The 72,089-nt window shown below is 44.2% G+C and overlaps 1 pseudogene; it reads left to right on the forward strand.

Annotated features, from left to right (window-relative positions):
- Positions 1-24,668: 24,668 nt before the first annotated feature.
- On the forward strand, positions 24,669-26,320 carry LOC138071939 (transcription factor SPT20 homolog pseudogene; annotated as a pseudogene).
- Positions 26,321-72,089: the final 45,769 nt, after the last annotated feature.

Consider the following 72,089-nt stretch of genomic DNA (forward strand, 5'->3'; position numbering starts at 1 on the left):
CTGTTTCCCCATCTATTTGCCATGAAGTGATGGGACCAGATGCCATGATCTTCGTTTTCTGAATGTTGAGCTTTAAGCCAACTTTTTCACTCTCTTTTACTTTCATTAAGAAGCTCTTTAGTTCTTCTTCACTTTCTGCCATAAGGGTGGTGTCATCTGCATATCTGAGGTTATTGATATTTCTCCCAGTAATCTTGATTCCAGCTTGTGCTTCTTCCAGCCCAGCATTTCGCATGATGTACTCTGCATATAAGTTAAATAAGCAGGGTGACAATATATAGCCTTGACATACTCCTTTCCCTATTTGGAACCAGTCTGTTGTTCCATGTCCAGTTTTAAGTGTTGCTTCCTGACCTGCATACAGATTTCTCAAGAGGCAGGTCAGGTGGTCTGGTATTCCCATCTCTTTCAGAATTTTCCACAGTTTATTGTGATCCACACAGTCAAAGGCTTTGGCATAGTCAATAAAGCAGAAATAGATGTTTTTCGGGAACTCTCTTGCTTTTTCAATGATCCAACAGATGTTGACAATTTGATTTCTAGTTCCTCTGCCTTTTCTAAAACCAGCTTGAACATCTAGAAGTTTATGGTTCATATACTGTTGAAGCCTGGCTTGGAGAATTTTGAGCATTACTTTACTAGTGTGTGAGATGAGTGCAATTGTGCGGTAGTTTGAGCGTTCTTTGGCATTGCCTTTCTTTGGGATTGGAATGAAAACTGACCTTTTTCAGTCTTGTGGCCACTGCTGAGTTTTCCAAATTTGCTGGCATATTGAGTGCAGCACTTTCACAGCATCATCTTTTAGGATTTGAAATAGCTCCACTGGAATTCCATCACCTCCACTAGCTTTGTTCATAGTGATGCTTCCTAAGGCCCACGTGACTTCACATTCCAGGAAGTCTGGCTCTAGGTGAGTGATACCATCGTGATTATCTAGGTCATGAAGATCTTTTTTGTATAGTTCTTCTGTGTATTCTTGTCACCTCTTTTTAATATCTTCTGCTTCTGTTAGGTCCATACTATTTCTGACCTTTATTGAGCCCATCTTCACATGAAATGTTCCCTTAGTATCTCTAATTTTTCTGAAGAGTTTTCTAGTCTTTCCCATTCTAATGTTTTCCTCTATTTCTTTGCACTGATCACTGAGGAAGGCTTTCTTATCTTTCCATGCTATTCTTTGGAACTCTGCATTCAAATGGGTATATCTTTCCTTTTCTCCTTTGCTTTTTACTTCTCTTCTTTTCACAGCTATTTGTAAGGCCTCCTCAGACAGCCATTTTGCTTTTTTGCATTTCTTTTTCTTGGGGATGGTCGTGATCCCTGTCTCTTGTACAATGTCACAAATCTCTGTCCATAGTTCTTGAGGCACTCTACCAGATCTAATTCCTTGAATCTATTTCTAACTTATACTGTATAATCATAAGGGATTTGATTTAGGTCATACCTGAATGGCCTAGTGGTTTTCCCTACTTTCTCCAATTTAAGTCTGAATTTGGCAATAAGGAGTTCATGATCTGAGCCACAGTCAGCTCCCGGCCTTGTTTTTGCTGACTTTATAGAGCTTCTCCATTTTTGGCTGCAAAGAATATAATCAATCTGATTTCAGGGTTGACCATCTGGTGATGATGTATATAGAGTCTTCTCTTGTGTTGTTGGAAGAGGGTGTTTGCTATGACTAGTGTATTCTCTTGGCAAAACTCTATTAGCCTTTGCCCTGCTTCATTCTGTACTCCAAGGCCAAATTTGCCTGTTACTCCAGGTATCTTTTGACTTCCTACTTTTGTATTCCAGTCCCCTAGAATGAAAAGGAGATCTTTTTTGGGTGTTAGTTCTAGAAGATCTTGTAGGTCTTCATAGAACCGTTCAACTTCAGCTTCTTCAGCATTACTGATCAGGGCATAGACTTGGATTACTATATTGAATGGTTTGCCTTGGAAACGAACAGAGATCATTCTGTCATTTTGAAATTGCATCCAAGTACTGCATTTCGGACTCTTCTGTTGACCATGATGGCTACTCCATTTCTCTAAGGGATTCTTGCCCACAATATCAAATTTGGGCTAAGCTGATCTCAGCTTGGTTACGTTATTATTCGACTGCTCTAACCTGAACGGAAAAAGAACCCTCTGCTGAGGCAGATGGCCTTAACCAGGATCAGGCCCCAGCAGGGTCCATACAACCTAATTAGGTAACAAAACGATTATAACAATAATTTTAGCTAACATCCATCATCTCACACATGTACAAAAGAAAAAGGGAAAAATTTTTGTTTTTTTACCTTATGATGAGAACTCTTAGGATTTACTCTCTTAACAACCTTCAAATACACCACACAGCAATGTTAACTGTAGTCATCATCTTGTACATTACCCCTCTAGTACTTATTTACCTTATAACTGAAGTGTGGACCTTTTGACCACCTTCATCCACTTCCCTCTCCCCAACCTGCACCTCTGTTAAGCACATATTTAATCTCTTTCTCTATGACTTTGGGGGTGTTCATTTGTTTTAGATTCCACACATAAGTGAAACCGCACAGTATTTGTCTTTGTCTGACTTATTTCACCTAGTATAATGCCTTCAGGGTCCACCCGTGTTGTTGCAAATAGCAGGATTTCATACTTGTTTATGGCTGGGTAATATCCCATTGTGTGTATATACATACACACAAACACAAACACACACACACATACCACAACTTCTTTATCTATTCATCTGTTCATGAACTATAAAGGTCTTTAATCGGAATCTTAAATTGCTTTTGCATCATAAGGGAGAGGTCTGTGGTTGCTTCTCAGGTCCCAGAAAATAACATTTTATCCATTAAAATGAACTTTTTCTGAAAAGAATTTATGCCATTTCCTGGGCCCTCAAAGCCTTTGTGAAGCTCCAAACATTTGGAGGACAGGTCAAGGTTTGGGGGGAGGGAGGTGAAATCTGAACACTGAGTATAAAAGGGCTAGAGGGGAGTAGAACAAACAAAAGTGGGTTTGGGTGGGGTGCTCAAGATCTTGACCAAGCAAATACACTGGGTGGGGGTGGGGGGGGATGGGAAACGTGATCTGGTGTTTTCAAAAGGGAATTTTAAGTTAAGGACCATTTCTTTTAAGAGGCATAAATGTAAAACTTAAAACTATAATTTAAATCACCTTCCAGGAGTGAATGTGTACAACCAATTCATAAGCAGAAAGGGATCTGAAAATGCCAGCCCCAAATATGCTTCCTTGACATAAGAGTTATTTTGAGCTAAAGGCAGTTAAGAAGCAACAAATACAGGAAGAGCTCTCTGTCCTCCTCCTATCTGCCTAGAAGCAGAGCATAACTTTCCCCTTGTAAGTGTTCCTCCTCCCTTCTCCCATACCAGGAAGAGGAAAACCACCTTTAGCAACTGAGACAGAAAGTCACTCCCAAGATGGGTCTGCATAACAAACCTTACTCAACAGCCTTTATCGTCCACTTGTTTCTCCCATATATTTTGTTGTTTAGTCACTAAATCTTGTCCAACTCTTTTACGACCCCATAGACTGCAGTTCACCAGGCTCCTCTGTCCATGGGATTTCCCAGGCAAGAATACTGCAGTGGGTTTCCATTTCCTTCTCCAGCCCATATATTTTACCTTCTCACAATTTACTGCCCCCTGGAATCCCAAACTCCTTTTTATTTGTCTTATCACTTTTCCACAAATTTATCACCCCTTGTTAAAATGGAATATAAACCCCTGGATCTAAGTGCCTGTTGGAGTCTTTACTCCTTTTTTGTGAGGACTCCATATGCATATGTAAGAAACCTTTTGTCCTGTTAATCTGTCTCATGTCAGTTTAATTAGCAGGCCCCAGCTACTGAACATAAAAGGGTATAGGAAAAGTTTCTTCCTCCCTACAATATTTTATTGGGTGCTAGAGAAACAGCTTTTGTCTTGAGTTTTGGAAAAGAACATCTTTAGTTTTTTCCACAAGTTCTGGATTTTGTCTTCCTCTCTTTTGTGTGTTAACCTTGGTGGTTTCCTTGATTTTTCCAGCAAGTGACATCTGCATGATTCAGATCAGCCCAGGCTTCCCTGTACCCAACCTTTGGGATGACTGATGATGAAAGAAATATAGATTTTGAGACTTAGTATTAAGGTGAATTTACTTCTAAACAAAAAAAGGGAAAATCTGACTGAATACAGTAGGATTAGGTTTTATGGGATGGAGTCTTCAAACTATCAAATAATAATTCAGAGACAATTAAAGTACTGAGGACTACACAAAGGAGAGCAGCTCCCATGGAGGCCCTCTCAGACCTAAAGCAAGGGTGGGATTTACAAAAGAAAACCCAGAAAGTTTCACGAAGAGTGACTGGTTGAACAAGACCAAGCTTGTCAGTTTAAGATTGGTTCATGGTAATGAAGCTGGGCACAGGCCATTTACTGAACCCCAAGTCTGGCTGTGGTTTTTAGGAGCTGTGTTTACCCATCAAGTCTATTATGTTGACTCCAGATAATGCAGTTGAGTTATATATAGGTTGCAAACAGTCACAGTTGCATCATCAAGCCATTTTTCCGCTGATTTGGACCAGCTTTTCAGTAAGTGGTTGCTCAGTTCCCTTTAGTGGGGCCCTGATCATGCATTGTCTCATGTGTGTGAGTGGTGTGGTGTGGTTTGTGCACGCTCAGTCATGTCCGACTCTTTGCGGCCTGTTGGACAGTAGCCCGCCAGGCTCCTCTGTCCATGGGATTTCCTGGGGCAAGAATACTGCAGTGGGTTGCCATTTCTTTCTCCAGGGGATCTTCCCAACCCAGGGATCAAACCCACATCTCTTGCTTGGCAGGTGGATTCATTTCCATGGAGCCACCAGGGAAGACTACTTTGTTAAACCCAGGATTTGTCACTGTGATCAGGAACGTCTCTATAATTAACAGTTGATGGTGACAGACATTCTTTGCTTGACCAAACTTCAGTCAGGCTCCTAAACTTTCTCCTAGGCCCATCTGTACACTTGTGTAACAGAACAGAACTCTATGGGGCCTTCCTGGGACAGGCCTCCCCACCACATCCTCTCTGAAGTACCTAATTAATAGTATTTGATGCAAATTTCCTGAGTTCTGCAGATGTGAAAACTCCCCACCAAATGGAAGATGTTAACTAATCAATGACCGTGAGCACACAGCCCCAGGCCTCCTGGAGTCTAAGGACTGTAAGTTCACCACTGTGACACTTCCCTGCTACCTCACCATCAGGCAGAGAATTGTGCAATCCTATACTGTGTAACCAGAGAAGGCAATGGCATCCCACTCCAGTACTCTTGCCTGGAAAATCCCATGGATGGAGGAGCCTGGTGGGCTACAGTCCATGGGGTCGCTAAGAGTCGGACACGACTGAGCGACTTCACTTTCAGTTTTCACTTTCATGCATTGGAGAAGGAAATGGCAACCCACTCCAGTGTTCTTGCCTGGAGAATCCCAGGGACGGGGTAGCCTGGTGGGCTGCCGTCTACGGGGTCGCACAGAGTCAGACACGACTGAAGCAACTTAGCAGCAGCAGCATACTGTGTAACACCACCCCCGGCCCCTCACCTAGCTTTTAAAAATTGTTTGTGGAAACCCTTGCAGGGAGCTTGAGGCTTTTTAGGGCACGAGCCACCTCATCTCTTCACATGGCCTTGCAATAAACCTTTCTCTACTCATAACTCCCACATTTCACTTTGACCTCACTGTCCATAGGACACATGGGCCTGCATTAACAATTTCTTGTAGAATCTACTTTTGGCAATAACCCTCTACGTCAGGTAACCAGAACCCCCTCTGTTCAGTATCTGATCATCCTCAATATATGATCACGTTCCTCATCTTCTACCATCCCCCTGGTGATGTCTGATCATCCCGGTCTGTCTTCAGTAAAGAATCCTGTGGGGTCAGTTTAGCTAGAACTCCCCCTTACCTCTGATGTTTTCTCTCAATAATTTTCCAGCCGCTGAGCCCCACCCTGCTCCTTGGTGTAAATTCCCACGTGCCCACCATATCTGAACCGGAATCAATTTCTCTCCTCTAGTGGAAAATCCTATTGCAGTGGTCCCTATACCATCATGAGGGTCTTGAATATATTTTTCTTTAACAATAATTCATATCTGAAGAGAGAATACATTAAGTGGACAAAGTAAAAAAGACTGTGTCTTGTGTTGGGAGGTACCCCAGACCATCCCCAGGTTTGATGATTCGCTAGAACTCTTAGGACTTTTTTTTAAACTGGAGGCTGGTCACATAGGCGGCCTCTGCTTCCCATGTATAAAAATTCTAGATTCTTGGAAGGAAAGCAGGTTTTCAGCATAAACCATATTGTTTGTACAGTTTGGGCACAGTGAGCTAGTCTTATCAGCTAAGAGTGGGAATTCTCTCCAAAATCTAAGTTCCCAGATGTCAGTCAATAGCCAATCTTATAAGCAGGCTTTTCAAAGGACAGCAGTCAGGCCTGCTATGTTAACTCTTTTTCAGCACATATCCTTATTAGAAATCATTCCTTATCATGCTCAACTTTTGTATTTAGGACATCATGGAGAACACAAATATTTCTATAAAAGATTTACCAATTTTAGGGACAATATCTACTTCTCCACTTATGTTTTACAAAGATTTTGTTCCCTGGATCAATTTTTTCTGTCAGATCTCCCAGACAAGAGATCAGCAAATTATGGCCTGTGGGCTAAGTACAGCTTGCCCTTGCTTTTGTAAATAAAATTTTATTGGAACACAGCCATGCCCATCATTTATATATTGTTTATGCCTACTTTCACACTAGAAGGGCAGGTTGGGATAATTGTGACAGAGATTGTATGGGCCTCAGCCTAAAATATTTACTATCTGGTCCTTCAGAGAGAAAGTTTGCTAATCTCCATCCCAGACCATAAAAAGTCCAAATAATCAGCTATCTTAAAAAAAAAAAAAAAAAAAAAACTTTAGGAACAAAGTTAAAAGACGGATTTAGATAAACAGAATTTTTATGCAGAAACATGTTCTTTGTAGTTTTATTTATCCCTATGAAAAATTAGAGACAGCCTAGAAGTCCAACAACTTTTTAAAAGATAATTACAGTGACTGTGACAGAAAATTCTCACAATCTATTACTAATTGATCAAAACAGAACAGAACATTTTGAACATGTACTATAACTTTATTTCTATCATCACTAAAATCCATCATCGACTTCCCTGGTGGTCCAGTGGTTAAGAATCTGCCTGCCAATGCAAGGGACACGGGTTCGATCCCTGGTTCAGGAAGATTCTATATGCACCTAAGCCCATGCACCACAATTACTGAGCCCTTGCACCCTAGAGCCCACGCTTCCCAAGAGAAGGCCACACACTGCAACTAGAGAGGAGCCCTCACCCGCCACAACTAGAGAAAGACCAAATCCAGCAACAAAGACCCAGCATGGCCCAAACTAAAGAAATACACTGTTTACAAATCTATAATTAAAAAGGACAAATAATGACCTCATTGGGTTGTTGGAAGGGTTAAATGGGATATTATACTTAAAGTGCACAGAAGGCATGTAGTAAATGCTCAGCAATGTTAACTGTTACTGTTTCTATACAAATATATAATCTCAGACTGAGAAGAAATACAGAGGAAAGTGCGGTGCTATAAGAGAGGATCCAGGATCCACGCTGGGTTTTCAAAACAAAGGATTCCAGTCATCCAGGATGCCATGGTGCTGACACAGAGCTTTAACTTCTAAGAGGCTTTGCCCTCAGAGTCCAGAGCCACCAGCCTTGAAACAGGCCACGAATGGACACCACAGAAAGGACTGCAGACACTCACTGATACCAGCAGTAACACAGTTCAAGGACATAGCTCGGTATGGTTTACAAAGTACTTTCACAGAAAAAGACTCAGGTAGGTACAACACCAAACCAGTGAGGTAGATAGTATTCAGGTTCTCAGATGAAGTGACTGAGCTGTCACCAGAAAAGGGAAAGGCTGAGATTTGAACTTCATTTGTCCATATGCCCAACTTCAAAACACACATTTCCCCCGTGGCCCAGACATAGAGTTCACTCTGCCTCCCCTTCCTGTCCCTTGGAATCTGAGAAGGAAAGCAGAGAGTGCAGTCTAGACATCTTACAGTGCATGGGCCAGCCCCCAGAGTAACAGCAAAATCTAGCCCCAAATGCCAACAGTTGTAAGCCTGAGAACCCCCTGCTATAAACTAACAAGACTGGTGGTAAGGATGGGTGAAATGAGTTTCATTATTTTTTTTATAACTTAAGTGTTTGTTGTTCAGTTATTAAGTTGTGTCTGACTCTTTGTGACCCCATGGACTGCAGCATGATGGGCTTCCCTGTCCTTCACCATCTCCTGGAGTTTGCTCAAACTCATGTCCATTGAATCAATGATGCCATCCAATCATTTCATCCGCTATCATCCCCTCCTCCTTCTGCCCTCAATCTTTCCCAGCATCAGGGTCTTTTCCAATGAGTCGGCTCTTCACATCAGGTGGCCAAAGTATTGCAGCTTCAGCATCAATCCTTCCAATGAATTTTGATTTCAAATCCTGAAAGATGATGCTGTGAAAGGGCTGCACTCAATATGCCAGCAAGTTTGGAAAACTCAGCAGTGGCCACAGGACTGGAAAGGTCAGTTTTCATTCCAATTCCAAAGAAAGGCAATGCAAAAGAATGCTCAAACTACCGCACAATTGCACTCATCTCACATGCTAGTAAAGTAATGCTCAAAATTCTCCAAGCCAGGCTTCAGCAATACGTGAACCGTGAACTCCCTGATGTTCAAGCTGGTTTTAGAAAAGGCAGAGGAACCAGAGATCAAATTGCCAACATCCGCTGGATCATGGAAAAAGCAAGAGAGTTCCAGAAAAACATCTATTTCTGCTTTATTGACTATGCCAAAGCCTTTGACTGTGTGGATCACCAGAAACTGCGGAAAATTCTGAAAGAGATGGGAATACCAGACCACCTGACCTGCCTCTTGAGAAATCTGTATGCAGGTCAGGAAGCAACAGTTAGAACTGGACATGGAACAACAGACTGGTTCCAAATAGGAAAAGGAGTACGTCAAGGCTGTATATTGTCACCCTGCTTATTTAACTTATATGCAGAGTACATCATAAGAAATGCTGGACTGGAAGAAACACAAGCTGGAATCAAGATTGCCGGGAGAAATATCAATAACCTCAGATATGCAGATAACACCACCCTTATGGGAGAAAGTGAAGAGGAGCTAAAAAGCCTCTTGATGAAAGTGAAAGTGGAGAGTGAAAAAGTTGGCTTAAAGCTCAACATTCAGAAAACGAAGATCATGGCATCCGGTCCCATCACTTCATGGGAAATAGATGGAGAAACAGTGGAAACAGTGTCAGACTTTATTTTTGGGGGCTCCAAAATCACTGCAGATGGTGACTGCAGCCATGAAATTAAGACGCTTACTCCTTGGAAGAAAAGTTATGACCAACCTAGATAGTATATTCAAAAGCAGAGACATTACTTTGCCAACTAAGGTCCGTCTAGTCAAGGCTATGGTTTTTCCTGTGGTCATGTATGGATGTGAGAGTTGGACTTGAAGAAGGCTGAGCGCTGAAGAATTGATGCGTTTGAACTGTGGTGTTGGAGAAGACTCTTGAGGGTCCCTTGGACTGCAAGGAGATCCAACCAGTCCATTCTGAAGGAGATCAACCCTGGGATATCTTTGGAAGGAATGATGCTAAAGCTGAAGCTCCAGTACTTTGGACACCTCATGCAAAGAGTTGACTCTGGAAAAGACTCTGATGCTGGGAGAGATTGGGGGCAGGAAGAGAAGGGGACAACCGAGGATGAGATGGCTGGATGGCATCATGGACTCGATGGATGTGAGTCTGAGTGAACTCCGGGAGACGGTGATGGACAGGGAGGCCTGGCGTGCTGCGATTCATGGGGTCGCAAAGAGTCAGACACGACTGAGCAACTGAACTGAACTGAACTGAACTTAGGATTGACTGGTCTGATCTCCCTGGAGTCCAAGGGACTCTCAAGAGTCTTCTCCAGCATCATAGTTTGAAAGCATCAATTATTCACATTTAACTTTGAAACCATCCCATGGCTTTAGTTGGCTGTACTGCCAATATCAATTTCTCATCCCCACTCCCTAACTTTTCCTTCCAACAACCATATATTTCTCAGGGGTGGAGCATTTGAGCAAAGCTAAGCCAATAAGTGCACTCCATTCCTCTATACAATGATTGGTTCAGAAGTAGGCATGTGGCACACTCTAGGCCAATCAGAGTGAATCTTAAAACTGCTGCTAAGAAGGCAGCAACTTCTCTTTCTCCTGCTAGAAATGAAAGAAAAAGGAACCATAGGTGTTGCCTGCAGCCATCTTGAGACTACAACAGGATGCATCTTTGGGTTGAATGACTTTACAAAAGGCAGAGTGGAGAGACAAAATCCTTGCTGCTGTACTTAGGCCACTGGATCAAGGCTCTCCAAAAGCCAACCTAGTCTGTAAACTTTTTGCTTGCATGGGTTATTAATGCTGTCATTATTTAAACCATATGGAGTTACATTTTCTGTGCTTATAGGCACAGCATGGAATTTGGGCTTATAGTTTGACCTGATAGCCATAATTGACACATGTATGTAGAACAACTGAAAATCATCCCCCTGGTTTTCTTCTTTGAAATACCTGCCTCAGAGGGAAGGTGAAAATCAGCTATCACTCTAGCTCAGTGGCTCTCAACACAGGCTGCTACATACTGGAATCACCTGGGGAGCTTTATTTTTAATTGAAATATAGTTGATGTATAATATTATGTGAGTTTCAGGTGTACAACCTAGTAATTCACAATTTTTAAAGGTTATGCTCCATTTATAGTTATTATAAAATATTTACTATATTCTCTGTGCTGTACAGTATATTGTTGTTAGCTTATTCATTTTATATATAAAAAGAGCCTGATGCTGGGGAAGATTGAAGGCAAAAGGAGAAGGGGGCAGCAGAGGATGAGATGGTTAGACAGCATCACTGACTTCATGGACATGAATCTGAGCAAACTCTAGGAGACAGTAGAAAACAGAGGAGTCTGGTGTGCTGCATTCCATGGGGTCACAAACAGTTGGACATGACTTACCAACTGAACAATGACAAATCCCCTCTCCCTATCCTGCTCTTCCTTCTCCCCACTGGTAACCACTAATCCTCAAGATCTGTGAGTCTATTTCTGTTTTGTTATATTCATTAATTTACTTTATTTGTAAGTTCCACATATAACTGGGAGCTTTAAAAGCTGCTAATGCCCAAGCCACCTCCAGAGATTCTGATTTAATCAATCCAGTGCTTGGCTTCCTGGTCATGGAATTTTTTAAAGCTCCACAAAGGTACAGCCACAGTTGAGATCCACTGGACTTCATGCAGTATAGACTCTTCTAAACATCATTCAACATCCTCTTTATGTGCTAGGCTGACCAATTTGTTCTTAGTGATTTTTGCACATGGTTTTCAGGACTGAAATTTGTCTGGAGCACAAATTTTCATTAGTTACGGATGAGACTAAATTTCATGGTTTCCCAAAATAAAACTACTTATTACCTTTTACACTTGCAGGATGTTTCTGATTAGGAAAGACTCGATGTGGGAATTGAAGTTTCATAGTAAAGCAAATCAATAGACCATGAGATAGAAAAATGTTCAATGACCACCTCTCTGGACATCTGAGAGAGGTAAGTTCCAGGGCTATTAAAGATAGTGACTGTGAACTAAAATTCTGATTTTCTTTTGGTCGAATTTATTCCCAAATATCAGAAATAGGGACTATTCCACTGGCTAGAAAATCTGTGACACCTCCTCCTCTCTCTCAGGCCCAAATCCTAGGATATTATAGGTGCCACAAAAACCAAACTGAACAGGGAATTTACATTCATCACCTTGATGCAGCATAAACTTAGGGATCTTCTTGCATCTGAGGATCACACTATGTAGAAAAAGAATTCCAACTGGTCACAGGATAAGAACTGAAGATCTCAACAGAACTTTAGATGGACACTGCAAGACCTCAAGGGTTACTCAGGAAGAGAAGGAGCCAGAATTCTCTGGTTAAGTCTGTTTCCTTTTGTTTTGACAAATCCAGTTCCCATCAGAGTGAAGGTTCATATGCCCTCAACTTAGACTGAACATGTGAAAACGCTGTAACATCAAGAGCTGCAGAAAACTGTTGGGTTCCCCTGAGACCAGAAACAGGTCTCTCCCTGTTGCTGGTTGCCTCATACTAGGATCTGTTCCTTCCTTGCAAAGTAAGTCAGATTTCTTTAACACTTAGATCAGAAAGGTTCTAGATTTCACTCATCCAGAATGCAATAGATCAGAGAACCACGACAGGTGGGAGAAAAGCAAACTGGAATATCCTTCAGTTCAGCAAAACATAGCAATTGGCTGATGAAGGAAAAAGTTAACACTTAAAAGAATTTCCAAATGCTCATTATGGTAACAAATAGTTATATTTCTCTTCTTCCCCCACCCCCAAATTTGCTGCTTTTGCAGGATCCCTACTAAATGCTATTTTTAATTCTCTGTAGCAGTTGATAACGGAGAAGGCAATGGCACCCCACTCCAGTACTCTTGCCTGGAAAATCCCATGGACAGAGGAGCCTGGTAGGCTGCAGTCCATGGGGTCGCTAGGAGTCGGACACGACTGAGTGACTTCACTTTCACTTTTCACTTTCATGCATTGGAGAAGGAAATGGCAACCCACTCCAGTGTTCTTGCCTGGAGAATCCCAGGGATGGGGGAGCCTGGTGGGCTGCCGTCTATGGGGTCGCACAGAGTCAGATACGACTGAAGTGACTTAGCAGCAGCAGCAGCAGTTGATTAAAGTTATACACATTCTTGTGGATGGACTGAGTGCCATCACACCACTATCCAGATAGGCTTCTGCTAATTTCTGAGGTACAAGAAAGATTGACTTTATCTTTCTTTTTTTGAATTAACTTACTTGGAAATAATTTCAAATTCAAAAATTTGTAAAAATAAACATTGTACAAACAACCCTGTGTGTCCTTTTCAGGATATACCTGAATTTACCCAGATTCACCTATTCTCCACCCTTCCCTCTTTGCAAATTTCATACGTCATGGCCCTGGATCCCTAAATATTTTAGTGTGTACTTCAGAATGATGGAGATAGTCTCTTACATAACCACAGTACAGTTACAGACTGATTGGATGCCAGACATTGGGTCCATAGTTAGGTGCTGGATTTAAGTAATTTTTGTAATATTCTCTAATTTTTGGTAAATAATTTTGTGCTTTCCTCTGGGATGCAGGTAAGTTACTTGGAAATAATTTGATTCTTTCCAATTTTGCTTTTCAGCTTTGTTAGGCTGGACCACACCAGAGTAGCCTTTAGGTTAGGCCTAGCTTATAAGCGCAAGTGTTCTCACCATTACTTTCTAAGTACTCTCCCTAAGGCCCACATAGTAAGAGGGTTCTCCAGCCTGGCTGCTGGGAAGATGAACTGTTCCCAAGCCTGTGCAATCTCCAAGAAGTCTGCCATCAGATACTTTTGGAAGAGGATTCCCTTGGCCTCAGGCAGTTTCCTTAGAAACTCATGCACAGATCAGCACTTTGGGGGCTTCCCTGATAGCTCAGTTGGTAAAAAATCCACCTGCAATGCAGGAGACCCCGGTTTGATTCCTGGGTTGGGAAGATCTGCTAGGCTACCCACTCCAGTATTCTTGGGCTTCCTTTGTGGCTCAGCTGGTAAAGAATCTGACTGCAATGCAGGAGACCTGGGTTGGATCCCTGGGTTGGGAAGATCCCCTGGAGAAGGGAAAGGCTGCCCACTCCAGTATTCTGGCCTGGAGAATTCCATGGACTAGGACACAACTGAGCGACTTTCACTTTCATTTTCCAAGCTGATGATTCAAGGGAGCCCCTCTGCAGACCTCCATTGTTCTATCTCCATGCAGTGCTCCCCTATCTGGTCCTTTGCCCTGGGAATCCTGGCCACAGTGGCCTCTCCAAATTCTCAACTATGTCTCAACTCACAAAGCCTGGGGGCTTTGTTTGCATGTCCGTCTGTGCGCTGAGGCTTAGAAACGTGCTCCAGACAGTAAGCAGGGGCAATTAGAGGGTTCACCCTGTTTGTTTCTCTGCTCTTAGGGATCTCAGTCCTGTGCTGCCTGTTCCAAAGTCCGTGAACCATCATTTCATTTTATCTGGTTCTTGAGTTGTTTGAGGTAGGAGGGTAAATCTGGTCCCTGTTACTTCATCATGGCCAGAACGATGTTTTTGTCTAATCCACTGTCCACATTTCAATTTTGTCACTTGCCCTGATAAGGCCCTTTGTAGTCTTTTCACTTTCCCCGTAATACGGTGTTCAGTCTAGGCTCAGGTGTTGTACTTAGCTGTCATATCTTTTAGACTCCTTAACCTGGAACATTTCCACAGCCTTTTTTTGTCTTTTATGACACTGAAAGAATATTGCTCCACTTCCTTTTCCGTGTTTTGTGTCTGGCTGATGTTTCCTCAGGATCAGATTCAGATTCTACATTTTCAGTCAAAATACTGCCTAGATGACATATACCCTTTCTGGGGTATCACCTCTGCAGCTAGATGATGTCCATCTCTCCTTCACTGGTGATGTCGATTTTGGTCACCTGGCCTAGGTGTTGTCTACTTTTTCCATTGTATAATTACTATTTTTTCCTTCCCCTGCTACTAATGAACAATCTCTGGCAATATACTGAACAATCATGGAAATATCCTGCCCGTCAAAATCTGCTCTAAATTTAGTATCCATTGATGATCCTTGCCTGATCAAGGCTAAATGATCATCTTCCAACTCTAGGACTTCCTCCACATTGACCAGTCAGTACTTAGCATTCTATTAATGTGTGTGTGTGCTTAGTTGCTCAGTCATGTCCAACTCTTTGCAACCCCATGGACTGTAGCCCACCAGGCTCTTCTGTCCACAGGGATTCTCCAGAAGAGCTTGTAAGCAAGCCCTTAGACATTTACCCATTTATCTGCCTGTTTTTCCATTGGTTTATAATTCAATACCATAATGAATTATTGTGGTGCTCAAACTGTCTAAGATTTAGCCAGCTGAAACCTGACCTGGCTCCCCTGCACTTGTGGCATGTCCCTATCATTTTTCAGGTCATTTCTTTACTTCCTGACACATCATGATATTCCACACTCATCTTGAATCAATCATGCTCCTTCCCTGGAGTCAGCCGGAGAAACAGCTTTAAACTGTGAAACAAACCTCTGATATACACAACTGGCTTTCTTCAAGATCTTAATCCAGGAAAAAAGAGAAAGTTCTTTCTGAAAACCAAGTCATTTAAATTTGTGTCCCATACTGTTTAATCAGGCGGCACAATAATTGGTGAAGGCACGATACACAAAGCTACCTACAAACCCACCAAAACGGAAAATATTTGGAATATAAAACGAGTTATACCCGTTCTCATATGGTTAATTTACTTATCATTCCAGATCACCGAAGTTTCATTACGTTAATATATTTTACATTGCACTTCATAAGCATCAGCTGTGTTAGATAACACAGCTAAATAACCCAATTTCTTCATCTTTTCCAGTACCATGCCATTCACTGTGTGGCTTTACACCTCTTTCCATCAAAAGGCCAAATGTACAAGCTCAGTCCTTAAGTTTCAGTTGAGCCATGTGGCTTGCTTTGATCAATGGTAGATATATGACACAGGAGAGGCTTGTAAAAGTGCTTCTGCACCGGGGCCTGTTCTCATGCAATCTTGCACCCCTGCCATTTCCATGAGAAGGATACGTCTGGGTTAATCACCCTTTTCCAGCCCTGCTGGGATCAGTCAATGTCCCAGGCATGTGAATTCAACAAGCATCAGCAAAGCTGCCCAGGAAGCCCAGCCTAGATTAGCTAAACCCTACAGATCTATGAAAAATAAATATTTATTGTCATATACCACAGAGGTTTGTGATTATTTATTACGAGGCAAATGCTAACTAATCTATTAGCTAATGTAACACTCAACTATCCCTCACTAGGTAGGTGGAATGGATATCATTATCTTCACCACAGATGTGGAAGTGAGACTCATAGAAATCAAACGATCTGATGATAGTCATAGCAAGTAGGTGGGAGAACAGTATCTCAGAACCTCGGTCTTCAGAGTTGGATTCCAGGGCTCTTCCCACTGCATCTCTTAGTAAAGCTGCCTTTGGAAGAATGGAATTTAAGGGCATTCCTGTGGAGTCACATGCTTAGTCAGGGGCCCCTTGACAAGTGGTTGCTGAGCTGCACTCTTCAGCTTGACCACCTAAGACTATAGCTGCTTCACCCTTCCTGCCTGGAAACCACCAGACTTGGAGCAGAGGGCAGAATGGCGTGTGTCATTATAATTGGTCCTAGTAGTAGCCAGTTCCCACTCCAGTACTCTTGCCTGGAAAATCCCATGGATGGAGAAGCCTGGTAGGCTGCAGTCCATGGGGTCGCTAAGAGTCAGACACGACTGAGCAGCTTCACTTTCACACAATGGAGAAGGAAATGGCAACCACTTCAGTGCTCTTGCCTGGAGAATCCCAGGGACGGGGAAGCCTGGTGAGCTGCTGTCTATGGGGTCACACAGAGTTGGACATGACTGAAGGGACTTAGCAGCAGCAGCCAGCTAATTTTCTGTCCCCAAAAGCTATAACCATTTGAGTTCAACCCACAACTTAATACCAACTGAAAAGTATATCCATGTTGTTTTGAGTAAAGAACTCACTTCATTTTAAAACAACCAAACAAAATAAGAATTAGGGAACTGTAATTAAAGCCTAGAGTTGGATAAAGCAGGGTTATTACCTTTTCTTAATATCTTCCCACAGAGGAAAAAGAATTTTAAGTTCTTTTTTGTACTACTGTGAATGAACTAAAATTTTCTTTAGCTTAGAAAGTATCAACAGGCAGTGCAATGGGTGGTCCCGTGGATGTGTCTCTTGCTACAGTGGTGTTTGTTTGGATGGAACAGACCCAGGGACACTCCTCGCTCCAGGCTCTGACCACCCTCCAACCTCTTTTCCAGTCACAACCTTCAGAATCAGCCCCTCAGCTCCCTTCAGCCACCCAGACCACCAACACCATTTTTGACCTTGACCTCCTAGATTCGTCAGAATGACTCCAGAGGTGACGGGTCACCCTGCATCTGTGGGCCTCATGCACCCACCTCTCTCTAGGCTTCTGTTTCCACCACAACCACGTGGCTCTGGAACATAGTGGCCACCTTGTCCTCAAACTGGCCCAGGAGAAGCGCAAGGATACCCAGCATCTCTTGAAAATGCAAGACCAGCAAGGCGGCCGCGCCCTCTCCCAGGGCCACAGCCGCATCTCAGGATGAGTGGGGTCAAGCCTAGGACGTTGTGGAGGCCACCGAGCTTGGGGACAAACACCCAAACCGGGCCATCATGGACCTGCAGGCCCGGGGTTCTACGCACGCAGCCCCCACCTCCATCACTTCCAAGCAAGCCGCATCCTAGGTGAGCAGGTGAAACTCATCAGGAAGATGGGCGACCACCTGACCGACCTCGGCAGGCTGGCTGGTCCCCAGGCGGGGCTGGGCGGGTCTCTCTTCCAAGGGCTCACCTGCAAGCACCACCAGGAGCCGCCTGAGCCCAGTGGTCTTGGAGGAGCCCCTCTGATGTCAGAGCTTCTGCCTGAAGCCCCTCTCTACAGCCATGAGGCAGCTTTTTAACTACCCCAGAGCCCTCTCCCAAGCCTTGCACCAATGAAAACAAGAAAACTTTTTGCAGGGGGGAAAAAAAACAAGAATCACATTGGTTCAGAATGGATATCAGTTGAGTCACTCAGTTGGGTCCGATTCTTTGCAACTCCATGGACTGCAGCACACCAGGCTTCCCTGTCCATCACCAGAATGGACACAGATGCCCATTGACAGATGAATGGATAAAGAAAATGTGGTACATACCCACAATGAAACTTTACTCAGCCATAAAAAATAATGAAATAATGCCACTTGTAGCAACATGGATGGACTTACAGATCATCATACTAAGGGAAGTAAGTCAGAGAAAGACAAATATATATCACTTATATATGGAATCTTTAAAAATTATACAGAACCAATAAATTGGCTAGATCATATTAATCACTGGGATACTTATTAAATTACAGACAGCTGGATCCTACCACAAACCTCCTTAAAAATAATATCCAGGGAGGGAATCTGGGATTTCTTATTTTTGATAAGAAATCAGGTGATTCTTATGCTCAGCCAAGTTTGCATTTAGCTGATGGAGAGACAGAGAAGGGTTATAAATTGTGATTTTTAAAATGGTTACTTCCAGTTCTGATGCATTAAGAAAACCACTCATCTTCCCTGGACCTCAGTGTTCTCATCTGTAAAACTGTCACTGGACCAGATGCTGTCTGGAAGAGACAAATAAGAGCTAGAAGACTCGAATGAAGTTTGAAAGTATTGGTTCTCAATCCTGGCTACATACACATTAGAATCCTCTGAGAAGCTTGTGGAAGTGAAGGATGCCCAGGTACCACCAAGAGCAATGCAACAGAATCTCTGGGCGTGATTCCAGATGTTGCTAGTTTTAAAATCCCCCCGTGACTTTAAGGAACAGCTACGGGTATAAACCTCTGCTCTAAAGACTGCTGTCATCGAGCAAGATGATTCTGATGAGTCTCCAGACTCCTGTCTAATCTGTAAACTGGGAAGCATGGGCTTCCCTGGTGGCTCAGTGGTAAAGAATCTGCCTGCAGGAGATGTGGGTTCAATCCCTGGGTTGGGAAGATCCTCTGGAGAAGGAAATGGCAACCCACTCCAGTATTCTTTCCTGGAGAATTCCATGGACAGAGGAACCTAGCAGGCTACAATCCACGGGGTTGCAAAGTCAGACACAACTGAGCAACTTGACGACAACAACAAACTGGGAAGCATATCACCCACCTTATGTGGCACACAGCTCCTATTTATGGAGTGTCTACTGTGATGATACTAAGGAGTCTTTCTCTACATTAAATAATCTGCTATAACCCAGGATGAAAACTCTCAGCTTAATGAAGGAAATTCAAAACAAACACACTGCCAGTGCTGACATCACTGTCCACAATAAGAAGGATCAGTGGACATTTTTGTGATGGGGAGACATGTGTGCCGGGATTGCGGAAACTCACTAAAGAGAGCACTCCAAGAAAGTGGTTCTTTCTAAAGTGAATTCAGGACAGTTTTCTTTGGCACTCAGTGTGAGGCTGGTGGCTTTCCAAAGAAAATTCACCTGGTGATTGGTAGGCTGGGCAGACAGAAGATGGGGTAGCAAGGGGACCTGTTCTCTTGTTGAATGACCCTTTTTCAATGGGTTGGCCTGTCAATTGATCACCACATTCTTTACTCATCCTCGGTTCCTTGAGGGATCACAAAAGCAGAGAAAACGATGAAAGGAAACAGCTGGGAAGTGGCATCTGAGCTTCAAGGTTTAGGAAGGAAAAGGCCTTTCTTGAAGAGCTGGATTGAGTGTTTTAACTCCCCTGGAGGTTTACTTGTGCAGTTTTCGAGGGGGACTGTTTCTCGCCATCCACACACTGAGTCCTGGAGGCTGACTCAGCTTCTACCACCTGCCCATGTAACACTACAGAGTGGTCTTTTCCTGGGTGGTGACTTTTCCTTCACTCCTGAGAAAGTTATAAGGTAGGTGAAATATGTCTTCCTGGCCACTCAAGTCTCTGGTCTTTTTCTCACCTCCCTCAAACAGCCTATGCTTTCTCTCCTCCCTCAAAAAAAAAAAAAAAAAAAGAAAAAATCACCCCACCACACAGGTTCTCAGGAATGATCTGAAGTTCATCTACTGTTTTAGAAAGTTCAAAGACCTTCTGAAACCTGTCCATGGTTTTCCTAGTAAAAAACTTTGGGACTTCCCTGGTGGTACAGTGGCTGGGAGTCTGCCTATCAAGGTAGGAGACACAGATTTGATCCCTGGTCCGGGAGGATTCCACAGGCCTGGAGCAACTAAGCCCACGTGCCACAACTACTGAGTCCCAGCTCTAGAGCCCACGGGCTGACACTACTAACTCTTGTGCACCTAGAGACTGTGTTCTGCAATAAGCAGCCACTGCAATGAGAAGCCACTGCCACGGGAGAGTAGTCCCAGCTGGCCAAACCTAGAAAACGTCTGCATGCAACAACAAAGACCCAACATAGCCCACAATAAATAAACAAAAATTTACAAATGAAAGCAGCACATATTAAAATAAAAAAACTTTGACTCAAAATTTCAGGTATCAAGGAGATACCAGAGGAGAGCTGTTTTTTGAGCCAGGAACTCTAATGTTTCACTGCCAAACGAACAAGTTTGGGTACCAGATCAGAAGTTGGGTTTGGGCATATTAAATTTAAAATTCCTATTAGGCAACCAGGTAGAGATTTTTAATAGGAAACTGATGATATGAGTCTGTAGTTCAGGGGAGAGGTCCAGGCTGGAGATATAAATTGAGAAACCATCTATGTTTTAAAGCCATGCACCTAGATGAAGTCACTGAAGTACTGACTGTAAATAGAGAAAAGTGAGAAAAGGAGTGAGTTCAGGGATGGTCTGACATTATGAAAGCAAAATGAAGCACCGAGAACATACACTGAAAGAGCAAATACTGAGTGGAGATCAAAGAAAAATTATTGAAATAAGCAAAAATTCTCAATTGTGGAATAAAGCTGAAAAATTGGGAAATTGTTAGTGACTGTTATCAGGCAGATGAATTTAAAAGGAAAATCTCTGCTAGTATGTTTCTGAAAATCTATTTTCTAAAGATTTAATGATATTTTTGTTTGCGTCTCTCCTATTAGCCAGAGACTCTATATATTAATTAGGTCCAATGGAAATTTTAGAGAATTGGCAGGATAATTTGGGGCCAACCATAAAATTAATTGCAGCAAAAAACAAAAAAGTTAAAAGTCACATCGAATCATTTGAGCTGTCCTAGAAATTAAGATTCGAAGTGTTTTGTGGTTTGTAGATTGCCACTTCATTTCTCCAAACCCAACTGTTTTGTGATACCATGGGGTCATGATGCTTGTTTGTTGTGTAGTCGCTAACTGGCGTCTGACTCTTTGCGACCCCATGGACTGTAGCCCACCAGGCTCCTCTGTCCATGGGATTTCCCAGGGAAGAATACTGAAGTGAATTGCCATGCCCTCCTCCAGGGGATCTTCCCGACCGAGGGATTGAACCCAAGTCTCCTGCTTGGCAATCAAATTCTTTATCGCTGAGCCATCAGGGAAGCCAAGTATACTACTAAACACCCGACATTGCCCAGGACAGTCCCCTGCAACAGTGACAACAAGCAGAGGCTGAGAAACCATGACTCGGGCTATGGTTATTTATCTCAAGGAGTGTATAACAGAGCAATAAAACCAGAAAAACATCCAATTTCAGTAAACTGATAAAAAGATACACAAGTGGAGAAAGGTGGAAGGGGAGAGACAGTTCAAGAAAAAAGAAATATGCAGTGCAACACTTACGGGCTCTGAGATGTTCTTAGATCCATGAAACAACTAGTAGATGTGGCAGGATAGAATGATGTAAGAGGCTGTGGGAGTGACCTCCGCTCACATAATCTCACAGAGCTACAACATTCCCTGGGATTTGCTTTATTGAATCTGGGGCCTGATCACAGGGTAACACATGGAGTCTCAACATGAGTGATGGAGGATTAAAGCTGGATGAGACCGACGAACAATGTCTCGTCACCTTCTGCAATCTGTGATGTCTGCAGTTCCAAGGCTCTGCCTGGCCATCTAATTCCCTGCAGCAGGGAAGAGGTGGTAAAAACCTAGACCTAGACCTCAGTGGGTGGAGAACGGACGAGCTGACTACTGTAAATTAGGTAACTTCCTGCAATTAGTTCTCTTCCTCCTCCAGCACGTCTTAATCTGGCCATGGGTTTTCCCAGCATGTGCATCTGTGTCAAGCTGCTGTAGGGGATAGCAGCAGTTGGAGTCTTTATATTCATGCTAGTGGATGTGTTTTGAAGACTCCAAGGATGGTGTGCACTGCGAAAAATTTCAAAAACCCTCTTCCAGTCGAAAGACCAGGCAATTAGGGGGCTCAGGAGCAGGTGGTAGCTGAGCCACGAGAAGCCCTGGCAGGCCAACCAGAGCTCACTGGGACACACGCACGGCGAGGCCCAGAGCCTCAGCCGGTGCACGTGTGGCCAGACTGCCTTACCCCACGAGGAGTAAGGCGAGGATCGCACTCTCCACTGTCGGCCTGGTGGGCTGTAGCAGCTGACAAGACCTCATGTGAAATCACCCATTTCGCGTGGAGGCAAAAGAGTCTCATGTGTCCACATGCCCAGATACACTACATGGCACACTCTCTGCATCATCGAGAATGATGGCATAGCCCATGCTGCCAGGGCCCTGCCCATGCCCGCGCAGTACTGCCATCCTGGACAGGAGCACTGAGCATCACCGCAAACACTCCTGACGCTCACTGAGGGCATTCCAGCCACAGTAGCATGGCAGCACTCATATGTGGCAACCCAGAGGGGTCGGGAATACGGCCCCCAGGACTGTCCTCGGCCCGTGAGAGAGAGGAGTGGATGATATGTATCCCAGCTTCTGTGCCTCTAGGGAGGACCACCCGACGCTTGCTCGGCACTGTCTCCCAAGGGCCCCCAGCAGGCACCGGTTGTCCCCAGCAGCCTTCTGCTCCTGACTGTGCCTTTTACCACCTTCTTCCCCAGTCCTGACTCAGCTGCCCTTTCCCTGCCCAGAGTTTCTCAGGATGAACTCCAAAGAAACTCCTTGCACTCAAATCCTCTTGGCAGGGATGGCTCCTGGGGACCGTGCCCAAAGACCCAGTCACCACAACAACTGAGCCTGTAGTCCATCCCAGAGGAGAGGGTCAGATACACCTCTCTCCTGAGAGAGGGGCACCCGGGGACATCAGCTGAGGGGCTGACTGCGATCAAGCTCATGGTTTACAGAGCAGGGCACCTCAGGGTTCCAAACCAAGGGAAAGATATGCCCCCAATGGTATCAGGCAATACCTCAAGCTGTGTTTGGTTCTCACGACAGGGATGAAAGCTATTGGCATCTAGTGGGTAAGGCCAGGGATGCTAGCAAGCATCTTGCAGTGCCCGGGAAAGCCCCCCCTAACAAATGTCACTAGCACCAAGACTGAGACCCCCTGGCACAGAACACACAACAGTCAGAGGACCTGGCTCTGGGCAGTTGGCTCGTCCCTAAAAGCAGCAGGGTGGGCGCGGGGTCCTGAAACCAGTCACCTGGTGATACCAAGGGATGACTTACACCCTTGCCCCAAGACAACTGACATGCCAGGAGACAATGATTCCTGTCCAGTCCTGAACAAGGGATATGCTTCAGGAACTCTTAGTCAAGGAGTTATTAGTCCTATTTCAATAGATTGTATCTACTGTAATATGTAATTATCATAATTGCTATTGGTCAGAAAAACATTTATTTTATAGTAGTCTGTAATTCAGGAGTTTCACCAATTGATTTTGGATTCTTCTCAGTTGTGACTCTTCAGAATGAATATCCTATTATCATTATGTCTAAATCTAAGCATCAAGAGGTTTAAAAAAAAGCTTGTTCAAAAGGCTGGCAGATTTTAAGGCAACAATATTAATAGAAAACAATGGCCCATAAAGTATCTAGGACTCAGTCATATCCTTCTAAACTGTCCCTAGGACTGTGGCTACGGTCTACAGTTAGAGTAATCATTTAAACTGTGCTGCCAGCACCAGGAAGAATAGTTCTCAACCCTATCAGACACAAACCACCTTTTAAAACAGCTTAATCCTGAACTGCAATTGCCAGACAATATAACTTACCTACCACACACTAAAAGCCCTTTCTGAAATAGCTAGGGAAATAAAAGGGAAGCACTTACGTAAAAGAATGTCATGTTACCGTGCATATCTCTATGAAAAGCATCAGGCAGGAGATCATGGGAAGAGTCATTGAAGAATTCTGATGCTTGCGCCAAATACAGCAAGTGTCTCTGGAGTCAAGAGGTACAAACTGGGTGTGTTAAACTGCAGATGGACCTCAGGAGCAGTCCTGGCCTTTGGGAACAAATGACGCCCAAAACAGTGGGTAATTTTTGGTGACGTGATCGCCAAAGAAAGAAACGGCCACCTTTCATGACCTTCCCAGCAACTGATTACCATGAAAATTGGTGTGTATTAAAGCCGTACAAAAAAATGATGACCGCTTGTACGTTGGGATGCTTGCTTTCAAGGTTTTATGAAGAGGGCCTGTCGCCGCCCAGCAGCTGGCACAAGTGCAGTTTCAGTCTCGGAACTGCGAACTGCAAGCCAGACGTCCAGGAGGTAATTGAATGATGAGACAGGAAACTGCGACCTGCGCATGCGCACCTAGGGGGCGCTGTGCTGAGGGGGTTGGAAGCTTGGAGAACCGCTTCCGTCTACTTCCGGCCCATCTGCAGGAACGCGAGGCTAGACCAGCGCTGGATTTCCCCAAATGGCAGGTATTTTGCACTCTGCTTCTTGGGGGGCAGGGGGCAGGTTTCTTGGTGTTCATTTGGAGGCACGCTGCTCACTCCACAGTCGAGTGGCTGCGTTTGCAAGACTGCACATCGATACTTTGGATAAGAGTTTTTGCCCGGTTCATCGCCCGCTTCCATGTTCTCTTCTTACAGGGTCCCCATCTTGTACGATAATGCAACAAGCTGTAGAGCAAGGTTTGGATCTTGCGGAGTATGTCATTGCAACTGCCCAGCAGAGACCGCCAAAAAGGAAATACTCGTCGAGCGGAGAGACATCTCTCCAGGAAAAACTGTATGACATTTATGTTGAAGAATGTGGAGAAGAGCCTGAGGTTACGGAGGAATTAAGAAGCAACGTGAACCTGTTAGAGAAGCTTCTTAGGAGAGAGTCGTTGCCCTGTTTGGTGATCAACCTGTACCCAGGAAAGCAGGGCTATTCCCTGATGCTCGAGGGGGAAAATGGATCATTTTCAGAGAGCATTCGGCTGCCTTATGAAGAACGAGAATTTCTCGAATATTTGGATGCAGAAGAATTACCGCCTGTTTTGTTGAATTTCCTGGAAAAGTCTGCGGTTAACGTTTTTCATCAGGGGTGTGTCATAGCAGAGATACGGGACTACAGACAGTCCAGTGCTGGGGAACCTCCGCGTTACCAAAGCAGGCATGTTCTCTTACGTCCCACCATGCAGACGTTAGTCTGCGATGTAGAGGCCATAGCCAGTGATCACCAGAACTGGACCCAGGAGGACAAACTTTTGCTTGAGAGCCAACTGATCTTAGCTACAGCGGAACCACTGTGTCTAGACCCTTCTGTATCAGTAGCCTGCACTGAAAACAGACTGCTCTATAACAAACAAAAGCTGAACACTCTTCCCATGAAAAGGAGCCTCAGGAGGTTTTCAGCGCCCACTCTGAATCAGCAACAGGAGCTGTCCCATTGTCCACCTCCTCCTGAGCCAAGAATCCTGACTTCTTGCAAAAAAATAAGAGAAAGTAAAGCAAATGAACTGTATGACCTCAAAATTTCTAAAGCAGGCAATTGTGTAGATACGTCAATACAGAGACCCGGTAACTTGGCTGTCCCTGCTCAAGTGGATGTGCAGAAGAATACTAAAGGGAAGAAGTGTGTCAGATACGAGGAGTCACAACCAACCCAGGAGCTACTAGGTGATTCTGCAGTTGGATGTGAGGCTGCCTACCAATCCCAGGCAACGAGGTTGACCGTCAGGCAGCCAACTGATAATTCACTTGCCACTGGAAATGGGTCTGAGAAAGAAGCCACAAAGCAGAGAGAGCCGTGTCTGCCCCAGGCCTCCACAGATGACCAGTTCAAGAGTTTCCTGCCCAGGCCACAGACTGATGCTGGGAGAGTGGTCAGTCGATCCGAGCAGCTGGTCCAGAAGAGCGCCCAGTGTCCAGTGCAGACGTCACCCAGCTCCAGTGGCTCAGCCCATCTCAGGCAGCCTTCTCCAGGGACACAGTCAGCACAGCCTAGGGCTGCATCCATGCGGTCCTCAGTGCCAAACTGGGGAGCCAGACCTCCGTCCCCACTCAAGAGACGTCCCAGGAGCCCAGAGAAGAGCTCCTGCAGTGACAGCTTTACCTCACAGCAGGCGGGCAGCTCTCAGGCCCATCCATCTGCTGACCCTGCTCCTCAGCCACCCAGTCTTTCCCAGAGATCGTCTGTGCAGCTAAACAGAGGTAGCTCGCTTCCTGCGGCCACCCTGTCCACCCCAGGTGCGTTACAAAGAACCCCAGAGGTCCGGGTCACGACCGTCTCCCCTGGCCTGAAGGTCATCAGAGTAGCGGGCCCCTTTTGCAGTAGCCAGGCTTCAGGGAGAGGGTGTCCCCCTAGGGCCCCCACTCCTGTGGGGATCCAGCCACGCCAGCAGCCTGCACCTCAGCGATTGAACCTGCAGCCCACAGCACCACTGGGGCTTCCTGGACCTGCTTCTCTTCCTTCGACTCCCAGAGCGGTGCAGGTGCTTTTGAAGAACACTTCTGGTCTGAGACCCTATACTGTGGTGCCGCTCCCCCAGGGGTTGGTGGTCTGGAGCAACCAGCATGGGGTCCTGAAGCCACGCCTCTTCCAGGTACTTCCCCAGCAGCTCTCGCAACAGACCTGCCTTGTGAGTCATTGGCAGCCAGCGGAACAGCCTTCAGGTACACAGCCTCCAGGGGCACAACCCCCACGGGCACAGGCCTCAGGGCCACAGCCTCCAGGGGCACAACCCCCACGGGCACAGGCCTCAGGGCCACAGATCCCAGGGGCACAACCCCCACGGGCACAGGCCTCAGGGCCACAGATCCCAGGGGCACAACCCCCACGGGCACAGGCCTCAGGGCCACAGATCCCAGGGGCACAACCCCCACGGGCACAGGCCTCAGGGCCACAGATCCCAGGGGCACAACCCCCACGGGCACAGGCCTCAGGGCCACAGATCCCAGGGGCACAACCCCCACGGGCACAGGCCTCAGGGCCACAGATCCCAGGGGCACAACCCCCACGGGCACAGGCCTCAGGGCCACAGATCCCAGGGGCACAACCCCCACGGGCACAGGCCTCAGGGCCACAGATCCCAGGGGCACAACCCCCACGGGCACAGGCCTCAGGGCCACAGATCCCAGGGGCACAACCCCCACGGGCACAGGCCTCAGGGCCACAGATCCCAGGGGCACAACCCCCACGGGCACAGGCCTCAGGGCCACAGAACCCAGGGGCACAACCCCCACGGGCACAGGCCTCAGGGCCACAGATCTCAGGGGCACAACCCGCACGGGCACAGGCCTCAGGGCCACAGATCTCAGGGGCACAGACCCCACGGGCACAGGCCTCAGGGCCACAGATCTCAGGGGCACAGACCCCACGGGCACAGGCCTCAGTGCCACAGATCCCAGGGGCACAGACCCCACGGGTACAGGCCTCAGGGCCACAGATCCCAGGGGCACAGACCCCACGGGTACAGACCTCAGGGCCACAGATCCCAGGGGCACAATGCCCACGGGCAAAGGCCTCAGGGCCACAGCCTCCAAGGGCACAACGCCCACGGGCACAGGCCTCAGGGCCACAGATCCCAGGGGCACAACCCCCACGGGCACAGGCCTCAGGGCCACAGCCTCCAAGGGCACAACCCCCACGGGCACAGGCCTCAGTGCCACAGATCCCAGGGGCACAGACCCCACGGGTACAGGCCTCAGGGCCACAGACCCCACGGGCACAGGCCTCAGTGCCACAGCCTCCAAGGGCACAACCCCTATGGGCACAGGCCTCAGGGCCACAGATCCCAGGGGCACAACCCCCACGGGCACAGGCCTCAGGGCCACAGCCTCCAAGGGCACAACCCCTACGGGCACAGGCCTCAGGGCCACAGATCCCAGGGGCACAGACCCCACGGGTACAGGCCTCAGGGCCACAGATCCCAGGGGCACAGACCCCACAGGCACAGGCCTCAGTGCCACAGTCTCCAAGGGCACAACCCCCACAGGCACAGGCCTCAGGGCCACAGCCTCCAAGGGCACAACCCCTACGGGCACAGGCCTCAGGGCCACAGCCTCCAAGGGCACAACCCCCACGGGCACAGGCCTCAGTGCCACAGATCCCAGGGGCACAGACCCCACGGGTACAGGCCTCAGGGCCACAGATCCCAGGGGCACAGACCCCACGGGCACAGGCCTCAGGGCCACAGACCCCACGGGCACAGGCCTCAGTGCCACAGCCTCCAAGGGCACAACCCCCATGGGCACAGGCCTCAGGGCCACAGCCTCCAAGGGCACAGGCCTCAGTGGCACAGATCCCAGGGGCACAGCCCCCACGGGCACAGGCCTCAGGGCCACAGACCCCACAGGTACAGACCTCAGGGCCACAGGCTCCAGGGCCACAGACCCCACAGGCACAGGTCTCAAGGCCACAGGGTCTGGGTTTACAGCCTCTAGGGGCACAGGGCGCTGCCTGGCCCAATGTCACTGTCCACAACCAGCCAACAATGGTCATTCACCTCCGACGGCAGCAGGACCCCCTGCAGCCCCGGATGCCTGGGTTGTCTCCACCAGGCTCTGACCAGAGCAGCCCTGCACGGAGGATCTTGCATCACAGGATCCAGACCTTGGCGGCCCCCCGCCGGCCGATTTACTGGACGGTGGTGCAGTGGCCAGTGGCTGCAGACCCCACAGCCCCCACCGTGCTGCCCCCTCAGGACCCCAGTCCAGGAAACCAGACAGCAGGGACCCCGGAGGGAGGCCCCCCAGCCACCCCAAAGCCCTGAGACCTGCCTGGTTTTCTCTCTTAAAAAAAAAATCCAACAGCAGCCACCAAATGAATCCCGAATGCCAACCTCATTTGGTTTTTTTTTAACGTGTCACTATTTTACGTTCTTGGAGGTGCAGACCTTCCGCAGAGGCACAATTTTTACATACAAGCCCCGAAGGTCTTTTTAATAAACTGGGATTATTTCACGTAAGCCATGGCTTTGGTGGTTGGTTGTGGACAGTTATTTTTTTGTGATATTCTCAAGTGTATCCAGACCCAAACTAGGGTCAGTTTAAACTCCTGAAGCCTTGTTATTTCTCTCAGGCAATAAAACTGTAATACCAAGAAAGTAAAAATTAGTATTAACAAGATGACTTTTAAATTTTTAGATGAGTTACTAACACATAAACTGTAGCGCCTTCACTATTTTACATGTCCAGCTCACTGGTGTTCGGTGGGCTCACCTTCTCGTACAACACATCTCTAGGATTCTTTTCTGCTTGCACAAGTGAAACTCTCTCCCCGTGGAGTGCCAACTCCTCGGGTTCCCTCTCCCCCAGCCCCTGCCCCTGCCCTCTACTTTCTGGCTCTCTGAGTCTGGCTGTGGTAGAGTCTTCCTAGAAGTGGGGTCCTGCAGTTGTCATCTTTGGTGAGGGGCTAATTTCACTGAGTATCCTGACTTCAAGGTCCATCCCTGTTAGCATGCCACAGGAAGGTCGTGGCTTTTTACAAAGGGTTTCACTGTATGTAATCTACAGTGAAGTGGCCTATGAAATATTAGAAACATCCTTCAGAAGAGAATGCACTTCCATATTTGTTTAAGTTTTTGCACAGTGTATGAAATGCAATTTTGACACATTTTGGGGGAGAAATAGCTAAACGTACCAGAAATTGATCCTATCACTTTAGAGACCCTGGGACCCCTGCAGGTGTGCAGCAGGAGGTGGGGCACTTGCTTGCATGGTTGTCCCCAGCCCAGGTCGTGTCCTCCAGGCTGCAGCTTTGAAAAGGCACTTCTGGGATGTGGTTGTGTCTCTATAAAATCATTTACAGTTTTGAGATCCCTGGGTTGTTTGCAGAAGGTAAATAGCTAAACGTTTGGAAATGAGTCGATTTGTTTGCTTTTCAGGTGTTTTCAACCTTGTTACATTCGAGGTGACATCCCCCTGCCCTGTTCCTTTCTCTGTCTCTTGCTGTGATCACCCATTGGTCAGCCACGCCTGCTTCCTCTTCTCTATTTTTTCCCTTCTTTCTTATTTCAATGGGGCTCAAAAGATCCCTGAACTTTTCTGTTTACTTCATCCCTTTCTTCCCCCCTTTTTTACTGTGGTAAGTTTACGTAAGAATCGCCTATTTTAAAGTGTGCAATTCAGTGCCATTTACTCCATTCACAGTGTTGTGCACCCACAGCCTCTATTGCCAAAACGTTCTCATCCCCCAAGGGAAATCTCTGCACCCATTCAGCACTCTCTTCCCAGCTTCCTCTCCCCCAGCCCAGGAAACCACCGATTTACATTCTGTCTCTATGGACTTCCCCATTCTCCATTTTTCCTAAAAACGGAATCAGAGACTCTGTGACCTTTACTGTCTGGCCCCTTTCACTTGACATGATGTTTTCGAGGTTCATCCAAGTTGGCACAGATCTCAGTACTTCCTTCCTTTTTAGAGTTGAATTCCCTTTCCTTGTTTGTGAACACCAGCTTTTGTTTATCCACTGTGTGTTGACGTACATTTGGGTTGTTCCCACTTTTGCCATTGTGAATAGTGTGGCTCTGAACGTTTGTGTACAAGTATCTGAATGCCTCTTATATTTTGTTCTTATAACTTTGAAGGCGAACTTGCTTATAAAATTATTTTTTCTAAGTATACATATATGCCCTAACCAAGTAAAGGGAAGTTTGATCTGGCAGTTCCAAAAGAGATGAGCAAAGAGACAGATAACAGGCAGGTCTTACTCGATCAACCCAGCTGTACAAATGTGCTAGAGATCCTGTTAAGGAAAGATTTGGTCAGCTGGAGGCCAGCGGCGCAGAGAGGCCAGGGAGTGACCCTGAGCATTAGAGCTTCATGCAGCCCACCCTGGACATCTTCGGGAATGGTGCCTGCACTTTTAAGGAGTGAAGCAGTGCAATGGCCAATTGCAAGGAAGAGTTTGTGCTCAGCCTTGTGAGCCAACCAGACAGCAGAACTCAGAATTTGTGTACCTTCTCTGCTTTGTCCTCACTGACCTTTTCAAGTGCTACATGGCGACACCAGCTGAAGTCCTGCTCCCTTCCCAGACAAGCAAATAAATGCAGCTTTGTTTCAGATGACTGTTTGGCGGTCTTTGTTTATTTCCTTCTAATGGTCCTCACCAAGGTTGGTAATTCAAAGCAACTGCCACACTGATGAAGACCATACTCCTGGAAATAAAATCCCAGAGGAGGTCTTCATTCAAACAGCTGTGTAGAAAGGACTTCCCATGTACCTTGTACTGTGTGAGGCCCCAGGTGGGATGGGGAGAATGCAGATACCAAAGAAAAATAACTCTTTAGAATGTAGGTCTCATCCAAAAGTCATGTAATTTTATCCATCAGCAATTTAAGCTAGATTCCCTGTAAGATAAAGTCTCAATAGAATAATGAATGTTACATATCTAAAGATGAGTACATGACAGAGAAAATGGGAAATAGCAGAAGATTCAAGGTTTTAGTGACTCACCCCCTGCCACAAGTTGGATGTTAGGACACAAACCAAAGAAATGATGGAACTAGGACTCCAGAGAGAAAATGTTGCCCAGCTCATGAAGTCTGGGTACGTGTATCTGCACAGAGAATTTGTACTTATTTATAAGTGATAAATTTAAAAATCTATCATTCAATTCTAGATTGCTGTTTTGAGAAATCTTTTGTTTATTACTATTTCTTTAAAGTAACAGAAGCATATTAGGTTTCTTGCTAGACAGACTATCTGCAATGCCCTGTTCTTACTTTTGCCACCTCTCAGCAGATACCAATATCAGCCTGTTGGCTTTTGTTGTGTTTTGCCTCCTGAAATAGCACCACGACCCCCTGTTCCTTAGAGAAAGCTGGCTTACTGGCAAAGAAGAGGACAACATTGACAGTCTTAATAGTGTTTTAGATAGTTAAATGTCTTTTCCCATAAAATCAAATAAAATAATCCTTCAACTCCAGTACTTCAGTATTTGATCTGCAGGGGAAATGTAAAACTTAGCTGCTTTAATTGCATTTTGAGAAACATCTACGCTCTAAAATACAAAAATTTCCCCTCTGTTCTCATCTCTGCTAGGTGCTATTTTGTTTTTACATGTTTGAGTTCACTCGGTCTTTGCAAGGAAGGTAGGTAGATGAGGAAACAAGGTGTTGAGTGCTTAAATAATTTTCCTTGGTCAGCCAGCTATGAAGTATCAGAGCCCAGATTTGGACCCAAGCCTCCTGGGGTCAGAGACCACATCCTTTAACACACTACCCTCTCCACTGCCTCACTGAGGGCAAGACATAGACTCAAAACATGTGGATGGAATGACAGATTACCATCTGTCACTTAGCTATATGTTGGTATTTCTGACCATTTGAAGGAGATTCAATACTCAGCTAAACACTGATATATTCTCTTTATATGCTATGCTCATATATTCAGAGACATAATTGAGATCTAGACCAAGCAGGTTTTCTAATATTGTGCCCTGTATTAGAGAGATTCTTTCGCTCACTCACAGGCAGGGCTGGAGATCTACAGACCCTCCCCGTGGGTCTGGCTCTCTCACAGAGGGAAATGAGTGGGCAGTGCAAGTCCAAGTTTACTTTGATGAAGAGCTTAATCCCTGGATAAGAGGCCTCTGGCATTTGGTAAAGGTTATAAATCGTTTCTCAGAATAACATTTTTATGTGCATAAAGTATATGACATTATAAAGGAAGCCCATCGTACTAAAATACAACCCTGAAAGTATATATATAAATAATATGTATATAATAATATATATGTGTATGTATATAAATAATACATAATAAATATGCTTCTTTGTTAATGTATTAAATAATAAGATTTAGCAGAACTAATAATTATCATAATTTCAAACAAGTGCTGAGCATGAATGATATTTTGAGGTATCTGCAGTAAATGAAAACACCTGTGATTTCTAATTTGCTTCAAAGACACAGACATTGTTAATACTACCGTGGTCTGTTATCTGTCTTCAGTTGTGGGAAATAATACATTTCACTTAGAGATCAGAGAAAATAAACATAAAGCGCTAAGCATTTTCTTTTCTCATTAAATTCATGGATCTCCTAGAAATGTCCATGGGCCCCAGGTTAAGAATACTTGCTCTAATGGGAGCTCCTCCCCTGGCAAAAGAAGTAGGTAATGAGCATCATCTCCAGTGGTGTGTGCTATATGAACAGGACTGTGCTGTGCTTAGTCGCTCAGTCGTGTCTGACTCTTTGTGACCCCATGGACTGTAGTCCACCAGGTTCCTCTGTCCATGGAATTCTCTAGGCCAGAATACAGAAGTGGGTTGCCATGCCCTCCTCCAGGGGATCTTCCCAACCCAGAGATCAAACCCAGGTCTCCCACATTGCAGGCGGATTCTTTACCATCTTGGCCACCAGGGAAATCCAAGAATTCTGGTGTGGGTAACCTATCCCTTTTCCAGAGGATCTTCCTGACCCAGGATTCGAACCGGGGTCTCCTGCATTGCTGGTGGATTCTTTACCAGCTGAGCTACCAGGGAAGGCCCGTCAACAGGGCTAACAGGGACCATTTGCTCACACTGTACATAGTGACTAGATAACTGAATGGTTATCACAGCAGCTTGGAAATGCATGCATTATTCATTTAATCCTCAAAAAAGACCCTATTGGTAGTTAGTGTTGTTAACTTCATCCATTTCAAGTGAGGAAACTGAAGTGAATATAATTTGCAACGTAATTTGTCAAAGGTCACACATCTAAGGACAGGTCAGCATTTGAATCAGGTAGTCCGGCTCCAGAACCGACTGTCTTAACCACTAAACTGAACCTGCTTAGTAAGTTTAGAGCACTAATCTAAGAACACCTGGGGCTAAGTATAACTGCCATCTATAAAGTTATTTCCTTGGAAAAATACTTATAAAGAAATCACTGGATGACAACTCTTCCATAGACTAGGGCTTCCTCCATATAGAGGTCAGGAATTACTGAACACCCTCTAGTTGCCAGTTACCCACTATGTTGAATAAGCATTATCCCAAAGTAACCTTATTCTGGGTTGCCTGGACCACAAATTGGCTGGGGCTGGAGCAGAATGGAGAGGACTCCCACGGAATTCAGCTTCCCAACTGGAGGGCATGTCGCTTCTAAAGATCTCTGTCGAGTACTCTGAGGGGTCTGAGACTCTTCCCCTGCAACCTAACAAGTTGGCCTTAATTTCATGAATGCTGGCAGAAGACAAGACTGTTGGGTCAGAGACAAAGGACTTTATTACTCATAGCACAACAGGCAGTGTGAGTTTCATGTGTGTCTTCGTTTCCTCGCCCTCCAAAGTCCTGTGGGGACAACCCCGAGGTGGGTTGATAAGGTTGTTTTCTATGCTCATTCTATAAAAGGAAAGGAACAGGGTGCGGTCCCTTTACCAGACCACGGGGATACTATGCACCCAGGAGAGCCAGTGGCCCCGGCTCACTTCTCGAATGAATCATGGAAGGAGGGGGACCTGTGCCTTCTCTTCTCTTGCTACCTTGCCCTTTCAAGTTTTCCTGTCCCCCAGTAAAGCTGACAGCTCCACTCATTCCAAGCCCTGATGCATGACACGTGATACCCAAACGGTCTCAGAACAACAGATAAAGAAAAATAACAGACAACTAATACTTCCCAGCAGCCAGAAGGAGGAACATAAAACAGGACAGGCATCCAGCAAAACAAAATTGCTAGAGGCGGACAGATAGCAACTTAAAAAAAAAAATCATAAACATTCTGGAAATGGATGCTATGGCTTTAAACTTCAAAATAGATTAGCTGAATTAAGGGAGAGGACAGCTAATGTGGTGGCCAGACTAGAGTTAGTAACCTGGGTGAAAGGGAAGAAATACTCAAGGGATAATGTCTCAAAATTTCTAAAAAGAAGAAACTTAGAGGAAAAAAAAGTTAAGAGACTTGGAGGATAGATCTAGGAGATACAGCAAGCAAAAATAGGAGATCAGGAAGGAGGGGAAGGAACTGATGGAGGTGAAGCATGATTAAGCAAGTAAAAAATGCAGTTTTCCTTAAACAAAACAAAGACCCACGTTTACAAACTGAAAAAAAATGCACTGAGTTCCCAGGTTCCCTTAGAAGCACAGTAGACAATCTACCCATTATAGTAGATTAATTACTGTTCAGCAAGTATTGATTCCCTCCCCTTTAACATGGAGCAAATTCAACTTTCCCAACTCTTCAGCTTGAGTTTTATCACGTGACTCACTTTGGCAGATGGACTCTTATGGATATGGTACAAGAAAAAACTTGACATACACCTGCACAGTGGGCTCACCACCCCATGCTTCTGCTTTCTGCCCTAAGAAGTGCATGCTTTGAGAGGCTCCTGATCCGAGGAGGTTGACAAACACATCAACCAGGCCTGGACCCGACCTGGGTCTCAGAGGCAAGCCCAGGCTAGATTTGTGCATGTGTGAGTGACAAAAGGCTCATTGATTAATACCAATGAGATTTTTGTGGTAGTTTGTTACACAGCATTAATGTGGCAAAAGCTGATATACACACTTAGTCAGAACCTGGTAAAATTATAAATCTCAATAATGAAAAATAAATCATAATTTTCTAGGCAGAAAGAACAAGTTTTGTATAAATAATAAGTAAGATAAGTATTGGGCTTTTTTTAGACAATGTTGGAAGTCCTAGAAACTAGATGTTGAAGTAACATCTACGAGGTTACTGAGAGTAAAGGGCTACAACCCACAAATCCCATACCCAGCCAGTATTTCATTCATCCATCCTGGTTTTTAAGAATTAAAAAAGTTGAACAACAACATGCTCTCATTGAGAAAAATCATTCTAACCATTCAATCATAAAAAAAGAATGAAATAATGCCATTTGCAACAACATGAATGGACCTGGAGATTGTCATACTGAGTGAAGTGAATCAAAGAAAGATAAAAGCCATATGATATCACTTCAATGTGGAATCTTAAAAAATGATACAAATTAATTTACATACAAAACAGAAATAGGGTCATAGACATAGAAAACAATCTTAGGGTTATTAAAGGAGAAAAGGGGTAGGGGAGGGTGTGTGAAATAGATAACCAACAAGGACCGACTGTATAGCACAGGGAACTATATTCGGTATCCTGTAATAAACTATAATGGAAAAGAATCTGGAAAAGAAGCTACACACACACACATACACACACACACATATATCTTTGCTGTACACCTGAAACTAACAACATGGTCAATCAACTATTCTCTAATATAAAATTAAAAGTCAAAGAACATAAATCCCCCCAAATTCATTCATTAATTAAATGGATAATGATTAGATTTCTAAAAATAAGTAGTATGTAGTTTAATATAAATCAATCATAAAAGTCTTAGAATATGTAATATAAATACTAGATAAGGATTCTTAAAACAAAAGAGGTTGCTGCAAAGACAATTTTGTAATAATCTAGAACTAAACTTTCAGAGAACCCTAGACGTTGGATGTGGTGAGCATGGAGGTAGAGTGGAGAAACAGCATTTGAAATTTCTCAACTAGAGCAGGAAGAGAAAATAGCCTAACAATATCATCTTATTGGGGTAAGGAATTCAGGGAAAAATATTCTGCCTTGGTGATAAAAATAGTTGAGGTGCCTTATGTTCAAATAATGGTAACAAAAGAAGTAACTGATTAAGAATGCCAGAGAATAACAAGTTGCCATTAAAAGAATGGAAAAGTACAATGGAATGCCATTAACAATGGCAAAAAAATAGAATGGATAGCAACTTAATAAAACCAGAAAAAAAAGGAAAAAGGACCATCAAAGTCAAATGGTATAGCATAAATACAACACAGAAGGGATAAAACCAAGTATACCAGTCATTCAGTAAATGCAAACGGACTTGATTCTATCGAAAGATCAAAAATGTCAAAATGAGTTTTGAAAACTGAGACCAAACCCAGCTATACAGTAAGTTATAAAAAAGAAGAGGAAGAAAAAGAAGAGACAGCAAGGCCAATGCCATAAAAAACAGAAATGGCAATATTATGATCAGGAAAGGGGGGGTTGAAGATAAAAGAACCTTCGAGAGACTGAAGAGGTATATCATGGAACAACAGAAGGCACAAGTGTCAGAAACTTTTATGTTCCAAGCAACTCAGCAGCTAAATACAGAAGAAAGCAAGCCTAGGGCTGAGCTTTGAAAGATGCCAACATTTACAGCTTGGGAAAAGAATAACAGCTGGGGACTTGCCTGGTGGTCCAGCAGTTAGGACTCTGTACTTCACTGGGTTTGATCCCTGGTCAGGGAATTAAGATCCCACATGCTGTGCAGTATGGCCAAAAATAAGTAAAAATAAAAAGAATAAACTGGAATGGGAGACTGAGGAGTGATCAAGAAAGTAGAGGAAGAGCAGGAAGGTGGATGGATGGTAATTTCTGGAAGCCTCAACCTACATACAGGTAAAGGCAGCCCCAGCCACACAGTCAGACAACTTCAGGGTCAGAAAAGACAGAGGCTGGGGGACAACACGCCCTTTCCTGCAGGCAGGCTGAGGGAGCCGCGGGTCTTCTCACAGCCCTTCATTCTCCCGCATCTGCAATTTGTAGCAGATTGTAATTGAGATGCACAGTGCAGAATTAGGTTCTTTTATCTAAATGGGAGTTTTGTAGGCTTGGAGTGTTAAGAAAGGAGCAGCTGCCTGATGTATGGGTGACATTGTGGAACACACCAGTAGTGGAAATAGAAAGAGGGTGCCCATTATCTCCCATTAAAGATCAATTTAACTTCCTGAGACTTAAAAAGTGAGTCCACGTTAAGACAATGTACTGCTTCTGACCCACTAAAAATCCCCCTTTCTCTTCTATTGACTAATCAGGAGTCTATATTGTCAAGTTTTAGCAATAGGTTTAGGAAATTTTTTCTAATATCTATAGGAACTACAACTGTTTAATACTGGCAAATACAAGTCAGATCCCATTGCTGTGCCATAAGATGTGCAGAGCTTTCATTTTTCAGTGATGGGAGTTTGTGGCAACTGGTAAATTTTCAAAACACTTTCATTGTGCACATTGAGTGCCTCCCTCCACACACACACACACACACTCCAGAGCCTTTTTTTTCTGGAACTGGTAGTAAATTATGAAAGAAAAATAAAGCTCTGCACAAAATACAGATATGATCAGGATGCCACTTACCTGGGATTGTTACCTCTTCCTAGCCTTCAGGGAGATGTTGGCATTTTCAACGTGCAGGGAACTGGGGCAGGAGGACAAAATGTAGCTGGCCTGGTTCAAACAGGGGAGGGAAGTGAAAGAATAGCTGATGTCCCAAACACTTCTTCCCCTGGTGAGGGGACTTGGGAACTATTATTAAAGGGTATAAACTTGTAACTAGTAGATAAATAAATCTTGGAGATCTAATGCACAGCACAATGATTACAGACAACAATATTGTATTATATACTTCAAAGTTGCTAAGAGACTAGATCTTAAATGTTCTCATCACAAAAAAGAAATTTTAATTATGTAAGGTGATAGAGATGTGAACAAACTCTATGGTAATTATATTGCAATACACAAGTGATCAAAGCAACGTGTGGTACACTTTAAGCTTACATGGTATATGTCAATTATATCTCAAATTTTTAAATGAATTTTTAAAAAAACTTCCACTGAGTAGAACATTTGGAAATGGGCTAACAGCATCCACTCAGGAATGTACCTTAAAAAGAAACAGATACAAGTAAGGTCTGTTGTTGTTGTTGTTCAGTTGCCCAGTTGTGTCCACTGGGAGGGACCCCATGGACTGCAGCACAGCAGGCTTCCCTGTCCTTTACCATCACCCGGAGCTTGCTCAAACTCATGTCCACTGAGTCGGTGATGCTATCCAACCATCTCGTCATCTGTCGTCCCTTCTCCTCCTGCCTTCAATCTTTCCCAGCATCAGGGTCTTCTCCAGTGAGTCGGCTCTTTGCATCAGGTGGCCAAAGTATTGGAGGTGCAGCCATGCTGAAGAGCCACACTACCCAAAGTGCGGTCCTGGACCAGCAGCATTGGCGTCACAGGGGAGCCTGTTAGAAATGCAGATGCAGGGCCCCATGCCAGACCTACTGAATCAGAATCTGCATTTTGCCAAGATCCCCACAAAAGTCTGCAAAGTGCCACTATGGACCCATCTCCCAGCAAATAAAGATTAGACACCCAAGTGTGTTGAAGTGGGATGCAGCCTGGACCTTTGTATCTTTACCAAGTTGCTCAGGAGACTCTGATGCTCGGCCCAAGTCTGAGCACTAGTGCATGAGACCTGTGCTGTTCAACACAGGAGCCGGGAGTCACCTGTGGCAGTACACTCACATCTACATTTAAACTTATTTGAACACAAATTAAAAGTTCAGTCACACTAGCCACATTTCAGTGCTCACATGTGGCCACATGTGGGCTACACATGGCTAGTGGCTACTCTATTGGATGGTGCAGGTATAACATTTCCATCATCGTAGGAAGTTCTGTGGGGCAGCACTAGTTCATTAGTTCTCAGTCTTGGCTACATGTCAGAATGACTGGCCATGGTTTTATTGTTGTTGTTAGTTTGTTTTAATACAGAATGCTTATTTTATTTTTTAAAATGTTTATTTATGTATAGCCACACCTCGCAGCATGTGGGATCTTAGTTCCCTGACCTGGGCTCGAACCCATGCCCCCTTAACTGGAAGCACAGAGTCTTCACCACTGGACCACCAAGGAAGTCCCAGAATAAATAAAAGAATGTTTATTTTAGGCCTCATCCTATAGATACTTTATCTTCATAGAAACTTGACCTACTGTTTTCTAGTAAGGACACTATTAGGAAAACTAAGCTCTTGATCTCAATATAACCTCACATATTTATATTCAGATAATCATGTGAGATACTGTCATTTTGAAACCCGAGCAGGACCCTGTGGGGCCCTCCCCAAGGACAAAACCCTTTCCACATCCCTCATTTTGTGTTTGCAGAGAAAAAGGCTTCAGCCTCTAGGCTTTCCCTGAGTTCCAAAGGGCAGCTTCAAACAGTTACTAATGAGGGAAAGGAAGGAATTCAGAAACAGGAGGAACAGTTAAGAACCAACAGTGCGGCAGTAAAAGCAGCGTCCTGGCTCCTCTTCAAGGGGTGGGCATAGTTGTATGTTTCTGAGTTCTTCCACAGGAACGAAAGTCCCCACCCATGTGGAGGATGGTAACTGCAGGCTGAGCACAAGCATGTGGATCCCAGACTGGTTGGAACCAAAAGGCTGATGACTGAGATTCCTGGAGTGCCACCCTATTACCTCACCACCAACCAATCACCGGAAGGTCACATACACTGCATACCTTCCCCTAACTTTTGGCTATGAAAACTCTTCCCTGAAAACCACCAGGGAAATCAGGCCTTTTGGGCACAAGCCACCAGTCCTCCTTGCTTGGCCCTGCAGTAAATCTTTCTGTGCTCCAAACTTCAGCATTTCAGTTTGTTTGGCCTCGTGGTGAGTCAGGCATACAAACTTGGGTAGGACAACAATTTAAGTTTGCTGAATTCCAGGCTATGAGGCCTGGTTCTGCATCGGTAATTTCATTTTCCTTTTTATTAGCTAGAAAAAAAATCACATAAAAACACTAAGAGAAACATGAAAAGATTTTACACAACCATTACATTCTCTCTCTGACGTAGTCACCTTTGTTCAGAGGCATTCCTCTCTAGTCCTTGCATACTTGTGTACAGAATCTGATTTTTCACAGGCCACCCTAGCCTGGCTGTTCAACAGGTTTACGACCATTACAAAACTGAATCTCAACAAGATCGGCCCCCACCCCCAACCTTCAGAAAATACCAAAAAGTCATCTCCAGATGTCAGTCTTCCCTCGGGGGGTTCTGATTTGTCCCACATATATCTTTGCACAAACATAACATGCCTCTTCAGCCTCTGCTCCCACAAAGACAGCAGTGCCCCAGGGCCCCAGGTTATTCAGCGGTGTCCTTTGCTGCTTCTGACTCCTAGACATGACTCCATTTTGCACTGCAAGGATCTCAACGAGTCACTCCCCCGGGTTACATTCATAAGAGCAGCTCTGTATGGAGATTCGCATGATGGGGCACTTTTTCTTGCTGTACCTCCTTGTTCCAGCCCAAGCCCCTAGAGGATCTACTTAACATTTGACTACACGCAAATATCTTCCCTTCAATCAGCCATCCCCTAACCAAGTGTGTGCCTTTGGACTCTCCCTCCTTTGGGGTTAATAAGGAGTGGCCCTTATTCTCAATGGGGCTCAGCCTTAGAGGAGGGAGAGAGCCAGAGGTGGGGGGGGGTGGGGGCTACGCTCTAGTTGCAGTTTGCAGGCTTCTCACTGCACTGGCTTCTCTTGTTGCAGAGTTTGGACTCTAGAGTGAGCGGGCTTCAGTAGTTGTGGCACGCGGGCTTTGTTGCCTCATGGCATGTGGGACTTAACCAGACCAACGATTGAACTTGTGTCCCCTGCACTGGCAGGCGGGTTCTTAGCCACTGTACCACCAGGGAAGCCCAAATTACCAAAAGTTTCTTTTGTTTGGCATGCTGTTAAATTTTGTGCAAGTGTCTCACCCTATTCCCAAGCCCAGATGCTTTCCATCAAGTTCCTCTATGCTTCATTCAGGTAGAGCCATGGAGAGCCAACTGCTCATGCCATGACGTCATACCTATAAAGCCCCCCTGGTACCCAGCTTAGGCCCTGAGCTCCACATAGATGACTGCTACCTATTAATAGTTGTAATCACAGTATGCACTATATTATAATCTTCATAAACAATTGTTTTGTACACAATTTTCCTTGTTTCTAGGTTGCCTTGTGCTGTACTTAGTTGCTCAGTCATGTCCGACTCTTTGCAACCCCATGGACTGTAGCCCCCAGGCTCCTCTGTCCATGGGATTCTCCAGGCAAGAATACTGGACTGGGTTGCCATGCCCTCCTCCAAGGGATCTTCCCAACCCATGGATCAAACCCAAATGTCCTACACTGCAGGCAGATTCTTTACTGTCTGAACCACCAGGGAAGCCCAAGAATACTGGAGTGGGTAGCCTATCCCTTCTCCAGGTGATCTTCCTGACCCAGGAATCGAACTGGGCTCTCCTGCATTGCAGGCAGATTCTGTACCAGCTGAGCTACCAGGGAAGCCCTAGGTTGCCTTGCTGCTGCTGCTGCTAAGTTGCTTCAGCCGTGTCCGACTCCGTGCGACCCCATAGACGGCAGCCCACCTAGGTTGCCTTAGTTGCCTCTTAACAGCGGTAAGATAATAGTCCACTAGGCTGATGCACTATACTTAACTAGTCTCCAATTACTGGATACTCTGCTTAGTTTCCATTTCTCATTCATTAACGAGTCCTTAGATCTACAAAGGAGCTGAGTGTTCAGGAAGAGGCTTGAGTGAGATTAATTGCTCTGCCTAAAAAATGGGACGCTTTCTGATGTCATTTCGAATGTGGGGGTTTGGAGGGTTTATTTTTGTTTGTTTTCTGGTGGGCAGCAGAGAAGAGAGTTAAGCAACTTATTGGGAAGCTGGAGTCCAAGTGGGAAGAAATGGTGGACATTTTCAAAAGAGAGATGTGTGGTACTGAATATAAGGTATCAACCAAATGGACGCACAATGGAGATCCTGCTGTGACTGCTGCGTCTTCAGAAAATGTCTACCACAGTGTGCAAACCGACTCAGAGACACACTATATAGGGAGCTGTTAGGATATTTCATATGCATACAAAAGAAGTCATTAAAAATCAGTTCCAGCTAACAAAGGCAAAGACAGGAGTAAGAGGAAAGAAGAAGAAATGGTGGACATTTGAAAATCATGGCATTTGTTTTCTTTAGCATTTCTTCTGATGCTAATTGGATGGTGTCAAGGGAAGAGGCCAGTACGGAGGCCTATCAAAAGAAGACTGACAGGGGCATGCCTGTAGTCAAAATCTGATTAGCTTGCAGCAGCTAGGAAGAACTCACTCTGGGGAGCCACTTGAGTAAGAAGAAATATGAGGGGGTATTAGAGGATTTAGGCAGGCATTGAGTGGTTCTAAGAAGAGTTTACAGAAGAGGGGGCATGTGCTGAATTCCATGTTGCTAAGAGGTAGCAATAATATAATAGCTGGGCATCTTCACATTTCTTTGAGAGAGGAAAATTAAGAAGGGACTAGAATTATTAATTTATTGGTAAAGGAGCTATAGTGAGTCCTGTCGGTCAAGGGAGAAGATGAACTATTAATCACTTTCTGGGTTGAGGAGTGGCCTTGACTTTTTCTAGTTCCTAACATGGTCAGAGTGGCCTTCTCTGGACATTATTTACTTTCTACAAGCGCTATTTGTCTTCAGCTGAGAACATCACAACCTAGCTGCCAGCAGGGCCATTTTTCATTTCCGCAGTCCCTCCTTTTGGCCAAGGGCAGTCAAGCGCAGCCTGTAGGATGCTCATCTGAGGGGTCCAGGTCCACACAAGTCAGGGCATTCTGCCCTTGCACAGCTGGATCAGTCATCAGGGAATAAATCTGGTCGTTCACGGATGCCCCAGGAGATCCTGGGAATCTACCTCCATGTCTTTCCGACAGGCTGTATCTTCTGTGTCCTTTGATAGCACCTGCACTTCAGTTATGGCTTTTCCCTTGCCCCCAGTTTTCTGAACACATGCAAATGCTGGCTCTTAGCTTTGACTCTTTCCAAATGCCGACCCCAAGGTGACAGAATGCATACGGATAGTTCACTGTGGAAAGCTGCCCCTTTTAGCAGTCGTGGCTCATCCACACTGGGCCCAGCTGAGGGCCTGTTGAAGATCTGCCTGAGACCCTCCTGTTCTTTGGATCTTCATCAGACCCAGAAGAGGCAAGTCTTCACCCATCGGCCCATCTTCACGGTCAAGGGTCTCCCCTGAGTCCCTCACCCTTCCAGGGATGTGGATAACTGAGTGGCCCCCATAGGCATCCCTTGGCTGGCCAGTGTTAAACAGTTCCTTGATACGTGAGAGATGATAATAGACAAGTGAAAAAAAAATCTTCCAGCATTTTGCCCCTGAGAGTTTTCAGTGATTTCTACGGCCACCATGTTAGCAGGCTGAAGTCTCCAAAGTGGTTGTAGCACATGATACGTTGAAAAACCTTACACCTGAGCTGGCTTACCTGGCTTTACCTAGGCAACACTTGGCCTCTTAGAACTTCTACAAGTCACTAGCCAGGGTTCTGCCTGCCTCTCCTGGGCCACAGAACCTGAAAGGTTGTTTCTGTCCTTGTGGGTGAAAGCCCTCAACATACACGTCTCCCCACGGACCAGACCTCCCAGTAATGAGAGGACAAAGGAAAGTGAGAAGGCAAACACACTAGCTTTATCCTGCTCTTGTGCTGTCAAACTGGCTGCACAACTCCTCAGGACTATGCATCTCTATTTTCAGCAGTATAACTCTGGACAGTAAAATTTCAACCTTTAGCAGGTTAAGAAAGACTGGCCAGAACTGAAAAGGAGCTCAAAATGTACTGATTGAAATGGGTAATGTACATAAATAGCTGGATCAATTCATCTCTTGCTTAAAATCCTATTCTATTTGTGAGCAATTTTCTTCCCCTTCTAATTCTCTCATTATATACCCTTTCATTCAAAATGTTAATTCTCGCTGCTTCTGTAACTGAACCATCCACTAATCATTTCTAGGATAGAAACACATATTCCTAAGCAAAATTCTTTTGAACAGCTGAATTAAGCAGACAGTGGGTTTGTTTCTCTCATTTCTTGTCTGATGGTTAGTAGAACTGCCAAAAAAAACTTTTTCAAAATCTTAAACACATGACAACGTTTTTGTGCAAACTAAACTTTGGGAGGCCAGACAGATGTTTATATTTCAGTATTTAAGGCGAAAAGAGACAAAAATCATTAAAAAAATATGTTGCCCCAAAATGATATTTACAAAAACAACTTGAGAGTCTATAAAAAATACAGAGCAACTCTCTTCCTAAATAAAAGGAAAAGTACAGAGATATGGATTCTAACCTTTGGTGTTCTGGTTACTAGCTAAGTAACTTTGGGTATATGTCTGCATTTTCCACCAAAGTTGTGAGTCCATTTTAAACAAACAAACAGACAAAGACAGAAATCAGAAAAGAAGTTTCACATAAAGAAAGGCTATCAATATGAGGGGACAGGGAAGAAGTCAGATACCCTCTCTGGTTCATTTCTCTACCACCACTTCTCTTCAGCCTTCCCTACCACTCAAGGGACTGTCTAATCAGAGTAATTCACAGTCCCCTCAGCAAAACAACCCTCCCCAGGATGTCAGCAGTGAGTAAGACCAGCTAAGGCTTCCCTGTGTTTGAAGTTGAGAGATAAACTATCAACTGGCTCCAAATTCTATCTCATTTATAAAATTAAAATTGAATCTGCTTAGGGTCAATGGCTCTTACTAAATCCAATGTCATCCTTTATCGCTGTGGGGAAGAAACATTAAAGATCTAAGCATTTTGAGACCTTCCATTCCCTCCTGTTCTCGCAGGATGAAAAAGTCCCCAAGTCATCAAATGCACGGTGTGGTAAACCACACAAGGGCCCAATTTCTCCCCTCTCCCCACATCAACAGCATTTGCCATGGAATTTGGCGACGCCTTCCTGCTGTACTCAGTCAAGTTCACAGCCTGGATTTGCGGGGCCCTGTGCAAAATAAAAATGTGGGACAGCCTTGTTTGAAAAGAAGAAAATGAGTGCTAATAGAGCTCCTAAAATAGTTTTTTTCCTCTGCAGCCTTTCTCTCTCTCTCAACTTGTAATGGTGTTTTTGTTTTTGTTTTGCTACTGTCATTAAGTTTTTTAAAAAGTTTTTAAATTGGCATCAACTTTGCAATTCATCTTTATATGTTACAAGAAGTGACACCTGAGGCTGGGACAGTCCAAGAAAAGTGTCCGAGGCAGGGACTTGGTGCAAAGATAAGTATGCTGTATTTGCCCTGGGTTGAAGATGACTTGAGTCTGGAGGCATATTTATCTTTGAATCTCCACTGTGGGGCACAGTCTTGGATACATAGTAAACAATAAATATATATATTAAGGGAGAAGGAGAGCCAGGAAGTAAATGAGTTGGAAAATCACTTGTAGAGCAATTGGCACTGTCACACATCACAGGTAGGAGAGAAAAATGGTGCACCCACTTTGGAAAAGTCTGGCAGCACCTCAGAAACTTCAACAGAGAGCTCCCTGTGAGCCAGCAATCCCACTCCTAGGTACAGACCCAAGACCAATAAAAACAAATGTTCATGGGGACTTCCCTGGTGGCCCAGTGGTTAAGCCTCTGTGTTTCCACTGCAGGGGATGTGGGTTTGATCCCTGATTGGGGGACTAAAATCCTGTATGCTGAGCAGTGGGGTTATAAAACATATGTTCCAAAAACTTGTACATGAGTGTTCAGAGCAGCATTATTCATAATAGCCCCAAAGGGAAAACAACTCAATTGTCCATCAACTGATGAATGGACATTCTTGTCCTGCCACAGAAAAGAATGAAGTACCGATTCAGGCTACCACAGGGATGACCCCTAAACACGTTATGCTAAGTGAAAGCAGCCAGGCACAGTGGACCACATATTGTATGATTGCATTTGCTTGAAGTGTCTAGAAGAGACAAATCCCGGGAGGAATGAGAAATCACTGCTAATGGATAGAGTTCCTTTTTAGGGTGATGACAATGTTCTGGAATTAGCAATGATGGTTGCACAACTTTGTGAACATGCTAAAAACCACTGAATTTTATGAATGTTATGGTCTGTGAATTAAACTTCAATTTAAGAAGAAAAAAAAAAAAAAACAATTCTGCCTGGGCCCATTTGGTAGCATTGTGTGACCTTGGAAAAGTAATGTAACCTCTCTGAACTTGCAGTCTTCCCAACTATAAAGTGGGAATAATAACACTTCTGTAGAACTGTCTGTGATGAGGATCCACTCGGATATGAGATGGAAAGCCTCTGCTCTTCCCTGCTGTTCTTGGTGTCACAGAGAGTCCCAGCCAGAATTCAGAGCAAACTGACACCACGGGATCCCTCGCTCACCCTCTAACGGCGGGGAGTAGAATGCGGATTCATAAGAGAGTGGAGGGATCAGAGTTCTCTCCCTTCTTTCTCTGTAAGTGGCTTGTCTCCCCATCTTCCCTCGGAGTGGTCTGATGAAGTGGATGAAGTCTCTTCCTGGGACAGACTCTGTGCCTTGGAGGGACCAAGTGAGACCCCAGGTCAAAGGAGCTAGGCCCCTGCCCCCCTGAGCTTGGCTAATCTCTAGGCTATAAGGGGCAGAGGAACAGGGCTTCTCAGGATCTGTGCCTGGTCCAGCCGCCCTCAGCACCTTAGAGTGGAGTAAAGTGTGAACAGTGGCATGATCTCTTACTGGACCCGGATGCTCAGCAGGAATACATTTCAGGGAGGAGAAGGAAGCCTCAGTGTCTGGCACAACCCGGGCTAAACAAACCCATCTGGAGCTCCAGGCAGCAAGGTTTGGATACCTATTCAAAAAGAATGCTCTTGAACTGTATTTGCTCAAAATTATTTTGTGCACGTATTGATAAGGAGTGCTTTTGTACGTCCACCAGGGGGCGCTGTCTGCCGCCTTAGTGGCCACTCCCAATGTTCTATAGTCTATGTGGAGTTAAGTTGAACCATATAAATAATTTATGTTTTAATACCATGAAAGTGACTCCCCAGTCTACACTTTGAATCCCAAACTTCCCTCCAAACACTGGTTCTACATTTTCAGTTTTCTGTTTCCTATTTCTGCCTGGATGTTCTGCTGACCCACGGAACTCTTTCTCCTCAGCTGAGCTTCTTACTTCTGTGTGGACCTGAGACAGCTAATTCTATTCCACAGAATTTGAAATGCAAAAGGGCCCCCAGCTGAAACCCAGTCGCACTCTGCTGGCTGAGCCAGGCCATCTTTCTCTAGAGTACCCCAAAACACCATAACGGCCAGCAGAGGTCCAGGGCGCCATGCTCATCTCGTACTCAGCTTGGTCATTTGCAAGTAGGTGCTTTACCCTAGTCCATGTCCACCAACATCCTTGAATGTCAAAATCATATCTTTTTTCCTGAAGTGTTAGTCACTCAGCTGTGTCTGATTCTTTATGACCCCTTGGACTGTAGCCCACCAGGCTCCTCAGTCCATGGAATTCTCCAGGCAAGAACACTGGAGTGGGTTGCCATGCCCTTCTCCAGGGGATCTTCCCAACTCCACGATGGAATCTGCGTCTCCTGCATTGCAGGCAGATTCTTCACCATCTGAGCCACCAGGGAAGCCCATTTTTTTCAGGAGATCCACCACAAATGTCGCTGCCATAAGACCTCTGGATTGCTTTCTCTCCTGCACTCCCACCAACTTTAAGTCTGTTCTCCAGCTGAATTTTCAAAGCACCTTACTTTATTTACTATGGCATTCAGCCCTTTCTGCCTGGTACTCAGCTATTTTATTTTCTGGTAAAAAACATATAACATTAAACTTACCATCATTTAATCATTTTAAGTGTACAGTTCAGAAGTGTTAAGTATATCTGCACTGTTGTGCAACAGATCTCTATAACTGCTTCAGGTCAAACCACTGAACCTTTATGGGAATGGAAATTGGTGCAGCCACTATGGAAAGCAGTTTGGAGGTTTCTTTGAAAACTGAAAATAGAGCTACTGTATGCTCCAGCAATCCCACTCTTGGGCATATATCTGGAGAGAACCTTAATTCAAAAAGATACATCCACTCCACTGTTCTTAGCAGCATTATTTACAATAGCCAAGACATGGAAGCAACCTAAATGTCCATCGACAGATGAACAGATAAAGATGTGTGTGTGTGTGTGTGTGTGTGTGTGTGCGCGCGTGCGGCGTGCGCGCATGTGTGATGGAATACTACTCAGCCATAAAAAATGAAATAGTGCAATGTGCACCAACATGAACGGACCTCGAGATTATCATACAGAGACAAGTAAGTCAGACAAAGACAAATATCATATGATATCACTTATATGTGGAACCTAAATTGGGAGTTTGGAATTAATAGATACAACTATTATATATAAAATAGATAAACAAAGTCCCACTGTATAGCACAGGGAACTATATTCAATATCCTATAATTAACTGTAATAGAAAAAATGTATGTGTGTGTACATATACTGAATAGTTTCACTGTATACCTGAAAATTAACTATACTTCAGTTTTAAAAAAACTGTAAAAAATGAAAACTGAAGCTTTATATGCATGAAACACAAATTCCTCCAGCCCTTGGTAACCACCCTTCTACTTTCTGTTCCTATGATTTTGACTACTTTAGATACTTCTTATAAGTGCAATGATACAGTATTTGTCCTCTTACGATTGGCTTCTTTTGCTTAGTATAATGTCCTCAAGGTTTACCCATGTTGTAGCATGTGACAGGACTTAAAGCTGTTGGGAGAAGGCAATGGTACCCCACTCCAGTACTCTTGCCTGGAAAATCCCATGGATGGAGGAGCCTGGAAGGCTGCAGTCCATGGGGTCGCTAAGAGTCAGACACGGCTGAGCAACTTCAGTTTCACTTTTCACTTTCATCCATTGGAAAAGGAAATGGCAACCCACTCCGGTGTTCTTGCCTGGAGAATCCCAGGGACAGGGGAGCCTGGTGGGCTGCCGTCTATGGGGTCGCACAGAGTCGGACACGACTGACCTGACTTAGCAGCAATACACACACACACCCACATCACTTTCTTTATGCATCTATCTGTCAGTGGCCTTTAGGGTGGATTACTTTCACCTCTTTGCTACTGTGCATAATGCTATGATGAATGCTATCTCTTGGAGATCCTGCTTTGAATTCTTTTGACTATGAAAGAAAAGTGGGGTTCATGGGTCATATGATAGTTTTTATTTTTATTTTTTGAGGATCCTCCATACCATTTTCCATAACAGTTGCACCATTTCACACTCTCATCAACAGTGCATAAAGGTTCCAACTCTCTGCTTCCTCATCAGTGCACGCTCTTTTCTGTTCTTTGGGTAACAGTTGTTGTGTTCAGTCACTCAGTCGTGTCCGACTGTTTGCGACCCCATGGATAACAGGTAACAGTACCTTGCTATTACAGTACACGTGGCTGTTTCCTAGGGTACAGTACGAATGTTCCTGCAGTACATTTATTTCCTAGAGCTGCTGTGACAAATAATCACAAATTGAATGGCTTACAATAACAGAAACTTATTCTCTCCTACTCCTGGAGGTTGGAAGTCCAAAATCAAGGTGTCAGCAGGGCTGGTTCCCTCTAAAGGCTCTGAGGGAACAGCTGTTCCACGCCGCTCTTCTAGTCTCTGGTGGCTGCCAACGACCCTTGGCATTCCTTGGCTTATGAGAGGATGACTCTAATCTCTCTCGACCTCCAGATTGAAACAGCCAGCTTTTCTGTGGCTTTTCTTTTTCTGTCTTTTTTAAGGACACTGTCATCGAATGAAGGGCCCACCCAATCGGATGGGTAAAAACAGCGCAACCCACTACAGTTGTCACTACTAGACTAAGCTCCACGAGACCAAGATCTATGTCTTGTTCATATTTCAGTTCAGTTCAGTCGCTCAGTCGTGTCTGATTCTTTGTGACCCCATGGACTGCAGCACGCCAGGCCTCCCTGTCCATCACCAACTCCTGGAGCCTACTCAAACTCATGTCCGTCGAGTCGGTGATGCCATCCAACTATCTCATCCTCTGTCATCCCCTTCTCCTCCTGCCTTCAATCTTTCCCAGCATCAGGGTCTTTTCCAGTGAGTCGGTTCTTCGCATCAGGTGGCCAAAGGATTGGAATTTCAGCTTCAGCATCAGTTCTTCCAATGAATATTCAGGACTGATTTACTTTAGGATTGACAGGTTGGGACTCTCAAGAGTCTTCTCCAATACCACAGTTCAAAAGCATCGATTCTTCGGCACTCAGCTTTCTTTATGGTCCAACTCTCACATCCATACATGACCACTGGAAAAACCATAGCTTTGACTAGATGGATCTTAGTCAGCAAAATAATGTCTCTGTTTTTTAATATGCTGTCTAGGTTGGTCATAGCTTTTCTGCCAAGGAGCAAGCATCTTTTAATTTCATAGCTCCAGTCACCATCTACAATGATTTTGGAGCCTCCAAAATAAAGTTTGTCACTGTTTCCACTGTTTCCCCATCTATTTGCCATGCAGTGATGGGACCGGATGCCATGACCTTAGTTTTCTGAATGTTGAGATTTAAGCCAACTTTTTCACTCCCCTCTTTCCCCCAAATGCCTAGTACAGTGCCTTAAACACAGAAAAGGCTCAGAAATTCCCTGGAAGTCCAGTGGTTAGGACTTGGCACTTTCACTGCTGGGGCCAAGATTCAATCCCTGGTCAGAGAACTAAGATTTCACAAGCTGCAGAATACAGTCAAAAGAAACCCCCCCCAAAAAAAAAAAAAACACAGAAAGGGCTCTGTATGTCTACTGAGTTTATAGGTGGACAAACTGATGGTTGGTCAGATGATGGATATTGTCCAACCCACTGGATCGACACACGATGCAGTCAGAATTGGGAAGTGCACATTAGAGTTTCACATTCCCCATAGAAACTTCATAATCGCTCTAGGCAGGACTTCAAAATACAGTGCACAGAACTCAATGAAAAAACCACTCATCTTCACAGCCATGTAGCTTACATAAAAATCTTCTCCCAACCTTTGCAAATAGATCCCAGATGAAGGCTGCCTGGCCTCGGGAGATGAAGGTAAACTTGCTGAGACAACCAAGTTGCACAATGAGAGTCCATAGCCCCCCATAGTTTCTGTGGGTTCTCAGCTCTCTACTGCATGGCCCTGATTTGTTGTTCCTGTGTGTGTTCTTGATTCCCTTCCTTGCCAAAGGTCAGACCCTTCACCAGATGCTGCACAAGAGTCCCACCTCGCCGCCCGCCACAAGCATTTTGTACATCTCGATCTCCACTGAGGATCTGTGTGGGGGCACAGATCTGGTACCCTCCCCCCAGTCTTCGGCCACAGTGCTCACTCCACTTTCTCCGGGACTCACTTTTCCCTTTCCCTCTCTCTCTGATTTAAAACACAAATGACTTTCCTCGTCATGTGCCAGGCCCTTCTGTAGTTCTGTTCACACGTCTGGCCCTAAGGCCATCTCAGCTTCTACTTGAAACAGGCTTATTTTTAAAAGTTAAGGGAGGTTAGGCATGCCAGAGAAAAGAGAAGGACAAAGGTCGGGGAGAGAAGAAAGGAAGGAAGGAGGGAGGGAGAGAAGAAAGGAAGGGAGAAAGACAAAAGAGGAAAGAAGAAAAGAACTTCTCAGAATTCTCATATGGGCTATTAAAATAATTGTATTTTCTCTTCTTGTATTTTATAAACATTAATAATAACTTAAAGTGGGAAGTTCTCTGAGTAGGGAGGGAAACTGAACAACGGCCTTTGGTCCATTTGCTGTAGACTCTCCCAAATCTTGGCCTTCTTACCGGAGTGAAGCAATCCTCTTCTCAAGTTTACATTTAATTATAATTGCAACCGTCATGATGATTAAGCCTCTCCCTTTGTCATCGTCTTTTCTTGGCATCATTTCGTTGGCTCAGCTTGCATGCTATAGACCTCAGATGGATCACAGAGAATCTGTGCTTTTTAACTGTGGCAAAACCATAGGCAGCATTCTGTTTATTCCCAGAATCAGTTCCAAAACAGCTGTTTAATGTTCATCCTTGGTTTTGTCATCTTATTTCAGGGAATGTTAACAGCAGCATCTTCTGTTTTTAATTCCCCTGAAGAAAAAGAAAATTGTGCGCTGTGTGTAGGTGCTAGTTAATGACTTATTTCCTCTCATTTCCTTAATCAGGAAATTTCATAGCTCAGCAGCGGCGGGGTTCCCATGAATGTGGCTCTGACCTGAGCCACACTGTGAAACACTCCACCATGAAAACAGCTTGCTCTGCAAGCCTCTGACTGTTCCAAGCTGAGACCGACCAGAAGCTTCCATTTGACACAAGTGGTAAGGAAAGCTTGTCAGTTTTTCATGGGTAGTGATGGTTCCATCTCTTAATAGAATCAATCAGCCAAACATTAAGTCGTCCATCAAATGGTAATTTGGACACAAACTGCCTGGCGTGTTTTACTTTAGGGAGATTTCCTTCTGAAAAATGACTGTTGAATAATGGACGCACTTAATATCTTGTAGTATGAAAAAACACTCGGGAAAATCAAGACAAATTGTGCCCAGTCTGGGTGCAAGATACCGCTTAGTAGAGAATCACTGCTTGAAGGCTAACAACTTATGAAAATGGTCATTTCTAAATGTCGTCAGCCATGTTTAAACTGCTTTTTGCTAAAATGGTTCTTCATGCTGTTGCTATATTAGAATTACCTGAGGACAGCTTTCCAAAAAAAATACTGGTAACTGACCCTACCATCAAAGACTATGAATCACTGATCTCAAGTGAAACCTGGGCAGTGATCCTTTTTTTAAAACTTTATTTATTTTTAATTGAAGGATAATTACAATATTGTATTGGCTTCTGCATACATCAACATGGAGATTCCTTTAAAAACTAAAAATAGAACTACCTTATGATCCAGCAGTCCCACTCCTGGGCATAAATTTAAAGGAAGCCACATTCTGAAAAGATACATGTTCACTGCAGCATTATTAACAGCCAAGACATGGAAGCAACCTAGATGTCCATCGACAGAGGAATGGAGAAAGATGTGGGACACATACACAGTGGCGGTTTAGTCATTAAGTCCTGTCCGACTCTTGCAACCCCATGGACTGTAGCTCGCCAGGCTCCTCTGTCCATGAGATTCTCCAGGCAAGAATATTGGAGTGGGTTGCCATTTCCTTCTCCAGGGGATCTTCCCAACCCAGGAATTGAACCCAGGCCTCCTGCATTACAGGCAGATTTTCTCCCAACTGAGCTATAAGGGAAGCCCCAGTGGAATATTACTGAGCCATAAAAAGAATGACATAATGTCACTTGCAGTAACCTGGATGGACCTAAAGATTATCATACTTGGTGAAGTGGGTCAGAGAAAGGCAAATATCAAATGATATCGCTCATATGTGGAATCTAATTTTTAAAAATGATACAAACGAACTTACTCAAAAAACAGACTTATAGACTTCAGAAATAAACTTCTGGTTACCAAAGGAGAACTGTGGGAAGGAGGGATAAATGGAGAGCTTGAGCACACACACACACTGCTATATGTAAGACAGATAACAAACAAGGACCTGATGTACAGCACAGGGGACTCTACTGAGTATTCTGTGATAACCTATATGAGAAAAGAATCTAAAAAAGAATGAATATATGTATCACTGAATCACTTTGCTGTATATCTGAAACTAACACAACACTGTGAATCAACTATACTCCAATAAAATTAAAATCAAAATAAATAAAGTGATCTCTAATGTGTAGCCAACTGGCAGCACTGCTTTCTGCAAATCACAACTACAAACAACCTTTGAAACCTCTATATTGTGTATGGGGGACACACAGTGTGACTATGCATTTTGCAATAAGTCAACTTGGTATGTAATGACCTGTCTGTGAAATAGAATTTGTTTTCTTTCTATCAGAGATAAATTAGCCTGTGACAATTAGTCACTGGCAAACCTCAGACTCACTTCTGTTCCCTCTCTCCTGTTAAGCCTAATTTTCATTCCATACTATCTTTCAGAGACAAGACACCTGCAAGGCCCAGTTCAGTTGGCCACAATGTGAGCCCTACAAGGAAACTCTTCATATCACCATTTGCCAAAGTAGTCTTTGTCCAGGATCCATTTCAGGAAATGGCCCGAAATCCAACCTCTTATTAAGCCGATAACTTGGGCTCCACCTTGATCTTCTCCTTTCCCTCGGCCTTCACGTCGAATCCCTTGCATCTTCCTCACATTCAATCAGCTCAGCCTTCAAACAGAAGTCACAGTCGTGCACTGCTCACCATCGCCGGGGCCACCTGCCTGCTCCAACTATTACCACCTCCCACCCTGACTGCAAACGCCTCCTGCCTCCTGCTTTCACCCCATTCAAGCCATTCTGAGCCCAGCAGCCAGAGTAATCCATCATGTGGTGATTTAGAAGCCATTTTCCCGCTGGAAGCCTTTCAATAGTTGCTCACTTCAAGTGGAAGAAGATCCAAACGCCTCATCTTGGCCTCCAAGATCCGGCTGCTGCTGCTGTGTCTCACCCAGACTTGTCCCCCTCTTCCTCTCTCCCCCTCCCTTTCCCCCTCTCTCCCCACCTCTCTACCCCCCAACTCCCTCAGCAGGACCCCCTCACATAGGTTGCTGCCTATTCCTGGACCATGAGACATGCTCCCTGGGCACCTTGCCTGGGTGGCCCTCTTACCCTGCTGCTCTTCTTTTACGTTCCCCTCTTCAAAAAGGCCCTCCTTGATGATTTTATCTCTGTCACAGCACCCCATTTCTTTCCCTTCTCATGAGTATTTAATTTACCTGTTTGTTTTCCATCTTCCCCCATGGGAATTGAAGCTTCATGGGGAAAAGGACTTTCTTTTATTCGCAGTTGTATCCTCAAAACCTAACAGCATACCTGGCATGTAGTAGTTCAGTTCAGTTCACTTCAGTTGCTCAGGCGTGTTCGACTCTTTGCGACCCCATGGACGGCAGGCCTCCCTGTCCATCACCAACTCCTGGAGCTTACTCAAACTCATGTCCATCGTGTCGGGGATGCCATCCAACCATCTCATCCTCTGTCGTCCCCTTCTCCTCCTAACTTCAATCTTTCCCAGCATCAGGGTCTTTTCAAATGAGTCGGTTCTTCACATTAGTTGGCCAAAGGATTGGAGTTTCAGTCTCAACATCAGTCCTTCCAATGAATATTCAGGACTGATTTCTTTTAGGATTGACAGGTTGGATCTCCTTGCAGTCCAAGGGACTCTCAAGAGTCTTCTCCAACACCACAGTTCAAAAGCATCAATTCTTCTGCACTCAGCTTTCTTTATGGTCCAACTCTCACATCCATACATGACTACTGGAAAAACCATCACTTTGACTAGATGTACCTTTGCTGGCAAAGTAATGTCTCTCCTTTTTAATATTTTGTCTGGGTTGGTCGTAACTCTTCCTCCAAGGAGCAAGCGTCTTTTAATTTCATGGCTTCAGTCACCATCTGCAGTGATTTTGGAGCCCCCCAAAATAAAGTGTCTCACTGTTTTCATTGTTTCCCCACTTATTTGCCGTGAAGTGATGGGACCAGATGCCATGATGCTAGTTTTCTGAATGTTGAGATTTAAGCCAACTTTTTCACTCTCCTCTTTCACTTTCATCAAGAGGCTCTTTAGTTCCTCTTCACTTTCTGCCATTAAGGTGGTGTCATCTACCTATCTGAGGTGATTGATATTTCTCCTGGCAATCTTGATTCCAGCGTGTGCTTCATCCAGTCCAGCGTTTCTCATGATGTACTCTGCATAGAAGTTAAATAAGCAGGGTGACAATATACAGCCTTGATGTACTCCTTTCCTGATTTGGAACCAGTCTGTTAATCCATGTTCAGTTATAACTGTTGCTTCTTGACCTGCATACAGATTTTTCAGGAGGCAGGTCATGTGGTCTGGTATTCCCATCTCTTTAAGAATTTTCCACAGTTTATTGTGATCTATACAGTCAAAGGCTTTAGGGTAGTCAATAAAGCAAAAGTAGGTGTTTTTCTGGAACTCTCTTGCTTTTTCAATGATTCAGCGGATGTTGGCAATTTAATCTCTGGTTGCTCTGCCTTTTCTAAATCCAGCTTGAACATCTGGAAGTTCACAATGGTGTGCTCACTCACCTAGTGCCAGACATCCTGGAATGTAAAGTCAAGTGGGCCTTAGGAAGCATCACTATGAACAAAGCCAGTGGAGGTGATGGCATTCCAGTTGAGCTATTTCAAATCCTATAAGATGATGCTGTGAAAGTGCTACACTCGATATGCCAGCAAATCTGCAAAACTCAGCAGTGGCCACAGGACTGGAAAAGGTCAGTTTTCATTCCAATCCCAAAGAAAGGCACATCATAGGAACACATCAACTCTTTGTGGAATCAATGAATGAATAATGACAGGATAATTCACAGAGTGGATAATGCCACAGTATGAAAAGGCAAAACATTAGGATACTGAAAGAGGAACTCCCCAAGTCGATAAGCGCCCAATATGCCATTGGAGATCAGTGGAGGAATAACTCCAGAAAGAATGCAGGGATAGAGCCAAAGCAAAAACAATACCCAGTTGTGGATGTGACTGGTGATAGAAGCAAGGTCCGATGCTGTAAAGAGCAATATTGCAAAGAAACCTGGAATGTTAGGTCCATGAGTCAAGGCAAATTGGAAGCGGTCAAACAGGAGATGGCAAGAGTGAACGTCGACATTCTAGGAATCAGCGAACTAAAGTGGACTGGAATGGGTGAATTTAACTCAGATGACCATTATATCTACTACTGTGGGCAGGAATCCCTTAGAAATGGAGTAGCCATCATGGTCAACAAAAGAGTCCGAAATGCAGTACTTGGATGCAATTTCAAAAACGACAGAATGATCTCTGTTTGTTTCCAGGGCAAACCATTCAATATCACAGTTATCCAAGTCTATGACCCAACCAGTAATGCTGAAGAAGCTGAAGTTGAATGATTCTATGAAGACCTACAAGACCTTTTAGAACTAACACCCAAAAAAGACGTCCTTTTCATTATAGAGGACTGGAATGCAAAAGTAGGAAGTCAAGAAACACCTAGAGTAACAGGCAAATTTGGCCTTGGAGTACAGAATGAAGCAGGGCAAAGGCTAATAGAGTTTTGCCAAGAAAATGCACTGGTCATAGCAAACACCCTCTTCCAACAACACAAGAGAAGACTCTACTCATGGACAATGCCAAAGAATGCTCAAACTGCCACACAATTGCACTCATCTCACACACTAGTAAAGTAATGCTCAAAATTCTCCAAGCCAGGCTTCAGCAGTACGTGAACCAAGAACTTCCAGATGTTCAAGCTGGTTTTAGAAAAGGCAGAGGAACCAGGGATCAAATTGCCAACATCTGCTGGATCACTGAAAAAGCAAGAGAGTTCCAGAAAAATATCTAATTCTGCTTTATTGACTATGCCAAAGCCGTTGACTGTGTGGATCACAACAAACTGGGGAAAATTCTTAGAGATGGGAATACCAGAGCACCTGACCTGCCTCTTGAGAAATCTGTATGCAGGTCAGGAAGCAACAGTTAGAACTAGACATGGAACAACAGACTGGTTCCAAATAGGAAAACGAGTACGTCAAGGTTGTATATTGTCACCCTGCTTATTTAAGTTATATGCAGAGTACATCATGAGAAACGCTGGGCTGGAAGAAGCACAAGCTGGAATCAAGAGTGCCGGGAGAAATATCAGTAACTTCAGATATGCAGATGACACCACCCTTATGGCAGAAAGTGAAGAGGAACTAAAAAGCCTCTTGATGAAAGTGAAAGAGGAGAGTGAAAAAGTTGGTTTAAAATGCAACATTCAGAAAACTAACATCATGGCATCTGGTCCCATCACTTCATGGCAGATAGATGGGGAAACAGTGGAAACAGTGGCTGACTTTATTTTTCTGGGCTCCAAAATCACTGCAGATGATGATTGCAGCCATGAAATGAAAAGATGCTTACTCCTTGGAAGGAAACTTATGACCAACCTAGACAGCACATTGAAAAGCAGAGACATTACTTTGCCAACAAAAGTCTGTCTAGTCAGGGCTATGGTTTTTCCAGTAGTCATGTATGGATATGAGAGTTGGACTGTGAAGAAACCTGAGCGCCGAAGAATTGATGCTTTTGAACTGTGGTGTTGGAGAAGACACTTGAGAGTCCCTTGGACTGCAAGGAGATCCAACCAGTCCATTCTAAAGGAGATCAGTCCTGGGTGTTCACTGGAAGGAATGATGCTGAAGCTGAAACTCCAATACTTTGGCCACCTCATGCGAAGAGTGGACTCATTGGAAAAGACCCTGATGCTGGGAGGGATTGGGGGCAGGAGGAGAAGGGGATGACAGAGGATGTGTTGGTTGGATGGCATCACTGACTCGATGGACATGGGTTTGAGTAAACTCCGGGAGTTGGTGATGGACAGGGAGGCCTGGCATGCTGCGATTCATGGGGTCGCAAAGAGTTGGACACGACTGAGCAACCGAACTGAACTGAATCCACAGAGAGATAATCTACATCTCTGCATGATTCAGGGTTCACTGCAGGTTTTGAGAAAAGGAAAGTCAGCTTTTACTTAATGTGTCCACTATGTCCATTAGCTATTGTTGACACATGTATCACCCAAGTCATTCTTATAACACGCGTCACGGAGAGCTCTGGCTGTAAGTACAGAAACCAACCAAAGCCAACTGAACCAAAACAAGAATCCACTTTAAGGCTGCTGGTGTGCCTCATGGAACCTAAGTGGGGATTAGAAAGGGACTAAAATCAAGGAACTCAATTTCTTTGAAAGCTGGGGATATCTCTCCCATTCTTTCTTCCCCGTTTTGCTCTGTACACCAATTTCTTTCTTCTTTCTCTGCAGATCAGCTTTCTGCACACTTGCTATTCACAGTTTCTGAGCTTTTATATCTCTGCTGTCCTAGAATCCAAATGGAACTCAAGTCTCACAGAATTGAACCTTCAACTTTCCTGAGAAAGAGATTCTGATTGCCCTCAGTAAGGTGCTTAGCCTCGGACAATTATCTGCAGCCAATGAGACAGGAAGGCATGGTCCTCTAAGTGGACCATGTTGAAAAATGGTGATGAGGGTGAGGAAGTTTGGAGAGATAATTCCTGGCGACATGAGGAATCACTGATTTTGCTAAGTGGACACCTCGAAATATATCCACTAGAAACTCCAATTAGTTGCTGGGACATGCCTGTTCTCACCCGCTCCTGGCTGTCTTTCCTGTTGGCTCTCTGTGACTAGTTTACCTCTGGACAATCCAGGCTTTGGGCTGATTTGTTTAGTTCCTGGAAGTTGCCAGGCATTGAACTGTGCCTGTATAGGAGAAAAAGAAGAGAAAAAGAGAAGCACTTTTATGTCACAGAAAGAGGGGAATTAGATCAAGGAAAGAATAAGTGTATTTTAAGCATCAAGGCATGACAAAGGATTTCTAAGAAGAGAACTGGATTAAGAAAAGAATAAGTACATATTAAGTGTGGAAGCTTGATGGATTATTTTAAGTTGTTGCCTTTGAGTCATTTTTTTTTCAAACCAAATGACTCAGCCACTAAGAGATTCTTCTGTTGTATGATCAATCTTACTTTATTGCTAATAGGGCAAGTTCAAATGACGTATTCCTGATTAAATGCTGTAATATATCTATATTTTCCATATATGAAAAATATACCTATATGATGAAGCAGCCTGTCTCTCCATAAAGTCCTTAGGTTCACTTTATGAAGTATCATCTTCCAACACTGATGCTTGAGTCTATAAAAGAGACCCGTCAATATATCTGGATGAAAAATAAGTAGTTGAATTTGTGTATAGGAACAATGTCATGCAAGATAGAATGATAAGACATATTTAGGAAAAAGTCTTCCTTAAAGGCCATATGGTACATTGGTCAATATTCTGGCTTTGTGACCTAGTGATTCAAATCTTGGTTTCTGTTTCTTTACTAGCTGTGTGATCTTCAACAAAATATTTAACTTAACATAAAATAGAGGTAGTAATAGCATTTGGGTGATGTTTACTTGAAATAATGGATTGTATCAGTTAGAGATTGTGCTAAACTACAAAAACAGAATCCCTGACTAAACAGTAGCTTCAACAGACCAGGGGATTAGTTTTTCTCACTCACCAAGAAGCCCAGAGGAAGGTAGTCAGTCACTGGCCTTGGTTAAGGGGTTCAAAGATTTCAGAGCTGAGGTCTTTGCAGCTCCCATGACTTTTCTCTCTTTATCCCAAAATGGCTGCTGCAGCCTCAGCCATCACATCCATATTCCTAAATAGGAAAAAGGAGAGAATGTTAGTGATTGAATCAAGAGAGCAAAAACTTTCCCAGATGTTTAAGTTAGGGAAGGCTAACAGCTTTAACAAACAAATCCCCACTCATTAGGAGCACAGTGGATTAGCACAATAGAAGTTTACTTCTCACTTCTGCCAACATCAACTGATAGCAGAGGGCAGGAGTTGTAGGGATAGGATGGGATGTAGCTCTGCTCAGGACAATCATGTAAGGACCAATTTAGAGTATGAGGCTTCTGGGCTTATATTAGGCATGAATATCCCACCAGCAGGCAAGGAAAAAGAGAATATGGGGAATTGTATAAGAAGGTTTATGGATCAGATTGAGAATCGAGGTACTATATTTTTATGCACATTTGATTAGCCAGACTTCAGTCACGTGGGTCCACACAAATGTAAGGGGAACCAGAAAATAAAGTCCCTAAGTGGACAATGCCTCCTAGCAACATCTCTCTGTCACGGAAAGGGAGCATGAATCTTTAGGGACACAGCTGTCTCTGTCACATTGGAGATCCATAGCCATTTCTACAGAAATGTTATTGCCTAGAACTATGGCATCTGATCATCCCTGCCTGTAATACAGGCTGGGAAATGTAATTCTCAGCCGGATATCACTGCAACCCTAGCAAGCTTAGGTTCCTGTTAGTGAGGAAGAAAATACTGTGTAGGCAGCTAGCAGTGCCTGCCACTGGAGAGCCCAGTGCTTGGTACTCAGTAAATATTCAGTAAATGCTAGCCACTGTCACTATAGATGGTAGTTTTCTTAGGGAAAGATAGCCTATCTGACATAGCTGTCTCTCCTTTTGGAAGTTACTTATTCGGCATCCTGGTTGATTGATTGCTGAGGCTGGAATGAGAAGATTTGGGTTTAAAACCTGGTTTGAGCCCTTCCCATCATCTCTGAACCTCAGTTTCTTTCTCCAAAAAGTGGGAAGGGTTCAACCTGCCTCACTAGTTTGTTGTGTGGACGAACTGAGGCAATGAGCCCGAATGGGCTGAAAGGACTATTATACACATATTAAATATACAATATTAAAACTGAAAGTCAAGTGGAAGCAATCCACATGCCCATTGCATTGCTTTCCTAGGGCGGCTGTAATGAATCCCACAAACTGTGCAGCTTAAAACACAGAGACAGTCTCTCAAGAGAGGTATTGGCAGGGCCAGCCTCCCTCTGAAGTCTCCAGGGGAGAATCGGTCCTTGGCTCCTCCAGCTTTTGAGGGTGGCTGGCAAGACTTGAAGTTCCTCGGCTTTCAGCTCCATCACTCCAGTCTCTGCCTCTTGTCAGCACATGGCCGCCTCCCTGTGTGTCTCTTCTCTTCTTGTAAAGACACTGTTTAACGGCCCACCTACTCCCACATGACCTCATTTTAACCAATTGTATCTGCCATGATCCTATTTTCAAATAAGATCACATTCTGCAGTACCAGGGGTTAAGACTTCAACATATCATTTTGGGGAGCAACACAACTCAACCCATAATGTTTGTCAAATGATGAATGGAAAAATAAAATCTGATATAACCATATACTGGAATCTTATTCAGCAATAAAAAGGAATGAACTACTGACACATGCTACAATGTGGATGAACCTGAAAACATTAAGCTAGGGACTTGCCTAGTGGTCCAGGGGTTAAGACTTCGTGCTCTAAATGCTGGGGGCCAGGGTTCAAACCCTGGTCAGGGAACTAAGATCCCACATGTTGCGTGGTGTGGCCAAATAAATAAAATTACAAAAAAAATTATTCTAAGAGAAAGAAGCCAGACATAAAAGGTCACATATTGTATCATTTCATGTAGACAAAATATTCAGTATAAGCAAATCTATATAGACAGAAAGTAGATTAGTGATTGCTTAGGGCTGTGATAGTGGGGACTGGGGAGTTACTGCCAGTAGGTACAGGGTTCCTTTTCAAGGGGGACAAAAATATTCTCAAATTGACTGTGGTGAGAGATGTGCAAAGAAAATGAGCAAAGGCAGTCATCAAAAAATAATAATAATAATAATGCCATTTGCAGCAACATGGATGGACCCAGAGATTCTCAGACTAAGCGAAGTAAGTCAGAAAGAGAAAGACAAATACCATGTGTTATCTCTTATATGTGGAATCTAAAATATGACACAAATGAACCCATCTACAAAACAAAAACAGACTCACAGATATAGAGAACAGGCTTGTGGTTGCCAAGGGGGATGGAGGAGGGGAGGGAAGGAATGGGAGTTTAGGATCAGCAGAGGCAAACTATTTTTTTTGAGGCAAACTATTACATATAGGATGGATAAACAATAAGGTCCTACTGTATAGCCCAGTGAATGAACTATATTCAATACCCTGTGACAAACCATAATGGAAAAAAATATAAACTGAGTCCCTGCTGTACAGAAGAAATTAACAAAACAGTGTAAATTAACTATACTTCAATAAAGTTTACAAAAAACAATATGAGCAAATGAAATTCTGCCATTTTAAATAGGTTTACACCTCTAACCTTCAATAAATTACATTTCCAGGGTCATGAAAGAACCTATGCATGTCATCGTATAAATGCTGCTAGAAAGCTTAAAGGAATCCTGTGCTGGGAAAGAATAAAAGACTTTCAGGCCCTCCCTCCAGCACCCTTTCCCAAATTCCTCATGGGAGGAGGAGACATGGCTGACCTAGAGGGCCAGGGAGAACTGGCAGTCACTGTTGTCTTCATTCACACTCTTTGCCCAGCATCTGGAAGTCCCTCATTAAGAATGCAATGACTGTAAAAAAAAAAAAAAAAAGAATACAATTACTTCCTTGATCTACAGTCAGGACATCACTGTGTATCTTGGCTTAGCTCAATTTTGAGCCCTCTGTCATCACTGGCTGGAGTAACCCCACTGTTTTCTCTTCCCTCATTCCTTAAAGCTAAATTTACATTTAAGCATTCTCATTCTCTTCCCAGGTCAACTTTGACACACAATTCAAGGCCCTGTTCTTAAAATTTTCACAAAATTATCCCTGCAATGTCACCACAGGATATGAAAACTTGGGATATCTATGACCACCAGATTGTTATTTAAACTTACATTTTTATTTCTATTTCCCACAGCATCTAAACAGTTCAACTCCACTTAATCTTGCAAAGAAAAAGGGACAGAATCTCATTTTTATAGACAGAAAAGGCAGCTGAGAGCTGCTGTTTTGATCTTGCATATTGTCACATGCCTGGCCCAGGGCTGGGGGCTGTCTGGGATCCAAAAAGATGAATAAGACCCATAATCTGCTCTTAAGAATCTCTGAAACTTGTGGATAACAGTGTGAGTGAAATGGAAAGAACTAGTGCCCCTAAGCTTTGTGACTCAACTGCCTGCAAAACTCCCCCGCCTTACCTATGTCCCTCTCTTGGTCTTGAATGATTTCTCCACTTTCTCGTGTACATTGTTCCAAAGAAAGTTTCTCTGGCTCTCTTCACCTTTCAGTAATACTTCTTTTGGGCGTAAGTCTTTCCTGCCCCCACCTCAGCCCCCAAATCAAGCAGGCCATTTCTTCTGTTTCCAGCTGCCCTAGGGCTAAATACAAATGTCTGTTACATTAAGAGGAAGAAAATGGAACTGAAAGAAAGTCTGCCTAATTTGTAAAATAAAAATGAGTTTCGATCTCAGTAGATTATGTATTATTTGTGTAAGAACTGGGTTTACATCGATCATCTTTTCCGTGGCAGTCAAGTGTGGAATGTGGTGAAGTTTAGAAATGTAATTGTGTAGACATAAAAAATTGCATCTCTATAACCATCATTGGGACACTTTTCTCAAGATGTTATTTCAGTGTCCTTTGGAGTAATAACGATATCAATTGAGAATGTTAAGAGAAGCAACTTAAATGTTATGGCTCATTTACTTCTGGGAAGGCTACTATGCTCCAGAGTAAGACTATTGCTCACGACATAAGGTACTCCCAGAGAGGCTGGAAACACTTCAAGACCATTAAAATAAAATGCCAGTCATTCCTGCTGTTCAAATATTCGTCAACTTCTAATTTAAGGCACCAACACCTAAGAATGTAATTGTGTTATTCTCTCTGAGAGCTGGAATCTATCTAAGCCAAATGCTTGGGAATTATGGACTACTGGGGCTATAGGAGTCCAGAAGACAAATGAGGTGGATAAAACGTGGGTTTTTTGCACTAGCACGTTCAACATTAGAACTCTGTTACCATTTGTGTTAAAATGCATTCAAAGATGAAAAGTGCCTGAAGTGACTTTCCTCAGCTGAATTGAAGAAGAGGTTGGAGAAATGCTTAAACCACCTCGGGATCTCAACTCAGAAATTTGAGAGAGAGAGAGAGAAAGTCACACACCTGTGCTCAGAATTATTTTCTACACTACATTTTCTCTACAGTTAATGGTCCATTTTTGAATCAGAATGTTGTCATCTTGATAAAACTGTCCCCTCTACCTGACACCCCCCTCTCTCCGCCGCCACCCCGTAACTAAAAATTCTTTCCCTGATGAGCAAGTGGACCACAGTCTGAAAAGACACGTTGGATCAGAAAAGGGCAATTTTACAAGCCAATGCTGCGAAAGGTGATGCTTCCCCATTACATGGGGAAATTATTTCTGTTTAACGCCTACTACCTTAGGAGGAGAAACTTAACATTCATGGACCGCATTGGCATATCAGGGCTTTGCCTGGGACACCATGCCAATTCAAACTGTCATAGTACAAGGAAGGAAAAAAAGCCTAAATCAGCTTCTATTCTTTAATAGAAAGCAATACTGTAGTTTAAATTAGCAAGGCGCTGCTGAACCACTATTTAAAATGCGTTTGCACTGACATCCCAAGAAAGGTTTTTTTTTTTCTTGTTTAATTGTACTGTCAGTGTGGAACGCTTTCACTTAAAACCATTCTGAGTTAGACCTTTTAATAGAAAGTGACAATTTAAATTGCCATGATAGCAGCGTAAATGGTGCTTAAATTCATGACTAAACTGATGTCGCAGCTGGCTCCAGACCAGTTTGTTAAAGCTGCAGAAAAGGTGTTGGGGGAAGGGCAGAAAGTAACTCAGTGGTGAATCATTCATTCCTTTTATACTCATGGTAATAACATTAGCTGTGATAAAGTTGTCTTGTTCCCAATGGATGTAATAATGTACATTTCTACTGAATTCCACATTATTCCACTCAAACGTTGCCCTGATTAACACCTATTACAGAGGAATTGCTCCACTCACAGGCACTTAACCTCTCTGCAGTTACTCTGTTTTCTTGCCGTCACTCCAATGGTCCAAAGACAGGAGCTGTGGCTCCCATTTGCTGGCTGGAGTCCGGAAGTGTAAGTGCCAGATTTACCTAGCACATTCTTTACTCTGCCAAAAATCAGTCAGATTCTCCTGGTAGCCCATGGAAATGCCTCTCACTGGCTTTCCAGGAGCACTGTCCCCAGAGCTGAAGGTGCCATGTGAGATGAGGTCAATTCTGCTTGAGCGGTGCTATTGGTCAAACTTGACTGGTTTATCCAAACCAATTGGTTTGCCAAGCCAGTGAGGCAGTAGTGCATCTGTGAATCTGGAAAGGCACTCGTAAGTGGGTTACGGTTGAGTTTGGACCATGGGGGACAGTGGGAGGGATGGTGACAGGGGCTGGGAAGGATGGACAAGGAACTGAAAAGCCTGAGGGACTGAGGCCCACTCAGAGTCATCTTCAGTTTGCTTGGTTCTGAAACACATCACCTTAGAAGTAAATTAATCATCTCGTTTTTCTTTAGGCACAACAAGTGAACTAGATTATTCTAGAATCACCATTTTAAAATATGCTGCACATTCTTCCTTGTGAGAAGACTCTTGAGAGTCCCTTGGACAGGAAGGAGATCAAATCAGTCAATCTCGAAGGAAATCAACCCTGAATATTCACTGGAAGGACTGATGATGAAGCTGAAGCTGAATCTCCAATACTTTGGCCACCTGATGTGAAGAGCCAACTCATTGGAAAAGACCCTGATAATGGGAAAGATTGAGGGCAGGGGGAGGAGTCAGAGGATGAGATGGTTGGATGGCATCATCAACTCAATGGACATGAGCTTGAGCAAACTCTGGGAGATGGTGAAGGACAGGGAAGGCTGGTGTGCTGCAGTCCATGGGGTCACAAAGGCTTGGGGCATGACTTAGTGACCACACAACAACAACAACAACAACAACAACAACATTCCTCTTTATTAGGTAAAAATTACCTCAAACAATTAAGTGTTGTAATTGGGTTCACAGTACTGGGAATGACTCTATAGTCTTCAAATTTTCCCTAAAATAGTCATTACAATCTCTGAAATTTGAAGTGACTATAGTAATCATTTGGGGCATAATATTAGAGTCTTAGTTTTGGCATCTGGGGAGGGGTTACAGAGAGACCATGGAAACCATACACAGATTTTTTTCATAGTTGGCATTACTAAGGAGAGTTCATTTCTTTCATTAGAATTTCAAAGGACGTTGCAAACCAAAAAATAGTTCAGAACCATTCATTCAATCTCACCTTACTGAAAACCAGAAAACGGAGGCCCAGAGAGGTAGATGATTTCCCCAGATCACACTGCTAATTCTTGGCTGTTTTACAGAATCCTGGTCTCTGATTCCCAGTCCAAAACTGCCTTTTTAATTTTTCTACAAATCTTCTTCCTTTTGCAAAACAATGGATACTGCGATGCTGTGCTTTTCTGAAAGCCACTCTCCTGGCAAATTCAACTTTCTGGAACACAAGTGTTTCTGGCTGAGGCAAAAGAGGCCCCAGAGCCACTGAAATTTTTGTCAAGACATTTCATGCACCATGAGGGGGCCATGAGAGATCACTGAACAAAGATTTATTGACTTCAATGCTTATCAAGGCTTTTAAAAACAAAATTCTGACAAATTGTGTTATCCAGTTTCACAGAAAATAGCAGAGCATGAGCTGGAAGAGGACTGTAGAAGGCAAAAATATAGATTGAGAATTGTGATATATTTGTTTGTAGTCTGCCAATAAAAGGCAACAAGGACATCTACTGTCGAGAGCAAAGACTCCAAGCCGTCAAGCAGACAGCAAATGAGTTCTCACACTGTCTTGTCTGTGAACACACAGTTGGGCAGAGTATGTTTTAGAAAACTCTTCATTTAAAGGGTTAAAATGTATGCCATATGATGAAAACATATGTCTACACAAAAACTTGTACATGAATGCCCATAGCAGCACCATTCAGAATAGCCAGGAGCTAGAAACAGTTCCACTGTCCATCAACAGATGACTGTGATCTATCCATACAATGGAACAATATTTGAACATAAAAAGGAAGGAAGCAATGATGCATAGCACAATGTGAAGGAAGTTTCAAAATATTATGTGGAGTGAAAAAAAAAACCACCACAAAGGACTACATATTGCGTGATTTCATTTAACTGAAATATTCAGAATAGGCAAATCTACTGAGACACAAATATTAGTAGTTGCTTAGGATGAAAGATAAATAAGCAGGGTGACAATATGCAGCCTTGACATACTCCTTTCCCGATTTGGAACCGGTCTGTTGGTCCATGTCCAGTTCTAACTGTTGCTTCCTGACCTGCATACAGATTTCTCAGGAGGCAGGTCAGGTGGTCTGGTATTTACATCTCTAAGAATTTTCCACAGTTTGTTGTGATCTACTCAGTCAAAAGCTTTGGTATACTCAATAAAGCAGAAGTAGATGTTTTTCTGGAACTCTCTTGCTTTTTCTATGATCCAACGGATGTTGGCAGTTTGATCTCTGGTTCCTCTGCCTTTTCTAAATCCATCTAGAACATCTGGAAGTCCATGGTTCATGTACTGTTGAAGCCTGGCTTGGAGAATTCTGAGCATTACTTTACTAGTGTGTGGGATGAGTGCAACTGTGCAATAGTTTGAACATTTGGCACTGCCTTTCTTTGGGATTGGAATGAAAACTGACCTTTTCCAGTCCTGTGGCCACTGCTGAGTTTTCCAAATTTGCTGGCATATTGAGTGCAGCACTTTCACAGCATCATCTTTTAGGATTTGAAATAGCTCAACTGGAATTCCATCACCTCCACTAGCTTTGTTCATAGTGATGCTTCCTAAGGCCCACTTGATTTCGCACTCCAGGATGTCTGGCTCTAGTCCAGTGATCATACCATCATGGTTATTTGGGTCATGAAGATCTTTTTTGTACAGTTCTTCTTGTATTCTTGCCACCTCTTCTTAATATCTTCTGCTTCTGTTGCTGCTGCTGCTAAGTTGCTTCAGTTGTGTCCGACTCTGTGCAACTCCATAGACGGCAGCCCACCAGGCTCCCCCATCCCTGGGATTCTCCAGGCAAGAACACTGGAGTGGGTTGCCATTTCCTTCTCCAATGCATGAAAGTGAAAAGTGAAAGTGAATTCACTCGGTCATGTCCTACTCTTAGCGACCCCATGGACCACAGCCCACCAGGCTCCTCCGTCCATGAGACTCTCCAGGCAAGAGTACTGGAGTGGGGTGCCACTGCCTTCTCCGTCTGCTTCTGTTAGGTCCATACCATTTCTGTCCTTTATCGAGCCCATCTTTGCAGGAAATGTTCCCTTGGTATCTCTAATCTTCTTGAAGAGATCTCTAGTCTTTCCCATTCTATTGTTTTCCTCTATTTCTTTGCACTGATCACTTAGGAAGGCTTTCTTGTCTCTCCTTGCTATTCTTTGGAACTCTGCATTCAGATGCATATATCTTTCCTTTTCTCCTTTGCCTTTAGCTTCTCTTCTTTTCTCAGCTATTTGCAAGGCCTCCTCAGACAACCATTTTGCCTTTTTGCATTTCTTTTCCTTGGGGATGGTCTTGATCACTGCCTCCCGTACAACGTCATGAACCTCTGTCCATAGTTCTTCAGGCACTCTATCAGATTTAATCCCTTGAATCTATTTGTCACTTCCACTGCATAATCATAAGGGATTTGATTCAGGTCATCATCATGCAAAATGCCTTGCAGGATGAAGCACAAGCTGGAATCAAGAGTGCCAGAAGAAATGTCAATAACCTCAGATATGCAGATGACATCACCCTTATGGCAGAAAGTGAAGAGGAACTAAAGAGCCTCTTGATGAAAGTGAAAGAGGAGAGTGAAAAAGCTGGCTTAAAACTCAACATTAATAAAACTAACATCATGGCTTCTGGTCCCATCACTTCATAGCAAATAGATGGGGAAACAGTGACAGACTTTATTTTGGGGGCTCCAAAATCACTGCAGATGGTGATTGCAGCCATGAAATTAAAAGACTTGCTCCTTGGAAAAGTTATGACCAACCTAGACAGCATATTAAAAAATAAAAATTACTTTGCCGACAAAGGTCCGTCTAGTCAAAACTATGGTATTTCCAGTTGTCATGTATGGATGTGAGGATTGGACCATAAAGAAAGCTAAGTGCCAAAGAATTGATGCTGTTGAACTGTGATGTTGGAGAAGACTCTTGAGAGTCCCTTGGACTGCAAGGAGAGCCAATCTGTCAATCCTAAAAGAAATCAGTCCTGAATATTCATTGGAAGGACTGATGCTGAGGCTGAAACTCCAATCCTTTGGTCACGTGATGCAAAGAACTGACTCATTTGAAAAGACCCTGATGCTGGGAAAGATTGAAGGCAGGAGGAGAAGGGGACGACAGAGGATGAGATGGTTGGATGGCATCACCGACTTGATGGACATGAGCTTGTGCAAGCTCCGGGAGCTGGTGATGGACAGGGAAGCCTGGCGTGCTACAGTCCATGGCGTCACAAAGAGTCGGACATGACTGAGCAACTGAACTGAACTGTGGTCTGGGAAGGAAGGATGTGGGGGAATAACTAAAGGATACAGGGTTTCTTTTTAAGGTAATTCCAATGTTCTAAAATTGACTTGTAGTGATGGTTGCACCTATCTGTGAATATATTAAAAACCACTGAATTATGTACACTTTAAATGGGTGAATTGTACACTGTGTGAATTCTATCTCAATAAAGGTGCCATTTTTTAAGTGTACAAATGAATGCTTAAAGCCTACATTTTAACTCTGTGGAAAATTGATCTTCTCTTTCGAGCCAAATTCTGAACCATCCCTGGTCTTAGAGAAGGGGTCACACCAGGTTCTTAGTGGTGTCTGCTTTTGTTATAGTAAGCAAGGCTGCAGCAAAATCTGTGGGAGAGCACAGAATGTCAGAGGATATATCAAGGGAGGGAGGAAAGAGAGTAGTTAGGACAAAAATTTATAGATATATGTTTATACTGTATATAATATTATACGTATGTGTGTATATATATATATATATGTCACAATGTTCTGTAAGAGGATAAGCTTGGGGTTTGGGCTCAGTCAACTAGTTCCCGTAGTAACCTTTAGGAAGATAATTCTCAAAACAGGGAGGGGGAGGCTATGTGACAGAAATAAGCTTACCTTTTGGAAAGGCTGTGTCTTGTTGGAGGAAACCAACTGCTGATGTCCAGGAAAAGGAAGTCATCAGCCTCTTGTGTTTCAGGGTCAAAGAGTGAAGTTGCCTGGTGGGGTGGGGATGGGGGCATGCAGAAGACAACATGAAGGTCTTAAGAGAGGGTATGAGAGAGGACAGCCCCTCCATTGTCTTTGGGGACATACGAGGAGCCCTCTGGCACCGTGGCAATCCTCGGGACTGGAAAGAGGGCCAGCATTCTGAGTTGCACTAAGCAAGAGCCGCTGGGCCAGCCTGGGCCCAGCACTTCTAGGGCCTCCAGGCGCTGGAAAGGATTAACTGGTGTGGCTATGGGATGGGGCACTAAGAACTGTAACCTCTGGAAGCCTGTACCAGGAGCCCATCACCCAGGGAGTGCAGCACGCTGGCCCGGAGGAGCAACAGCACTGGCCAGTGACCCGGAAGACTGGTGTTCTCTGCGGCGCCTGGAGGGAGCAAGGGCAGCACCAGGCAGCAGCCAGCTGGAATCTTCCGTTCGGACTGTGTGAGGCCGTGTTCTCAGACCGCCCAGAGGGCCGTGGAGAAGCCTGCGAGGCTAATGCTGGATTTCCTGTCCACCTGGCACAGAGGCTCCTGCATCTCTCGCGACTGAATTTGTAAAAAAATAAAAGAGATGCAGCATGCTTCTATGCTAAACTTTGTGGAGAAGCTCATGCTGGTTACAATGAGAATAGCAAGCCTTAGAAGCTGAACAGAATTTTGAATTGATGGACTTTTTCACAAGCATCATCGCATATGGCCCTCATCCAAGTCCTGAGAGAAT

The sequence above is a fragment of the Capricornis sumatraensis genome, chromosome X, assembly GCF_032405125.1.
Source record: "Capricornis sumatraensis isolate serow.1 chromosome X, serow.2, whole genome shotgun sequence".
Classification (NCBI taxonomy): Eukaryota; Metazoa; Chordata; class Mammalia; order Artiodactyla; family Bovidae; genus Capricornis; species Capricornis sumatraensis.